This window comes from Bos taurus, chromosome 23 (assembly GCF_002263795.3).
Source record: "Bos taurus isolate L1 Dominette 01449 registration number 42190680 breed Hereford chromosome 23, ARS-UCD2.0, whole genome shotgun sequence".
In the NCBI taxonomy this organism is placed as follows: Eukaryota; Metazoa; Chordata; class Mammalia; order Artiodactyla; family Bovidae; genus Bos; species Bos taurus.
This window is the reverse complement of record NC_037350.1, coordinates 47,357,629-47,429,717: the sequence shown is the minus strand read 5'-3', so window position 1 is coordinate 47,429,717 and position 72,089 is coordinate 47,357,629. Positions and strand designations below refer to the sequence as shown.

The 72,089-nt window shown below is 43.1% G+C and overlaps 2 protein-coding genes across 4 annotated transcripts; both read right to left on the bottom strand.

Moving 5' to 3' along the window:
- Positions 1 to 12,273: 12,273 nt before the first annotated feature.
- On the bottom strand, positions 12,274 to 36,824 carry BLOC1S5 (biogenesis of lysosomal organelles complex 1 subunit 5). The gene is given in 5 exon segments (NM_001098875.1): positions 12,274 to 13,811; positions 21,187 to 21,245; positions 27,372 to 27,501; positions 35,668 to 35,750; positions 36,702 to 36,824. Coding segments are annotated over 5 exon segments (573 nt in total). The 5' UTR covers positions 36,823 to 36,824; the 3' UTR covers positions 12,274 to 13,631.
- A 9,761-nt stretch (positions 36,825 to 46,585) lies between these two features.
- EEF1E1 (eukaryotic translation elongation factor 1 epsilon 1) lies at positions 46,586 to 62,404 on the bottom strand. Of its 3 annotated transcripts, none has more exon segments than NM_001040599.1 (4): positions 46,586 to 47,851; positions 53,189 to 53,284; positions 58,062 to 58,262; positions 62,298 to 62,392. In NM_001040599.1, coding segments are annotated over 4 exon segments (525 nt in total). In that variant the 5' UTR covers positions 62,385 to 62,392; the 3' UTR covers positions 46,586 to 47,710.
- Between the last annotated feature and the right edge of the window lie 9,685 nt (positions 62,405 to 72,089).

The following is a 72,089-nucleotide window of genomic DNA, read 5'->3' as shown; positions in this document are numbered from 1 at the left end:
TCTTACTTTTGGACTTGCTGTAACCTTGAATTTTTTTCCAAAAGAGGAACTTGCCCTTTTCTTTACTAAAACTGAAACCAGATGCTCCCAGGCAGGCACAGGTACAGTGCCCGCCTTCCCCTCGGGGCGCTCTCTCCCTTCGGTCCCCACCATACATTTGAGGCTGCGGATCAGGTCCTTCCTTAATTCCCGCCACTCAGCTGACATCTTGCAACATTTTAAAGATTGGGGGTCACAAAATAAAAATAGTCACAAAAGTAAAATATAACCAGGTCACCTGGTTTATCAAGCGTAACTCGCGCATCTTTGACCCTGGGCCTCCTATGAGGATGACACCCTGACCACCTCCATGGCGCAAGGTCATCTGCAGCCAGCAGCCACTCAGAATGCTGTCAAGTGCGCTGAGACTTCTGAAAGTCCAGATGAGAACGGGGGAGGGGAGCGCCGGGGGCGAGAGAGGTTCTCACACCCACCTGGTCCCAAGAATCACCGTGCCTTCCACACTCACGTGTGGTCTCACTCTGTGCTCATCCATGAGACGGTAAGACCACGAACCCAAGACTAACACAAGAGATCCAGGCAAACACACGCTGTCTGATGCAGAAGAGAGGAAGGCGCCTCGCTATCCTCCTTGGATGGGAGACACCACGGGGGCCTGGGGTCTCCACCCCCACCCTGCCTCGCTTCATGCATGTCTGTGATGGGAGGATCCGCTGGTGCAAGAGAGAAGGGAAGAAAAGAACTGAAAACAGAGCCTGAGGGCTGCTCGCCCCAGCCCTCCGTCACTCCTCCAGCCCCAGTGCGAGGTGGTGGGCAGCCAACCTCACGGCCAACTTGGCGGCTCACAGCATGTCCCGCCTTAGAGAACCAGGGCACGAACGTCGTGGGAGCTCTCAGAATCTGCAGATGGAGACCCCTTTCTTCAGCAGTTGGGTTTAAAGAATTACCACCATCCCGTGAGTACGTTAGACATGTGTCTGTGGGCGGTGGTGAGAAGGAATTCTCTCGTCTTACTGCTTATCCACAACAAATCACTGAAAAAAAACTTCAAAATCTCTTTAGCACCAGACCAGAAACTGTGAGCCTTCACTGCGGAGTGGGATGGAGAACTCTCTGTTTTGAAGCAGTAAGTGTAACAGCAAGAAGAGGAGACAGGAGAGAGGCCACGGGGGGAACCAGGAAGGATGGGGCCTCAGTCGCAGAAGCCTCCCTTCAGCAACGAAGGGGTTCCGCCTCCCCCATTTCCACCTGGCCACGCTGCTTCCAGAGCTACGTTCCAGCTCCCACGAGGTGAGACTCGGATATATTTCTCAAAAAAAAACAACCCAAAAACCATTCAGTACAGCGGCTGATTACTAGCTTACAACACGACGAACTACTGGTTCTGCGGCTGGCACTGTGATATTCTGAGACTGTGACACAGTCTTTGTGGCTAGAAAAGCCTAATCACTACCTACATCGCTGCTTCTATCGAAGATTCATTCCAAGTTCCAAACAAATGACCTAAATTTTTAAAGGGAAAAGGGTCGTCGGGAGTCATTGTTCGTTTTCAGGGGGATAAAACACCAAGTTTCGACTTTCACAGTATGCAGTTTATCTTAAAAGCTTCCCTAAGAGAAAGAGCAAATGTTATAAGCTAGGTGATGACGAAACAGAAACCTGATGATGTAGGCTAAAAATAATAGAATATGTTCATCCAGTCTTTATCTTCATAGTCAACCGCTGTGAAACAAACGTGGACAGAAATAGCAAGGGCAATCCAAATCTCCCTTAATCAAACTCATCACTGAGCCTGATACTATGGAGAGAACTTTCCTGTTTTAAACACACAGCACAAGTCCTAAGTATGGGATATGAAACAGCATGAAACACGTTCTTTGTTCTTGAACAATTTAATCTTCTGGGAAAGGAAATGGGAAATCCTTAAATAGGCGTAGCTGCCTACTAAAAGCCCATAGTATTTTCTCACTGATTACACAAAAGCAAAATATTTATCTAAGGCAAAGATATCTTTTTGATATCTTAACATCTTTTTGATCTTACTAATAATGATGGTGTTCTCAAAATCAAAAAAAAAAAAAAAGGAAATAGTAACTCTAGTCACTTGGGCTAACGATTACGAACACATATTAAAAAAAGCGACAGGGCAGATTATCTAAATTTTATTGTCCTAAGAAATATAAACAGTGTACAGACATACCTATATATGGATGTCAAAATTCCCACGATCTTAAATTCCAAACCGAGCTCTTCATCACTATCCCGGCCCTGTCTAGACCAGGAATTGCTATTTTCAGCTTCGTTCTCAAAAACCCACGTGCTGGGTAGCAATTTTCCCCACTGGTCACACAACGGACTCTGCAGAGCAACCCTCCTGTCACGTGTAGTCTAATTAAACCACAGGGTGAACACAAATTAATAAAGTTGCAAGTGTGAAAACTAAGTGATGCTAAGTCTGTAAATTTAGGGATGGAAGCAGAACTAAAATGTAGGTCTTCTGACTCTCAAAACCAGTGAACTTTCCAATTTCCAGTTTTATCTGATGTTTTCAACATCAAAGATGTCTGTTAATTATCACTGGAATCTGCCAGTATTTTCATCTGTATTTTTGATAAACAAGGGCAGAAACCAAGTCTTATTAATTTTTCTTTTTAAATCCCTACCATTTATCTAGGAATATAAAGTGGCTGGATCACAGGTGATTCATAAATGCTTACTGAACTAAACCAATCCAGATAGTCTGCCATTTTTTCATTCTCTAAATCCTAGTAAATTCAGATTTTATCTTTAATCCTAATGATTCTCTGATAATAATGTACACAGAAAGTTCCTACTGGGAATTCCCTGATTTTAATCATAAACTGCTCGCTTATAGGGCACGGCCTTCACTGTGATACTGTGTAATATTATGGTCTTGGTCTTTCTATTTCATTATTACATGTGCACAACTAGACTGTAAATTCCATTAAGATGGGAGTGCTACTATTGACTACAGATCTCTCTGAATATAACCAGACACAGTGCAATGCTTCAATGAGTAACAACCAGACACAGTACAATGTTTCAATGAGTAAACGCATATGAATTCTACTTCGGCTCCCATCAAAGTGTTAGCTGCTTACTCGTGTCTGAGTCTTTTTGACCCCATGGACTATGGCCTGGTAGGCTCCTCTATCCATGGAATTCTCCAGGCAAGAATACTGGAGTGAGCTGCCATTTCTTTCTCCAGGGGATCGTCCTAACCCAGGGATTGAACCGTGGTCTCCTGCATTGCAGGCAGATTCTTTACAGTCTGAGCCCCCAGGGAAGCCCCTGGTTTCCATACTTAGTGGGAAAAAGACACCCTGACAACTAGCTCTTTAATTCCTATTATTTTCCACCAATTACCATATTTTTGTCTCTAGAAACTTCATATCAGTTACATAATTTAAAGATCTTCATGTATTAAATATGAAGAAAGTAAGAAAAAAATACAGTTCTCAAAAGTACTACTAACTCTCCAGAGATGCTGTATATACTTTCCGAAATTTTGACATCTTTGCTTAAATTTATTATTTCTTGCACATCTTTGTTCACAGATGGTATGCACCCATCTACACAGAACTGCTGAGAGGGGAAAAAGAAAAAAAAAAAAAGTCTGTCATCATAGTGACACCTGCTGGTTTTTAGCTGTAAATTTTAGATCCTAAGTAAAAAATAGATTCCATAGCATCAACATTTTTCTTAGTAAAATTAAATGCTGTTTTCCATTTTAATAATTTACTAGATATATAATTAATTAAAAACAAATTTACTCTATACACAATCGACCACATCAGGTTTGTGTGTGAGACCACAATCTCACTGTAATTTTATGAACTAATTTTCTAAAAAAGATACATCTCCCAAAAAGGTGCTTAAGCACTTCAGAGTACTGAAATTAAAAAAAAAAAAAAGATTTAACTTGTGGTTTTCTATTAAAATTCTCTACAAATTCTATTTTAAGGGACTGCATTATAATAGGCCTTAGAAACATTTATAAAATTCTCTGCAGAATTATAATTTTAGCAATACTTTCATAAAAGAATCTGATCTATAAAAAAGAAAAATCTTAACAATCTAGCTAAATTGAGATATACTTATAACATTGTATTAGTTTAAGGCATACAATATGATGATTTGACATATGTGTCTACCAGGAAACGATGACAATGTTTAGTTGACGTCGTATCACAGTTACTATTTTTTTCCTTGTGATGAGAACTTTAAGATCCACTCTCAGCACTTTTCAAATACACAACACAGTACTGCTAACTAGTCACCCCGCTCCACATTACACCCCCAGAACTTTAACTCTGTATTCTGTGACCTTTGATCCACTTTATCCACCCTGTACTCTTGCTGCTGGCAATCACCAGCCTGGTCTTTTCTATGAAGTTTTTGTTTCAGGTTCTAAATATAAGTGACATCATTTAGTATGTGTCCTTCTCTGACTTATTTCACTTAGCATAATACCCTCAAGCTCCATCCGTGTTGTCATAAATGGCAGGACTTCCTTCCTTCTCACGGCTGACTCATATTCCATTGCGTGTATATACACACACATCACAGTTTCTTTATTCACTCATCCACTGATGGGGCGCTTAGGTTGTAGTTCTCAGTGTACAAATCTGTCATCTCTTTACACTTATTCCTAGGTATTTTACTCTTTCTGTTGTAACTGTAAATGAGATTTTCTCATTTTTTTTTTAGGTTACTTTATTTTTGGCTGTGCGGGGTCTTCACTGCTGTGGGCGGGCCTTCTTCAGATGCAAAGAGCAGGGGCTGTTCTTTAGTTGTGGGGCACAGATATCTCACTGCGTGGTTTCTCTAGCACAGGTTCTAGGCATGTGGGCTTCAGCAGCTGTGGCGCACAGGCTTAGCTGCCCCACTGTACACAGGACCTTCCAGACCAGGAATCGAACCTGTGCACGTCCCCTGCACCGGCAGACGGAATCTTTACCACTGAGCCACCAGGGAAACCCCCTCAATTCCTTTTTGATAGTTCATTGTTAGTGAACGGAAACACAGCAGATTTTTTGTATACTGATTTTATATCCTGCAAGTTTACTCAATTTATTACTTCTAAAAGTTATTTTTCATGGAGTCTGTGAGAGGCAGTATCACAGAAAAAGTAAAACTCTATTTGCAGATGACCCTGACTTCTACAATAGTCGAATTTTTCACTCATAAATCGTGTTAAGACTTCTATGGCAATTACCTTTTCCATGCCCACCTGATTTCAACTAGAAGGGATTTAAGTTTGGGGCGGAAAACAATTACTCCAAAGGAACAAATGAAGCCATGTATTCTCTGTTCACTTGAATTTTTTAAAGGCGTAGTACTTCCTGCGTTGGATCTGCTGGCCTTGGGGCCCAGGCACATCGCAAGGGGCTGGGCCGCGCACTCGGCCCTTTTGCTTTAAGTGCTACACCGCTTTCATCTGGTGACGGGCCACGTACAGGTCTCTTTCGAGTGGCATTCCTATTATATTCCAGCCTAGGGTGCAATCTGACCATCCAGCAAATAGTGACGTAGTTCTTTTTTAAAATAATTCAGCTTATTTTAGAAGACTCAAATTCACATTCAGGAATTCCCTGCTTTCTGGAAGCTCGCTTCATGCTCTTTGTCATGGTGCGTACGTGGGTTGCAAAAGATTTCCAGATATGAGACAGAATTTGAGAAGAGAGCTTATTAGAGTGGGAAACACTGTTAGAAGAGCAGGCAGGCTTGTGGGAGAGCCGACCCCTTTCAAGGGCTAATAGCCAATGTTTATAGCCTCGAGACAGAGAAAATTCCTACTGGAAGGGTGGCATTAGGTGATGGGTTAGGATGCTATAGGGTGGGTAACAGGGTGGTGCTTCACCTAATATTCGGTCAGGGAACTGGCGGGTTTAGATCCAGAGGCTCAAGGCAACAGCTGCTGTGGCGACGGGTCAGTTCCAGAGACGTTTGTCCTGTGACCTTGGTATAGGCTGCCACGTTCTTCACTTTCACAAAAGACATATAATTAGCACTGGTTTTTGCTAACCAAAAGAAATCCAAAGAGGGTTTTCATTTTTATGAAAAAAGGTGGGAAACACATAGCTTTCAGCACTGATCTTAAAAACTGTTACAGAGGCAGCGTGTACCGAGTAGCTCCTTCACTCAGCATCTCAGCATTAAGCTGCCACAGCTTTCACCTGTGTCTGGGAGTACTTGGGTTTTATCTCGATTTATCTGTATTTCGTGCGTCCATTAGCAAGATGTGCTCTAACGTCACTGCTGCTTCACTCTACGCCACCTGGCTTACAGAAGGCTGCCCAGTAGGGAAGAGCCGTACTGACGTCTGAGTGTTTGTAGTACTTGAAGTGTTCTTTAAAAAAAATACAAACTATGGAATTGCGAAGAAAAATTGGGGGACACATCTGTACTAATGGATTTTCATATCACTTTAGAATTTTTTCATTAAAAAACTTATTGGTATATAGTTGATTTACAATGTGTTAGTGTCTGCTATATAGCAAAAAGTGAATCAGTTAATACACATTAAGGAGTTTTTTTTTTTTAATCATAAAAGTACTGTTTATCTGATGTGTTGCTGCCGGTTCAACATTAGGTGAGCAAAACACGAAATTCCCTATATTTCTACCATCTTACTCTTTCTCTAAAAACAAAGTGAGCACATCTTGTTTAGAAGGATGAAGTAAGATTATATTATGTAAGGCACATAAAAAGTACACTGTAAGCTGTGTTATACAGATATAATTATTGTATTTACTTACCATAAATTGATTTTGACTATTTCCACAGATAGTTTGAATCCTGACTTTTGGGAGGATGAAAATAGTGTAATTATTAATTTATCCCTCTGTTGAGTGTATCATGTTTGAAAACCTAGGTTATTTTCCTCTTGCTTATGGAACACAAATATGAAAATATCAGAGAAAATACGGCTTTGCTAAGGTGGACAGGCAAGTCACAAGAAAACATGGTTTTAGCAGTTAAAAAAATGAGAAGAACTAGAAAGAGCAGGCCGTAAGTGACGTAACTAATTACCATATGCTGGAGAAGACTCCTGCGAGTCCCTTGGACTGCAAGGAGACTCAACCAGTCCATCCTAAAGGAGACCAGTCCCGGGTGTTCACTGGAAGGACTGATACTGAAGCTGAAATTCCAATACTTTAGCCACCTCATGCGAGGAGTTGACTCATTGGAAAAGACCCTGATGCTGGGAGGTATTGGGGGCAGGAGGAGAAGGGGATGACAGAGGATGAGATAGCTGGATGGCATCACCAACTCGAGCACATGAGTTTGGGTGAACTCTGGGAGTTGGTGACGGACAGGGAGGCCTGGCTTGCTGTGATTCATGGGGTCGCAAAGAGTCGGACACAACTGAGCGACTGAACCGAACCGATTCACTGTATGACTTTCAGTTACACTAAGTCAATAAAATATTAATCTCTGCATTTAATTGGAGTTGAAAATTAACGAAATAATTGTAAAACCTTTCTGAAGGACTAAAAGCAGGCTACTAAAAATGCATTCTCTATAATGATCTAGCTTCAAATAGTTTGACTGAATTAACATTTAAAATATTTTTTTCTGATATTTTTCATCCTGAGATAAAGACTTACAGCTGTAAAAATGACAAAAAAGAGGCCCGAGGGTACAATTTCAGAAAAGGCAGTCATTATGTCAAATTACAAAGCAATAAAACCCTCTGCCTTTTAATCTGCAATGGCAACCAAAACCCAATGTATTGAAACATACATACTGTAGAAGACAGTTCAAGAAGTGAATAGAAGTGTTCAGACTGGAAAACCTATGTGTGACAGAAGCAAAAAGGAGAATCCACGGTGTACACTGGAGGCACCTATGATTTCTCCAGAGTTTCATGGAACTTTGGGGTTAATACCACAAATCTAGTACTTCTATCTATATACTTATAACAGGGACCTAAACTACAATAATGTCCTAAAAAGAAAAAAAAAATCCAAAATGAAGTACTCAGGTAAGAGTTATGCAGGTTCAAAACAAGACTACTATGCTCTTATTTGCTTTTATTAGCTTACCAATAGTAAAAATAATTCAACAGAACAGAAACAATCAAATTAGCTCACAGACAACAAGAGATCTAATAATAATAATAATAATAATAATAATAATAATAAAAGGAACCACCAAATAGAAAATATTAGGCACAATGACTGAAAGAAAAGATATTCTTTATACTAGAATATGGACATGGTGTTTTAGAAGGTAAATTTGAACATAATAAAATCAACATATACTTACCTAACATGCTATTTCTTTTTTCTGGTAACTTTATTTTTTGACGTTTCTTACTTTTTGCTTTGTATTGGGGTATAGCTGATTGTTAACAAACAATGCTGGGATACTTCCGGGTGAACAGCGAAGGGACTCAGCCATACACATACACATACACATACACGTATCTATTCCTCCCAAACTCCCCTCCCACCCAGGCTGCCACTTACCACTGGGAGGTGTCTCCTGTGCTGTCCAGTAGGCCCCTGTTGGTTACCCATTTTAAATAAAGGCATGTCGCACACTATTTCCCACTAACTACTGAACACCTGAAATGCTAGAGAAAATTTAACCTGTATATATATTTTATAATATACAGGGCTGAGCTCATGGCAAATTAATGAAACAACTGAGGGCAGACTGGGAAACGGTGAAATCCCCTCAGAAGGTTTGGCTACGGAACTGCCAACTGTCCCAGGTCCCACCCCTGACGCCTGGAAGGACCCCCGTTTTGAGGACTACAGCTGCACGGGGGCAGGAATCACGGCCTGGGACTGGGTAGGTCTGCTCGGGCCACCGAAACACAACTGCACAGCTGGGCAGCTTACACACAAGAAAATTATTTTCACGTGGTTCTGGAGGCAAGAAGTCCAAGATCAAGGTGCCAGAAAATTCCGTCCCGTTGAGACCTCTTCCTAGTTTGCAGACAGCCGCCTTCTCTGCTGTATAAGCACGTGACTGTGTGCACAGGGAGAGAGGGTCTCTTCTAAGAACGCAGGTTCCGTCAGATCAGGGCCCCACCCTTCTGACCCCGCTCAACCGTAATTACCTCCATATAAGCTCCATCTCCAAATACAGACGCACTGGGGGCTGGGGCTTGAACATATGAATTCCGGGACACGATTCAGTCCACAGCAGGGGCCAAGCTGGACTGCAGCACCACTGATGACTCCCCAAAGGGCACCTATCAGGGAGTGAGCTAGGAAAACACCGGAAGTTTCTCGTCTGTGTTCCAAGTGGAGATATGAAGGATGAAAAAAATCTCTAGTGATGTCGTATCACAGCCTGACACTGTTGTACGTTTGAGGAGGAAATTCACAAGGCTTGTGAGTGTTGGTGAGCGCCCATACACACTGAAGGACAGCAAGGGAGCGGGCGGAAACCCAAGGGGAACTCTGACTCTGAAGTAGTCCAGGGTTAGCAGGGCCAAAAGGAACAAAACGGAGGTGCTAGAAAAAAAACACACAGCAAACTTCTCTGTTGGAACATATCAAAAATTCCCCTAAATGGAGTTCAGAGGAATGTCAATTCACAATGAAAATTCACAACGAAAATTTCTGATCGCATCAGAAAACAAGTCATATACTTGTTTCAGACAAAACAAACTATAGATTCAGATCCACAAAAAAAAGGATGAAAATACTGAAATTATATACAGAATGTAAAATAAGAACATTTAATATGTTAAAAGAAAAGAAAGAGAGAGAATAGAGGAACTACCCCAAACGACCTAGAAAGTTTGAGAAAGAACCAAACAACATTTCTGGAAATGAAAAAATATAATCACAATTAAAAACGATAGGTAGGTTAAGTACATCAGAGACAGCGAGAAGACACAATTAGTGAACTGGACAATGGATGTAAGGAAATTATCTAGTGTTCAACACAGAGATAATGAGATAGAAAAATACGAAACAGAGATTATGAGATATAAAGAACAGAGTGAGATGGTGAAACTTAAAGTCTAATTTGATTTCCTAAAGGAGAGAATTGAGAAAATGCAAGGTATATTACCAATTCTCAGACTCAAGAAGCTCAGTGAATCTGAGTAGATTAATAAAAAGAAATCCACAGCAAACAAGTTGTAGTAAAATGACATTTGATTGCAGAGATAAAGAACTTAAACATAACCTGAACGAGAAGACTGATTGCCTACAAAGGAATACTCATCAACTGACAAGTGTCATTTCAGAAGCAATAATAGAAGCAAGACAACGGTGGAACAGTATTATTATAATATGAGAGAAAATAACCGTCAATCCAGACTTGTATACCCAGCTAACTTTCAAGGATAATAAAACGGTAAACTTACAGGTAAATTTAAATAAATACTGACTGTATATAATAACTATTTTGGAATTAAACTGAGATAAAACTAAAATTCTAGACACTTATAAATTAAGGAAAGGCAATCAGATTTTGCTCAGAAGTCTGATGTTTAGTGTAAGAGTGAAACATAAAACTTTAGATTCTGTTAACTATGCACACTAAAATTCACGGTAAGCATTAAAAAGACAAAATTTTAGTTTTACCTTTTAAACTTGCAGAGAAAAAGTAAATGGAAAAACAAAAAGCTCAATGCGGAAGATGGGGGTGGGGAACACCCAAAGGCAGAGAGATAATAAAATGGTAGAACAAAAAGCCCAAAAGGATGGTATAAATAAACCCTGATATGTTAGCAATTTCCACAAATGTAAATCAATTAACGTCTCCAGCTAAATGATAGATACAAAGGAAAAAAAAAAACCTAGTTAGCTTTTAGTGGGTACATGAAAACACATAGTAAAGGTCTGACTGAAGAACAGAGAAACATATACCATGCAAACACTAACCAGTGGTGGGCCTCTATAAATATTCCTTTCAGAAACAAAAGATTTTAAGGCAACATAAAATGATATAAAAACACTGTTAGAAACAGAAGCTGTGACAACAAATATAAGATTCAATTCTAAACGTGGAAGATAAACAATTCTAAACTTCTAATACACTGAAAACAAAGTTTCAGAATATATAAAACAAAAACTAACGTAATTACAGAGAGAAATTAGAAAATCCACTAGAACAGAAAATTTTAACACCTCTTAGGACCTGAAAGATCAAGTAGAAGAAAAAGAACACTAAAACAGAGACAATTTGGCCAATACAAGTACCAGTTTGGTCTAAAGAACACCCAACAACTGGAAATATGCACACTTTCAAGCACCAACACAACGTTTACAAAACTGACCGTATTTTGGGTCAGATGGCAAATCTCAACAAACTGTAACATTTCAGTCTTATATGAATCTATTCTTGGACCACAGTCTAATGAAAGCAGAAATCAATAAGAACAGAACTGAGAAGTCTACATGTTAGGGGAAAAAAAAAAATCCACATATGCAAGTGAAAAAAAAAAGAAATCATGACGAAAAAGAAAAAAAGTGAGAATTTTAAGACATTTCTACAGCACTTTATATTGACAAAACAGTATTTCATTTCCTCATTAGAAAGTAATCCTGTGAGCCACCCAGAAGCTATATTCTCTCTGCTAGACAGCGTAACAGCAGAAATGCTGTTTATTATATGACTACTAAAGCAAAATTTTATACATAAATACATATCAAAAGTGATTTAGAAACTGAGAAATATAAGTTAAAGTGTTCACTACTAAAAATATTAAAAGGAAAGAGAACCAACCATCTCTTTTAGAAGGTATATTAAATAGCTAAGAAAGTTACAAAGAAGAGATTTAGCATCAATGTTTAAAGCTCAAAAAGTTCATAAAGTCATTTTGGTTTAAGAAGGCCCTTAGATCCTCATATAATATATACAAACTCATATGGTAAAATCTTTATTATTCACACGACATGAATGAACATGGTCAAAAATCTATGCACAAGTGGAGGAATCGTTACTGCTCACACGCACGGTCCTGGTTTCCTGGTTCCAGCCTCTGTTCAGTGGTGCACTGGCAATTAATAGCTCTTCTGAAACTGCCTACAGTACAAAGGGAATTTTCATTTAGGGTTCCCCTCCCTTTTCATGTGCAGGATATTTTTGGAAGTATGTTTTCTTTTTCCATCCACTGAAAAGAGAATTAAGAAAATTCCAACATGCCTGCGTGTCAGCAAGTACTCTTTTAGGTCCAGGTACCAGAGGATGATGGATGAGCTTGTCAAGCCTACAGTAGCGGACAGAGGGAGTTGGCAGAAGTTCTGTGTTATTGAAAGAAATTTCAAATACTTATTTCATCTCCTCTATTAACTTTAATCACATTTTCAACATGCAGCCAAGAACGAAGCTTTGACAGTAAGCCATAAATTTACACAGGCAGGCATTGTCACTTTTCTGCAGGAGCAACACTAAGATAACACAAGAAAGCTGGGTGTTTTCTTTCTTGTGCCTTTCTTCACTGAAGAGCAATGAAAAGACCTGAAAGGTCTGTCCATACCTCACATTCATTGGCCATAAATCTCTTGAAATTATTGCATATAATTCTGCTTGGTTCATGGTAAATAAAAAAAAAATCTATTTAGTTCCTCAATTAGACTGTTAAATGCAGATTTTTAAAGATCACAGTGATGACAGAATTGGTACATATTTCATCATAATACACCTGCTTATGAGAACAGACGTTCAACACTAAAAAGGATTTACATTTAACATGGATCATTTGCCGTGTGGGCAAATACTTCTGGTTTACTCAGAGCCAGGATCTTTATACGGTTCCAGAGGGAGGCCTTGGCAGAATTTGCTGATTACTCATTAAATGGCTGAAACATGTAGAGACGTTATTTATCTTACAAAGCTTACCCACAGCAAAAACAGACGTAAAAATGAGGTAAAGACTATGGGCAAGATTATGGTTCTTGGAAAGGTTAAAAGTCAATCGTGTTTCTGGTAAGCTTTTCCTTGTAAGCATGTTTTAAACAAAGCTGAAAATATGAAGTGTTGGAAGGCCACAATCTTAACAAGCGTGTCTTGTTGTCCAGCGAAAACACAGCATTATACACCTTCTCCCAGCGGGCCGTTCAGAGACCGGCGTGGCCCCATGTCACAGCGGAGACGCAGTTCTGATGCTCCTCTCTCTTCAATATGACCTCTGCTCCCAGGACAGCTGTTTCTGTCTACAGTAATTACTCACAGAACAACACTGTATACATTCCTTCAAGAGCCAAGGAGGCCACGACAGGCAGACACCATCTCTGCTTTCTAAGCCACAATGATAAACTAACATTAACCCTGCAGAAGGATGAATTAAATTACTTCCCTAAGAAGTCTGTACTTACGGTTAGTTCTCCGAGATAATCAATCAATGGAAAGCAAGACTGGTCCACATTAACCGAGAGCACGTGGATACTGCTTTCCTCCAACTCCTTCCCCTTTAAATGATCATTTAGAGGCACTTGAAACTGGAAAGACGTGGCACTCCTCTAGGAAACAGGGAAGACTCAAGGAGAGGGCTCCGTCTTCCGACAGGAGAGTGCCATCGAGTATATTGCTAAGCTTGAAGCAGAGGCTAAATGGTTTGGTGGGACGTTTTTTTTTTGGGGGGGGAACGTCAGTTTTTTCTCGTTAGTTCATCACTGCTGTGGTTCACGCACTCAGAAGGCTGAGAACTTTGCCAGGCCCTTCTCCATCTCGGCGTACTGCTCGCGCAGCTTCTCCATGGCCTTCCTGTGCTCCTCGTCCACCTCTGCCTGCTTGCTGTGCTGCTCTTTCATGAAATCCTCCCACTGCGTCACGTGCTGTTTCTCACTAGCTATTAAAAGGTCATTATGAATCTGAGAAAAGAAAATTTGAAAGTCACGTGACATTTTCCAGACAACTATTTTGCCATGCAGGGAGACAAAAATAATTTTATCTCTTGACATTTGCTCACTGCAGCATAACAATCAGCTTGTAAGTCGCAATGATAAAACTCCGTTAACAGTTTTAATGTCCAACAAGAAAACAACATATCAGACACATCTAAGGCTTCTCTTACTATGCCTGAAAGTGGGCATTCACATTTCTGAAATCTCAAAAATATCTAGTATTTTAAACAACAGATCCAAACACAATCCAAGTAAATTTTCATACATCTATTTCTCCAATTCCATTTAATTGCATATAATTTAAAATTAAAGAACATATGCCAAAAGAATTGCTGTTGCAAGAAATTAAAATGCATGTCTTACACAAAATATCTTTTAGACACATTTAAATGAACCACAGGTTATTAATCAATAGGCGAGAACTCAAGCAATCTCTTTAGTTCAGTTCCAATTCTTAAAGCAAATAAACACCAAACGTATCTGCATCAAATATCCTAAGTTCATCTTGAGATGTTTCTTAATATTTCTGTATGAGGACACTAAATGGACTTCTTCATGGCCACTGAATACTAAATTGTAGATGCAAAGGTAGGACTCGCTGACACCCAAACCTATGCCTTTTCTATCCCAAATGCAAATCAGATCATTTCAGGGAAGTTTTTACACAGATGGCTAAAAGTCTTACATATACACACACACAAAGCTATTGCAAGAGTATTTTTCTGCCAATCTGATCTAAAGTTCCTCAGCACCAAGGCTTTCCAAGTAAAAAGAGGTCAGGAGTGAATCTGAAGTTTCAGTTAGAGTGAAACAACCCCCTCAAGTACGCCCCTCGACCCAGGGGGTCTGAGCAGGTGGACCGTGGTGTGGAGAGACCAGGGTGGGGGTTTGCCGATCCAATGCGCTGGGGAAACAGGTTAGACAAAAGGCAAAACATGACTTTAACCTTTCAGCCTCAGAGGCGGTCGTTCTTCAAAAGATAAATAAAACATTAAGAGTTCATTAAATTCTTTCATGGAACTTTGGCAAAACTATTATATTCTAAGAGAAAAGCCATAGTCAGATAAGAAAAATGCAAATAAACTTTATCAAAATGACACCCTGGCATGAGCTGGAAATTAATTTCTAGTAAGCACAGAGGACAGTAACTAACCCCGCATGCTCAGAAGCAGGTTAAAGAGCGCCCTAAGCCAGCAGGAGCGAAGGTCGTCTCGGGGGTCATCAACTGCAGCTGTCAGGAAAGCGGTACGCCTGGCTGTGACTTCCCGAGAACGGAGCCTAGACAGGGCGCCCAACTGCTCCTCCATGAAGCAGCAAAGATGCCCCCAAGCACATCCCAACAGGAGCACGCCTCCTGGCCTAACAAGCCAGTGACTGTTCACAATTAAAAAGGACTCTCCCAAATAAGGGACAGGGTGGGTGGGAGGCAGGCTCACGAGGGAGAGGACATATGTATACTCATGGCTGATTCATGCTGTAGCACGGCAGAACCAGCACAACATTGTAAAGCAATTATCCTCCAATTAAGGTCTCCCCTGTGCCTCAAACCGTAAAGAATCTGCCTGCAACGCAGGAGACCCAGGTTCGATCTCTGGGTCGGGAAGATCCCCTGGAGAAGGGGACTGCAACCCACTCCAGTATTCTTGCCTGGAGAATCCCATGGACAGAGGAGCCTGGCGGGCTGCAGTCCACGGGGTCGCAAAGAGTGGGACACGACTGGGTGACTAACACTACTACTACTACCCTCCAATTAAAAATAAATTAAAAAAAAAAAGGAACAATCTTTTGTAAACAGTGAGCTAACTTCAGACGACCATCTCCTGCGTGCAGTAATTCTGCTTTGAAGGTCAAATAAAGGGATTCTGTGTCAGTCTGAAACAAGGATTCCTCTAGCTGAAACACTCTTGAAAAATCATAGTCACATCTGTCGTTATGCTCAACAGATTCACACACGACTAACAGAAGAACACAGTATAGCAATCAAACTATTTACCTGTAATAAGTAATTGGTTAAAATTACCTGTAATAGGTAATTATGGTTTGCAGTTAAAATTTCTAGCAGCTACCAAAAATGTGCATATTAAATTATACATTCAAAAGCTGATATTCATGGTGGTGGGAGTAATTAGTATTTTTGGCGAGCAATCTGCAAAAATCTATTAAAACAGAAAGTGTAAATATTTATGGCTCAGTAATTTCTCCTGGATTAGCATTTCCCCTTCATTTTTATTAAAGAAGTATTACAGAGCTTAGAAACAAATTCAAACACAAGAATATAAAGGGACAGTCCCCTCCTCTACCCCACATACACATCAAACCCATTTCCTTTTTCCTGGAGCTGTTACTAGTTGCATGGCTACACTTGCAGTCTTTTTCCTATGTTTACACAAACATTTACTTAACAACAAACGGAGTCATATCACACGCGCTGGTCCGCATGTACAATTTTTCAATAACGATGCAATACATACTAATGGTGCACACAGCAGGAGTGGGGAGAGCTCTGCTGAGCGGAGACCACAAGAGGGTGCACTGTGCGAACAAAGTTCACACCCGTGACACACGCACCAGAAAGGCTGGGTTATCACCACCAGGCGCTCGCAAGTATGAATAAGGTCAGTGCCACGGGACTCCTCACCCCCAGATCCTTCTTTGGTCTGAGTTCTAAACAATTGCTGAGGTTACTGTTGAAGTTCAGTAATACCCAACTTTCAAATTAAGACATTTTCATTGTTTATCCTTTAATGATAAACTCTGAAGTTAATTTAAAGGACTTCCAGGTACAGAGCCAATCCTGGACAAACTGAGTCGCCAACACACGTTCATTTCAAAGTAAACTCCGAACAGCTCAGAATCATGTCACACGCTTTCCTTAGATGCTTGGCCCCTCTAACCCCGGGGTCACTCAATATTCTTGCATTTAAAAAACAACAACAACAAAAAAACCACAGCAGAGTAATCGCAGAAAAAAGTCTGAATTAGTTCAAATCTAGAATTCTACACTACGATGTTTACCTAAGTTTACATATTTTTACTCTGTACTTAAAATTTTTTATCCTGTGGAGACTGGGACCCACTACAATGGTTTCCAAAGAAATATAGTATTGCAATTTCTAAAATTTGCTGTGAAATGTGCTTTTTATGAATCTCTTCCAGACTTATGTTTAATACTTTCCCAAACTATGTATGTGTGCATTTTATTGCAATTAAAAAACCTTCTAGTTTCGGGGTGGGTGGGGTTCCCAAATGAAATCAATTTCATACTCAAAGATGTAGACACATTTGTTTTCTCAAGATAAAAAAAGAAAACCCCACTTTAAAAGAAAATAAAGGAGAAGTTTACTAAGGAGCTATAACTCGGTACTAAAAGTAATTAGCTGTAAAGGTTTTGTCTCTTTCTACAACAGAGAAATAGTAATAATAACCCAGCTTCCTTATGTCCCATTGGAGATAAACGTGAAGTCAGTCCTGAAGGCAAACCGTGTCCACGACCAGGTCTATAAAAGAAGTGATGGACACAAACATTTTTGCATGCTTTACTCTAGTAATTCTCAACTGGGGGATGATTCTGACACTCCTGTCCTCTGTCCCCCAGATTTTTGGTTATTACAACGCAGGTTGGGGGGAAGGGGTTATACTGGCATCTGGTGGGTAGCGGCCAAGGCTGTGCTGAACATCCTACATAAGACTCTACAACAGAGATTTATCTGCTCCAAAATGTCAACAGTGCAGAGGGTGAAAAACCTGGATCTAAGGGCAAACTCTGAATAAACCAACGGTCGTCTAAAAGGTTCTTTGGAATATCTGTAAGCAATACATGTGCTTTTAATCTTACATATGCCTTATGAAGATAAATGAGAAAGTATTAAGTGTCAGAATAACAAGTGTAGTTATTTTCAGTACTTAAGACACTATGTACGGTCACCCTGAGGGATCTGTGGGGTGCTGATTCCAGGACCCTCAGGGATACCAAAGTCCGCAGATGCTCAAGGTCCTTAGAGAAATGGTACAGGACGCGGCATGTAACCTGTACATCTTTCCACACATTTAAAGTCATCTCCAGATTACGCATAATACCTAATACAATGTAAATGCTACGCAAGTACAATGTAAGTGCTATAGAAACAGCTGCTGGCATGTGGCAAATTCAAGTTTTGCTTTTTGGAACTTTCTAGAATTTAAAAAATATCCATTTAGAACATTTTGGTTGAATTCACAGATGCAGAACCAGCAGATACAGACAGCCTAGTGTACTGACCCACTACCTGCCATCTCCAAACTCTATCAAAAGAAATGGATAAGCCACACTAACTCACTGCTCTCATAACAAAACAAGAAGTAAGACTAAATCTAGTAAGCACTTGTGGACAAGATGAATCAAAGGATTCACATTCACTTTATTATTATCTCTAGTCTGACTGAACAGAACTTCAAAAGTTGATGCTTGTGCATGAACCCCGTAAACTAGTGTCAGATATCAATCAACTCAGAGTCTGCTTTTGACGGCTTATTTAAGTCACTGAATTTTATCAGCCATGTATTTTCATTTCACTACTCTTATTGGGAGCACCCAATATGCAGCTTGCATTAGTTACTGGTTTTTAAGGCACATGTCAAAGAGCTGGGGAATGTGCCTTTGTTGTTCTGAGTGTACTTTTAGGTATCAATTGCGGGAAATGTGACTTGGATGAATGACGTTTATCATGATTTACTTCCCACAGGATTCCACAAATTGTCTCGATATGAAAGTAATAACGATTAAAGGCAATGGTCTATTTTATTCCATTACTACTCCCATCTTTCTTTGTTCTGAGAGCCATTCAAATACACAAAATGCAGCCAAGGGAATAACCAAGGAACGGTTCACATTAGACTGTAAAATGCAGCTAGAGGTCAATTTGGCTTGGTACAGACTTGCTAGATGAGAGATTAAACCTCACTTCTCTGTCTTGTATATACGTAGTCGCAAACCTCTGCCACACACAGTTTTGGCAAAACCAGGTATGACAGTTGAAAAAGAAAAAGACTTTAAAGATCCTTATTTCAAATGCTCTGCTAACTAGATAAGTACAAATAAAGATATTTCAATGTATTCTAAAATCTTGATTTTTTAATGTGTATTCCATTAAAAAAAAACAGTTCAATAACAATCTCTGAGATAATACCTATATTTAAGATGAAAATCCCCAAGGGCTTTATTATTTCTTGAGGCTCTCTCTTTTTTTTTTTTTTTAAAACCAAGGGACAGTATCTTTTAATTTAGAAAATCATCAACAGGAATTCTCAAGAACTTCACCAACTCTACAGACCACGGCAGGGCTCTTATCCACAGTGATTGCCTGCATCTTACCCAAACACTTGAGCTGGTGGGGGAAAATGCCACCTGACATTTGGAGAGTAAGACTATTTCACATAAATTACACAACACAGCGTATCAGGTACCTAAACCATCAATCCACCCGGTGAGAACCACCAGCATTTGTGTTGAAGCTCAAGGGCTTACCCAAGGGCACATGGTTAGCTAACAAAGGCAAGCAGCTAAAAACAGAAGATACCATGTATTTTTTTCCCCAATCTGGTAATTTTCCTACTTAGACACTGTTAATACACCAAATGTGAAAAAAGTTCAAAGAGTCAAGAAGAACCATCCATCCCCAGTATAATTTTAGGTTAGTTCTGCTCAAGAATGGCAAGAATCGCCATTTTATAAGAAATCAGAATTGCTCTGAGAATGTCTTAGAAACAAAGATCAATAACGAGTGCACAGTCACATTAAGAAAAAAAAGACTCTTTTTCACTTTTATTTTGAAAGCCATGAGAACTGCATGTTACAGCCAGGGCTCTATCATAGTCTCCCTGATTCTCAAACGCAAACACGTCCCTGGTGCTTCCACAACAAACTGCTTCACATCTCACGCCTGGTTCTCTGCGCTCCTCTCTGGAAAGACCCATGTGGAAACTCCACGGGCCAGCTCCCTGGACCTCTCCCATCCATTGCTTCACTCCCCCTGTCCCCTGTCCTACAATATCTTTCTTCCCATCTTCCATCACTCGCATTCCTACACGCAGATCAAGGTTGGGCTGGGGCGCCCCCATCCTCCTAGTAAATACACTTTTTGCCCGGACCATGCAAAGTTCCCCACAACTTTATGACAGGTCTTAACTTTGTCCTACACTCCATTCGTGTCGGCGGTTTGGGACTCCTAGGTCTTTAGCTTCTGTGTGTACAAACTGCCCTAAACTACAATCTTTCACCCCCAGTGGCACCTAGTCAAGTAGAGACCAGAACAACACCTGCGGTCCAGCCGCCCCGGCAACCCCGCCCACGGTGGCGCCCTCACCGTGCTCTCTGGACACCGGGCGGGTACGACACCCCGACTTCCCCGGCCAGCACGGCCTTGCCAGGTCACGGGTGTGCTGGCAACAGCCCTGCTCACCCCCTGGCCCACTGGGATCCTGTTCCTCCCAGGCAGCCTTCCCACTTGGCTTAATCATCAAGTCCTTTTGGTAAGGCTTGATTCATCAAACTGCTGAATCTTGAAACTGCATATCAACATTAAGAGTTGAACAGAAAGCTGAGAAACTTAAACTTGGGCAAGGTTCATTGTTTTTCTTTTTTGCAGTGGCAGATCTGTACCATTATCATGGATTAACCAACCACACACTGCAAAGAAATGGAGACAGTAATACTTGCTGATACACTACACGCAAAAAGGCAGTATTTTCCATATTTCTTAACAAGCATATTTCTACTGGCTTAGAGCAAAAAATAAGTTATGAAAATTCTTTAAACTGTAAGTTAAAACACCAAAGTATCAAGGGAACTTAAATTCCTGTGCTGTTTTTCCACACCTGAATTTAGTTAAGATACAGTTTAAATAAGCAAAGCACTACCCAGCAAGTGATTCACACACTCTCAGATTAGTCATTAAAGAGCCCATCCAGAGGCACAAATGTCTCCTTCTCTAGAAAAAATATACATCATACACTCAAGGCCTCAGGCTCAAAGACTGCTATTTCAAGCTGGTGGGTATTTTCTGTTCCATGTAAAAGTCCTATTCTTTCTCCTCCTAGAGAGAAATCCATTTTCAGGGAAAAGATGGAAATGTTGAAAAGGAAAAAAAAGAAGTCTGCAATCTAAATTATGAAAATACACAGTGCAATTATCTGACTTCATTGACTCAGCACAGCTTCAATGAATCAGCCATTTTTTAATCTTTAAAAATCACTGCATAAAAGAAAACAAATTCAGATTTTCTTTTTAACCAAAAGTAACTGCTAATAATATGATGATAAAAGCCCTGGAGTTACAGGCTCCATTATCCAAAGGTTCCACTTTTACCTTTTTTCGCTCCTGTTCCCTCTGCTGGAGTCTACGGACCGAGTCAGTAGCTGCTTGCACTGAAATAAAACAGACAGTGGATTTTCAGTCACCAGCCCTTGTTCAAGGGGAGGCTTATCTGGATTAAAAAACAAAAGGACAAACAAAAAAACACTTGGATTGTCTTAGACCTCAAGAAACTACACCGAAAAAGCTAGTTTTGTTCACGGCATGGTGGCTAAAAAGTGAAAAAAACAAAAAAAGTATTCGGAACAGCATAATGAGAACCACTATCATTTGTGAGCCAAGGACATTTAGTACTGATTTCGATGACAAGTCATCATTAACAACCTCAAGAGTCTCTGAAAAGACATAAAACACCTGATAAACGTATTATTCCCTTCTGATGGAGGCAGCCTTTACAGAGTCTCTGATTCATCAGCTTCCTCTCTCCTTTTCCTCATCTGTACTGCTGCTCCCTTGCAGGCAGGACTTGATACCCAGAAAGCTCCAATGACCTTCTACTATTCTTCTCGCCTCCTCTCCCATCTTTTAATTCACCCTGGCCAGACTGCCAAGACTCAGGTTTCTCTGGACTGCTTGCTTTTCAGTCAGTTCCCTTTTCAATGAATTACAACAGCTGGTAATAATTACTGTAGCTAATTGCTGAGTATGACTATGTGCCAAGAGCTGTGCTAAGTACTATCCATGTTTTACTCCTTTCCACTTTCCTACTAGGTGAGGACCACCATCCCATTTTACAGATTTTTTGGCATCTATAAAAAAACTGAGGTGTGAAGAAGTGAAATGTCCGTAATGGCAGTAACGGGACTAACAGACACAGAGAGCGGGACTTCGAACCAGACCCCGGCTCTGCAGACTCAGCTCTCACCTTCAACACTCTACCCCCCTCACGATTTCACCGAGGACAGTGGTCCATCACGCCAAACCTCTTCATTTCCCAGACCCATTTTATTTCTGCACACTCGTTTTCACTTACTGCGCTGGCTGGCGTGCAGGCTGAGAGTCAGCCTCTGTCAGTCACACCTGGAGTTGAGCTCTTACTACCTGTGTGACTGCTCTGGGACGTGTCTGCTTCCTCACTCATTCAGCCATTTGTCAGGTGATTTCTTGAGCAGCTACTAGGTGCCAGGTGCTACTGCTACTGCTCCTCACCTCTCAGAATCTTAGTTCCTCGTTTGTGAAATGAACGTAACGACTGGTGAGAGGACTTAAAAGCTGATAGGAGAAACAGGTAATGAAGTAGACAGCATGCTTAAAAACCACGGAAAGATTAACACAGAGCAGAGGTTCTTGCACACAGTAAGCAGTCAAGAAAGTTACTGCTACTATTACTCTACACCCTGGCCCCTCCCTAGTCAGAGTGCTTTCCTCATTCCTCTCCTCTAGTTGTAATGTTTACATTTCAAAAGCCCACTCCCAGGTTTAGTGCCTTCATAAAGCCCTCCAGATGAACCCCTTCCCTATGTGGACTTACTCTTATTTGAAATTCTTTTATCAGGCAGGTGTAAATCCTACCACGTGACCTTGCACCGCCTCAAACAGAGGCTTCCCCAGCTGTTTCACAAGTAGCCTTCCACCCGCCCCAAGCCAGCCCCAGTGAGCTCAGAGCTCCGTGCAAGACAGGCGTCGGGACTTCCTCCAGAATAATGTTAGGCCCTCCCTGTGCGAGCATGGCAAAGAGGAGGATGCCACTGTTAAAAAGTCAAGTTTTTATCAGCAGCCATGTGTTCTAGTCCTATCAAAGATAATACTGAAGTACTAAAAGTGAAGGTTCCCAATCATTGTTTGTTCTAATAGAAAAGCTGAAAACAAAACCAAACAGGAGTTGATTAGATCTGCCTTCTCTCTGTGGTATATTAATATTACATCATCTCTCCTGAGCAGTGGCTCCATCATTTCCTGATTTCCCCCCACCCGGTTCTGAACATAACTTTTATTTTTTTTATTTTTTATTTTTTTTGAACATAACTTTAAAAAAATCCATTTGATGGACTTTGGGTGCTTCATCATTTTCTGGGCTTAATCTAAGAGTTACAGGAACATGACATGTATTTTGTCGTTTAAAAGTTTAATTACAACACATCTGACAAAGGCACACTTTTCTTCCTTATCACAATTATCTTTGTACTTAGAATATCCATTTTTGGAAATTTCAGTCTCTGAAGTAATGTATTTTTTAACTTTTCATCCACATGACCAAAAAAAGGTTTGCTTTCTGAATTTAAGGAAACTTGCTTTCCTAAAATCTAAGAAAACTACCTTAGAAGTGACTACACTTTTCTTTTCCCTTTCCTCACAAGCCAAGACTCCACGAGGAAAAGGCTCATTTCTCTAACCTTCCCATCTCTTCTACACCACGTTTCGGTTGTTCCTAGTTCAGTAGCAACAGGAACAGATTCTGTGAAGAACTGAGATGCCTCACCCCACCATAACCACCCCACCCCCTGAAAAATGAGAACAAGAAAGTGGGTTGACAAGATTCTTAGAACTCTAACATGCTTTAATTTGCAGAGAAATAGAGCGGGGGAGTAGGGAGAAAGCGATACAACAGGGAGAGACAGATGAGACAATTCTGAAAGGAAGCCTCAGCATTCTCCACAGATGCTCCCTAAGAAAACTAATCATACGAGTTTATTAAGAGACACCGAACACACGGCACGAAAAACGGGACCGCAGAACCAAGGAAACAAACAGAACTATAACCACACCATTACAGACCTGAAAACCGACCACAAACAGAAAGAAATTGAACGGTCTTAAGACTAAACAACTGGCAGCATTATTACTGCAGAACGGAAAGCAAATTCTGTAAAACCGCACTTGTAAACAAAGTGAGGGGTCACAACTGAGAGGCTGGGGAGAAGCAGAGGGCGGGGTGAAGGCCTGGCCCTCCCCGCGCCCGGCACCTAATGCGGAAACAACAGCGTTCTAACTTCTGCCCATCTTCTAATCATTATTTTTCTCTGAGTGATCTTTCAGTAACAACTCTCTCTTACAATAAAGAAACAATTATTTTAATGTATTTCCTTCAGTTTTACTTGAGATTTTGTTCTGCTAAATTCAAGTAAAATTTAAAATTAATACCTTACCTCAAAAATTGCCTGAGCCCATTCTTACCAAAAGTTCTCTTCTGCCCCTCACACCTTCCGAACTGTTCATTCAGTTACCACCTCCACTCAGCCTTCTATTTTGATATATATACACAAAGATGTCGGCATGATAATTCACCAAAGTTAAAAACCAACCGTTATCTTTAGATAATTAAACTGATTTATTGCTTTCTTCTTTTTCTTATTTTATTTCTACTTTCTTATTACTTAGACATATATTCTTTTGTTTAAATAATGAAAAATAAAGTCTTAAAAAGAGAGAGGAAGGCAGGAAGGTAGAGAAAATTCTTTTACTATGGCCTTGTTAATTAACTTAAATTGATAAACACCCTAGAGACCTTCTGTCCTTCTTACCCTCTCAAAGGAGGACTGGTTCCTGATTTTTTTTTTCTTTCTCTTTTTTTTACTTTTATTTTTTAACTTTACAATATTGTATTGGTTTTGCCATATATCAAAATGAATCCACCACAGGTATACATGTGTTCCCCATCCTGAACCCTCCTCCCTCCCCATACCATCCCTCTGGGTCGTCCCAGTGCACCAGCCCCAAGCATCCAGTATTGTGCATCGAACCTTGACTGGCAACTCATTTCATATATGATATTATACATGTTTCAATGCCATTCTCCCAAATCATCCCACCCTCTCCCTGATTTTAAGCAAGAAGAACAGACACTCAGCAGTGTCTCTGGGATGGAGAAATGTAAAGGCTGTGTCCTGCTGACAGGGTGCTGCGTGGGTCACTCTCCCCGCTTACACATCCTCCCAGAGCTCAGCAACTTTCCGGGGTTGAGATTCCAGAAGCCACAGGTGATCTTGGCTCTGTCGCCCCTGCTCACCCAATGCTAAGACACTCAGCTAGGATTCTATCTATGTTTCCGTGCCAAAAGTCCAGGATGCGCCCCCGTCCCCAACGCCCCACTGTAGCTCAGTTTCACGCACAGTGTTGGACCAACAGCTGAAGATCCGCACTCCAAGTTCTGGGAGTCTCAGCTGACCGCATGCCCAGCTCAGCTCTCAGAAGTGCGGAGCTAAGACAGGCCTGACGGGCGCAAGACAAAACTCCACTGTCACTAACCTTGTAGCTTAACTGTAAGGTACTCAGATGAGAGTCTATCCCAGAGATAAACACAAGCCAGCATCGTGGCGTAAAATGTCAACTTTTCAAACATGAAATTCCCCAGGAACAGCAGCTGGGCCGAGGCCAATTTTTAAAAAACTACGTTGGCTCTAAAAGCAAACGATTATCTCCATTATACCTGTGACGTTCGTGATAACAGATACAAGGACACCTTCAGGCTGGAGCCTCCTGGGGAAGCCATTCCTGTTTCTGGCAGCAGCAGTACCCCCAAGGCTGCTGTGCGTTTCTAATGCTAAAACTTTCATTATCGCCTCACATTTTAATTCTTCCTTTTAGGAAAATACATTTACCGTCTGGATTCCCTGTGACCTCTAAAAACTTTGCTATTTCACTGTGAAGACTATGCTTTAAAAAAAATTTTTTTACGTTATTTTTGGCTGTGCTGGATCTTCACTGATGCACGTGGCTTTCTCCAGTTGCAGCGAGCGGGGCTACTCTCTAGCTGTGGTGTGCAGGCCTCTCACTGTGATAGCTCCTTTTGGTGTGGAGCACGGACGCTAGAGCATGCAGACTCGGAAGCTGCAACGCAGGAACGTAGCGGCCCCACGGATCCAGGGATCGTGGGCCAGGGACCAAACCTGGGTCCCCTACACTGGCAGACAGATTCTTAGCCACTGGGCCACCAGGGAAGTCCAAAACGATGCATTTAACGTGAGGCTTCCCATCAGAAATAGCAATGACCCAGGAATTAAACTAACTGAAAAATCCATTCATAGTTTTTAAAAAATACTAATTGTAATCCCACTTATTTTTATATACTCGAAGTGTATAAAAGGAAAGTTACAGCACATCTCAAAAGCATACACAGGCATTCTGATCAATAAATCTGAGTTTTATTTCCAGTGTAATGTCTAGACAGCTTCTCAAGGTTAAGGAATTGACTGTATGAAGGAGCAAGGGCATGTCTGCAGCGACATGTAAAGCCTGAGATCAGGTTTAGACTCTTCCCTCTTCCACTCAGAGAAACCACGTCGCCCTGTCCTCTCCACCCTCCTCCGAGCATCCGAGGGCGCAGACTCACCCGGACTTGCACACACACCCTCAGGTAACTCAGTCATTAACCAAGCCCTCCCGCCACTTCCCCTCAAAGGCCACTACGTCACCAGCCTTTGCTTTCTTTAAAAAAAAAAAAAAAACTTGTTTACTTGGCTGCACCAGGTCTCAGCTGTGGCATGCGGACTCTCAGTTGCGGTATGTGGATCTATTAATAGTTCCCTGCCTAGGGATGGAACCCAGACCCCTGCAGTGGGAGCACGGAGTCTTAGCCACTGGACCACCAGGCAAGTCCTGGTGCTTCCCTTTTCCCCTAGACGCTGCTTCGTTTTCCACCGCCTCATTATCTGCCAGCAACCTCTGTCCTTGGACAAACTGAACAGCATCAATGTGGGTTTGAGGGGAAGCCCCGAGTTTCTTCTAACACCTCTAATTTTAAAATCAGTTACTCATAAAACTCCTTTGATTTTGTAATTTGATATGTTTAGAAAATATTCTTTTTAGCAAACATCTTTCCACATTAAAACATTTTGCTTAATGCAAAAAGTGATAAAACACAAACATTTACAACAGGACTTTTTTTTTAAGTTAAAAACTCTGGTGTCCTGCTTGGCAACGAAGCTTCATTGCATACCCTAATTCTTGGCCATCAAACATTTTCTTGCAGAATCATTTCTTAAGGTAAAAAAAGGTTTCAATTTTCTTACGTCCTGGAACGGTAATTTTGCATGCCCACCTTGCTGGGGAGGTTGATGCTCTGAACATCAAGGGGGACACACAGGGACACACAGGGGACACACAGAAGTCAGGGATCACCTGACTTCTGAAACTGGGCAGCTTCCCTCTGTCATCTCCACCTCCCACCAAACACCCCGGAAATCTGTTTGGGCAGAGCATGCGTTATGAAATAAAGCAATATAAAAAAAACGCTGGCTTACATCTCTGGAGAACTTGGTTTAAGCTGTCTTGCATTGTTGCTCTACACGTTGGAAGAGTATGTTCATTTGTCTCATGGATCATATTCTTCAGATTTTCAAGAACTCGCATTTCTCGAAGACCACGTTTTTCCTATTAAAAGAAAAGTACATATTGTGCCTTAAATCTTAGCAATTACTTTCTGAGACTTCCACCCAAGTTCTGGTTGCTATGCTACTACTTACTACTGAAATTCATACAGCCTTCTTCTAATTATTTGGCGATGACTGAGGTCACAACCTGGAGGTATTTTTTTTTTTAATTATGAAATGCTTCAAAAGTTGCAAATATGAGTCATATTTTCATACCAATGTTTAAAAATGGGCATGAGAAACACTAAAAGAGTAAAGAGAGACCTCGACTCCATGCATTTCATCTGTGGCAAAGAAATGATCAGATTTTAAGTTATATTTTGTGGTTCTTATCATCATAAAGCTTCTATTATTATGCTCTGATCCCACTTCACTCAAATAAAAGTGTGTGGAAAAAGTAGTAACGTGTGGGTTCTTCCCTGTGTAGAAGAGAGTTATCACTGAGGGCCTGAAACCGCCTTACAAAGGCCTGCCTACACGGTTGGCTTTGTGGGGAGTGGGAACTTGACCAGCCAACGGCTCCCAAGCAGGTAACACTTCCCGTGAATGACAAGACACCTCTCTCCTTCCAAGAGTCTGGAACTTTGATACGTGCCAGGCAGAGGCCGTCTACTTGTCGGGTCCCCAATATGAACCCTGGACCCCCAGGCTCAGATGCGCTTCCCCGGAAGACAACACATCACGTTGTCACAACCCACTCCCGGGGCAGTGAAGCGTGCCCCGTACGACTCCACCGGGTGAGACACTCTTGGAAGCTTCTGCCTGGCTTCCTCTAGACGCCTCCCCAGGCACCTGTTCCCTTTGCGAGTCTGCTCTGCCTCCTTTGGCCACGATAAACCTTGGGCACCAGCCTGCTGAGAAGTGCTGGTGAACTGATGCATGGGGGTGGTCCTGGGACCTGGAGCCCAGCTCCAGCTTCAGAAAGCTGAGCTTAACCCACCCTCCCGCTTGGGTGGGCTCAACTGAGTGACTTGCTTCCAGAGAATAAAGCAGGGAATGAGAAAAACATGGACTTCACAGTGGAGTCAACAAAGGTGACCTCGTGAGTGACGTCATGATGACGGCATGCACCTCCCGAGGTGACGTGACCAGAAGGACGTGCTCCCTCGCTGGGACGCCTTCCCAGAGTGTGTCAGCCCCGTCTAATCCTAAGGAAAACATCAGACAGACCCAGACGGGGCCACACTCTACAGGATACTGGCCAGAACTCAAGACTGTCAAGATCAAGAGAAACAAGGAAAGCCCAAAAAATTGTCACAGACCAAAGCGAACTAGAGAGACATGACAATTAAAAGCAGTGTGCTGCCCTGGATTAGGTCCCGGGACAGGAAGAGGGCTGTAATGGAAAAACTGGTGAAATGTGCGTAAAGTCTGGTGTTTCATTAGCAGTAATGTTCCAGTGTCAGTTTCTTAGTTTTTACTGATGTAGCACAGTAATTAATATAAAGATTAATAATGGGAGAAAGTGGGCGAGGGGTACACGAGCACTCGGTGCTGTATTAGTAAGTTTACTGTAAATCTTAAAATAATACAATGCAAAAAGTTCACTGAAAATGAAGAGTGGTAAACGTGATTATGAGGAAATAATAGTATAGTCGTTACTAGAGGTTTTGTTTTGAACCATCTTATGGAGCAGCTGGGGTAAGATATTTTACTCTTAATTTTTCCATAATAAAAAATTTTAAACTTATACAGAAGTTGAGAGAGAATGAAAGAATGAAACTTGGTTTCTGATGTATAACACCCCATAAAATTACAAATCGGTGAACTTTTCTCAAATTGAAACTGATAACAAGTGCTCATATAATGTGCTTAAGACAGTACTTGGCACAAAACACTTAAAAATGTTAGCAATTATTCAGAGTATTAGTACAGTTATTATATTTTTACATTAAAGACGTAATTTAATACTATCAGAGAGGAAATGAGAGACTGATGTAATATTTAAATTTTCTTTCCTTCAAATAATAGTCCCACAAGTCCTAAAACCATACTGTATATATATATAAATTTATTACATGTCATATGGGGGAGAGACTTTTTCCTTTTATTTAATAATCTGAGATACTTTTACAACCTAACCAAAATGAGAGATCAGATGTCAAGTGGAATTTTACTTTGTCCTGCCTTTCAAGGGATTTTTCTCTTTAATAAATCAACATTCAAATGTATCAACATGAACCTTCCCAACTCTTCTCATTACTGTACCTATGTGAACAATCCTTTTTTTCCTCCCTCAAATTTAATCCACATTGCCTCCACCTTTTCTGTATTTCTCTAACATGTACGTTTTTTCTCAGATCAAACATCAGCCCCTCTTCTGAAAAGTTCCCTCCCAACTCAGCTGAGAGTTATTCCCTCTTCTGAGATCTCAATCACTGTGCTTACTTTATCATCATAATTTCATCATCACAATCTGCTCTCTGCAGATGGTAAATCCCTGGAGGTAGAGACTGTTTCTTATTTGTTTTTGCGTATCTGCTGAGGCAGATAGTTCTGGATCTGTTCCCCTCTTCTCTCTTCCTCTGAACACCCAAATACCATTTGGCGGTGATCACCAAGCATTCCTGGAGTCGCTGTGGTGGCGGTGTGCCTGCCTGGTCGTGTTCAACTCTTTGTGACCTCAAGGATTGTAACCCACCAGGCTCCTCTCACTCTGGAACTTTCCAGGCAAGACCACTGCAGTGGGTTGCCATTTCCTCCTCCAGGGAATCTCTCCCACCCAGAGATCGAACCTGTGTTTCTTGCATCTCCTGTGTTAGCAGGTGGATTCCTTACCACTGAGCCACCTGGGAAGCATTTGGTGGTAAAGGTGCCTGTGGAACAGATACCACCAGCCGCCTCCCACTTGCCTTCCCTGCTGCTGCAGGAAACGCACACGTGATGGCTGGCCTCCCGAAGCCACCCTGTGAGCAAGAGGACGTGAGCAGCCCTGCTGGAGGAAAGGCTGAGGTCATGGGCCTCTGGCCACGGTGGGAGGAAAGGAGAGCCACTCTCTTCAGGGCTCTGTCCCTAGGAACCAATACCTTCCTCCAGACACAGTCGGGTATATTCAGGAACTCTTGAGTAAAACGGAGAATGAAACTTGCTGAAGGTGAAGCAAGGAGCTGGCGCAGGACCGCAGGTCATGAACTGTGACCCGCGTGGGCCTCCCCTCTCCGAGGTCCGGCACCTCCTTACTCGCTGAGACCACCAGGCGGACACGCACCCGAGGGCCCCTGCCAGGATCTCTGTTCACGGCACTGACTGGAACCGGGGGAATAAAAGCGCTGAGCAAAGTCGGGAGCAAGACAGTCACGGGCCCTGAAACCCTAGCAAACACAAAGAGGGCCTGCAGCATTACACCAGGATGCCCACAACCGAAGTAACACTGCCACCGTGTGGCCCTTACTCCTTTCTTCTGGAGACAAAATTTTATAAAGAAAAAGATCATTGTTGCCGGGTGCATTAACTTTTAAAAACACATAAACTACAAACAAGCTTCCCTTTAAATGTGAGCCGGTTTGCTTCAAGTGAACCACATTTAAACAGTCTAGAGAAGACGAAACTCAAGGAACCACATTCGACGTCATGTAATAATCTGTAATGGAAAAGAATCTGAAAAACAATGTGTGTGCATAACGCAATCCCTTTGCTGTGTACCTGAAACACTGTTAATAACTGTACTTCAATTAAAAAAAAAAAAAAGATGGGAGACTTCCAGGAAGCCCTGACAGCTCTCCTCACCCTTCCTCCGCTTTCATTAAGTAGAGGAGGGTATTATTTGGGCCAAGAAAAGAGCTGTAAATAGCGCACGTATCTACTCAACTCTAAATCTCTAAAACACTCTCAGTGTCTCCCTCACAATTTGAAGGGGAAAGGTTAGAGTGTAACAGAAAAGGCAGCTGAGCCCGATGTAGAGGAATTTCCACTGAACTCCCAGAAAGACCGCCCCGGAGGTGACTGTGGGAGAGGCCAGCACCAGGGACCTTTCATGAAGACTATGAAACAGGCAGCTGCAGAGCGCGCCAACACGCTGACGAAACGCTCTGAGCCCTGCAGAGACCATTCCTCCGTGAGGACAGGAGTCAGCCCAGCTGCATGAAGAGGGGCCTGGGTCTGGCTCACCCACGGATACAGCGCTGGTTCCTAACTCGAGGTCTCACGCAAAGTAAGTGCTCAGGACGCTCTACTGGACCTTCTACAACAAGCTTACATCTACCACATCCAGTGTGAACATTTTCTTCCTTAGTAAACAATCTCCTTCCCAGGTGGTGCTAGTGGTAAAGAATCCACCTCCCAATGCAAGAGACATCAGAGATGTGGGTTTGATCCCTGGGTCGGGAATATCGCCTGGATAAGGGAAGCAACCCACTCCAGTATTCTTGCCCGGGGAATCCCATGGACAGAGGGGCCTGGTGGACTGCAGTCCACAGGGTCACAAAGACTTGGACACAACTGAGCACACACACACACACACACACACAGGTCTTTAGAGACACATTTACAAACTCTAAAAAAAATAAAAACTATTTAGTATTTCAGATTAGTCAGCCTGGGGCAGGGGGGAGAAAGATGGAAAAACCAGTGCATGTTGGAAAAGCCAAGTTTTAGTCCAGGCTCTGCCACCTGCTCCCCTGGATCATACTAGGTACCTCCAACACACCAGACACTCTTTCAGGCACTTGGATACAACAAAGCGTAAGAACAGTTAACTGTCTACATTCTCGTGAAGGGCAACAGGCAATAAGCAAGCAGAGAGTAAGAAAAACACAGGTAGTAATAAGAGCTTATGGGAGGCAGAAGTCTAAGGTGGTCCCTGAGACCCCCGCCCCCAGATACACCCTGTGCTGTGACATGCCCCAAGCAGCGTCAACAGGACAAGAACCGACAACTTCCAGAGGTTCAAGCTGGATTTAGAAAAGGCAGAGGAACCAGAGATCCAATTGCCAACATCCACTGGATCATCGAAAAAGCAATAGAGTTCCAGAAAAACATCTACTTCTGCTTCATTGACTATGCCAAAGCCTCTGACGGTGTGATTAACAACAAACTGTGGAAAATTCTTAAAGAGATGGGAGTACCAGACCACCTTACCTGCCTCCTGAGAAATCTGTATGCAGGTCAATAACCTCAGATGTGCAGATGAAACCACCATTATGGCAGCAAGCAAAGAGGCACTAAAGAGCCTCTTGATGAAAGTGAAAGAGGACACTGAAAAAGCTGGCTTAAAACTCAACATTCAAAAAACTAACATCCTGGCATCTGGTCCCATCACTTCATGGCAAACAGATGAGGAAACAATGGAAACAGAGACAGACTTTATTTTCTTGGGGCTCCAAAATCACTGAAGATGGTGATTGCAGCCATGAAACTAAAAGATGCTTGCTCCTTGGAAGAAAAGCTATGACCAACCTAGACAGCATATTAACAAGCAGAGACGTCACTTTGCCGACAAGGGTCTGTCTAGTCAAAGCTATGGTTCTCCCGTAGTCGTGTATGGATATGAGAGTTGGACCATAAAGAAAGCTGAATTGATGCTTTTGAACTGTGGTGTTGGAGAAGACTCTTGAAAGTCCCTTGGACTGCAAGGAGATCCAACCAGTCCATCCTAAAGGAAATCAACCCTGACTATTCCTTGGAAGGACTGATGCTCAAGTTGAAGCTCCAATACTTTGGCCCCCTGATGTGAAGAGCTGACTCATTAGAAAAGATCCTGATGCTGGGAAAGACTGAAGGCGGGAGGAGAAGGGGATGTGCTGCAGTCCATGGGGTCGCAAAGAATTGGACATGACTGAGTGACTGGACAACAGCACACGGCTCAGTCCTGCTGGACTCTGCGACCCCACGGACTGTAGCCCTCCAGGCTCCAGAATCCCTCTGTCCACGGGATTCTCCAGGCAAGAATGCTGGAGTGGGTTGCCATGTCTTACTCCAGGGGATCTCCCTGACCCAGGGTCAAACCCCCTTCTTCTGCATTGGCAGGCAGAGTCTTTACAGCTGCACCACACGGAAAGCCCAGACACCTGTCAGTCACTCAGGCAAACCCCAATGGAGGTCCCGCTGTGACAGTTTACTTAAAGTCTCACATCAGCTGACTTTAAGGGAGACCATCCCAAGGAGGCCTGACTTCATCAGTGAGTCCTTAACAAGGCCTGGGCTCTTCTCGGCAACAGAGACTTGAAGTATGAAAGGGATTCGACCTGATGGAGTCTCCGCTTGTTAAGTCTTTGAGTGAGTGAGTAAGTGAAGGTCGCTCAGTCGTGTCCAACTCTTTGCGACCCCATGGACTATACAGTCAATGGAACTCTCCAGGTCAGCATATTGGAGTGGGTAACCTTTCCTTTCTTCAGGGGATCTTCCCAACCCAGGGACTGAACCCAGGTCTCCCGCATTGCAGGCAGATTCTTTATTAGCTGAGCCACAAGGGGAGCCCAAATCTTTGAAGAGACCATATGGCAAGGAAGGTGGGTGGCTTCTAGGAGCTGAGTGACTCCCAGTTGACAGCAAGCAAGGAAACGGGACCTTCGTCTACCTCAGTGAGGAAGTGAGTCCCGCCAGTCACAGGAATCAGGAGGACCCTGAGCACCAAGTAATGATGGAGCCTGGCCCAGCCCTGGATTTTCACCCTGTAAGACCTTGAGCAGAGTACCCACCACACTGTACCTAGACTTTCTTCTCACTAAGGAACCGCCAATGATCTTTACATAGCAGGATAAGGGGACAGGGTCTAGTGAGTTTTCTGTGTGAGGGATAACTATTCTTATCGTGCAACAAAAGTAATGACGACAAAGAAAACCAACAGCCACCTTCAGGTACCAGGAAAGATTTCGAGAGACACACGCCTTTCGTCTTCCCAACAACGCTGTGAAGCAGGTGTTCCACAGCCTCTGTGTCTGCTGAGCCCAGAAACGGTGTCCAGCGCAGCAGCCCTGTCCGTGCCTCCTGAGTGCTCTGTACCAGAGGCTTTCTGGACTTGTAAAGGGTTTATGGAAACCTTCCCTCCTTCTGGCAGACCAAAGACTTCCTGCTTGGAGTCTCACTTGAAAATAAGATCCTGACTCACAGAGAATCACAAAATTGTTTGTGTAACACCATTAACCACCATCAACCTATTAGGAGCTTGGGGTGTTACTACGCAATGCACAGTGAACAAATTATACATGTGCAAAACCACAGCCAAACGCAAGAGGATGGCAGGCTGGTGCATCACGACTGTGGGGACGGAACGTAAGAGGCTGGGTGGCAGATGGTCCCGCTACAAAGACAGGGACCAGGTCACAACAGGATACTGGCCTTTGTCTACAGACAGAAAATGACATCAGAGGGCTTGAAACTCTCTGGCAGAGTCCCTTCGACTGTCAATCCTACAGGAAATCAACCCTGAAAATTCACTGGAAGGACTGAAGCTGAAGCCGAAGCTCCAATACTTTGGCCACCTGATTCGAAGAGCCAACTCACTGGAAAAGACCCTGACGCTGGGAAAGATCGAAGGCAAAAGAAGAGGGCGGCAGAGGATGAGCTGGTTAGACAGCATCACGGACTCAATGAATTTAAGCAAACTCTGGGAGAGTGGAGGACAGAGTAGACTTACATGCTACATGGGGTCACAAAGAGTCGGATACAACTGAGCAACTCAACAACTACTACTCTGGCAGCAGGATGAAGACTAGATTTGACTGGGTTGATAGGGCAGGCACACCGATCAGAGGATACATTTATGCAGTAATGTCTAGAAACTTGATCGCTGAATGTGACCTATAGGGGAGGGAATAGCCAGGGGTGATTCTCATGCTTTAACTTGAGAGCTTTGGGTAGATGCTGCTGCCTCAAATGAGAAAAAAAGAATACAGAAAAGGGGTCTAGAAAATTGACCCATCCATCTTTAAAATCTTTTCTCTCTCTCTTTTTTTTTTTTTTACTATACCTCATCTTACAGAAGAAAAACTGAGCTCAACAGACAGTAAACAAGCCAAAGCAGACCCCAGACCTGGAGCCCAAGACTCCTCCCACCTACACTTGTGCTCCCTCTATTCATGTCAATGTCTCTTAATAAGTTTTACTTTGTATATTTTATGGACACAAGAACAGAAATCAGAAATTTTAAAACTAGAGAATTTCCCTTCTGTGTATTGACACACTAGCAGATCAGGGTGGTATTTTTACAAAATGAGTTGCAAATACTCACTTCAAATTCTTTCACAAAATAACGGGTTTCACCTTGGATAACTGGTCTGTGATCTAAGAGCCTTGAATGAATCTCTCCAAGATCTGTAAAGAGAAAATGAAACTCAAGGTCAACCCATGCTAAGTGGCACAATCTCTAGCTTGTTTCACTCTTCCTGTTCCCCATCAACATAAGAAGGTTAAAATCCGGTTGAGACTATGGATTATCCGGTTAGTAAATTGGTAAAGCAGTTTTGAGAACAATTAGGCAGTATCTAATAAAGTGAAGGCATGTACACCCAGTAATTTCATGCCGAGATTAAAATCCAGGTCAGACTATGGATTATCTGGTTAGTAAATCGCTGAAGTAGTTTTGAGAGAGCAATTTGGCCACATCTAGTAAGTTAGAGAAGGAAATGGCAATCCACAGCAGTGTTCTTGCCTGGAGAATCCCAGGGACGGCGGAGCCTGGTGGGCTGCCGTCTATGGGGTCTCACAGAGTCGGACAAGACTGAAGCGACTTAGCAGCAGGAGCAGTAAAGTTAGAAGACATGCACACCCAGCAATTTCATGCCTAAGTATGTGCCCTAGAAAAACCTCTTATACAAAAGAGAGAGAATGTATGATTGTTTACTACGGGACGAGCGTTAAGGAGAGTAAAAAAAAGGGAGGGGAACACCCTAATACACTCATGGATACTACAAAGCAGTGAATGGAAATGAATACAGTGGGTTAACACTTATTAACATGGACAAATCCCACAAACAAAACGTCAAGCACAAAAGCAAGTTTCAGAAGGATATAGCGATTAATATAAACTTTCGAAACAGGCGGCTTCTACAAGGAAGCAGGAGGGGCTGGGTCGGTTTGCAGTTGCTGGGAGGCACCTGGCGCGGAGAAAACGGGGCGCACCCGGGCCAGGGTCCCCCACCCTCAGCCTGCCGCAAACCCGAGGCCGCCGGGGCTCGACCCGCGGCTCGGCCCCGGGTCAGAGGGCGCCGCCTGGTCGCTGGGGCTGCGCTGGGACCACCAGGCGAGAGCCCTGCTACGCCATACCCTTGATAATGAGGTGCGCCGGCGAGCCCGTGAACCCCTGAGAGTCCTTCTTCTTGCCGCCGCCGCCGCCACCCTGGGCGGCCTCGCAACCCACCGGGGTCTCCGTCCCACCGCCGCTCATCCCGGCCAGCTCCGCCCACCCGCGACTGCGCTGCGCCTGCGCACACCTCTGCGGACGCTCTCCCTGCGCGGGGTTTTGGCGTCATCAAAGGGCGTCGGGGAAGCAGAGTCAACCCAGGGGCGGTTCCCGCAAGGGCACTACGGTGTAGCCAGTGACCTGACCTTGAAGGAAGCCGGTGCCGCCATGCTGGATTAGGGCAGATGCTGCCGGCAGAGGAGGATGTCTGAAAGTTAGAGCTAAACTTATTCCTCCTCCCTAACCCGCTGGCAATGGTAACCCACTCCAGTATTTTTGCCTGGAAAATCCCATGGATGGAGGAGCCTGGTGGGCTGCAGTCCATGGGGTCGCTAAGAGTCGGACACGACTGAGCGACTTCACTTTCACTTTTCACTTTCATGCATTGGAGAAGGAAATAGCTACGCACTCCAGTGTTCTTGCCTGGAGAATCCCAGAGACGGCGGAGCCTGGTGGGCTGCTGTCTATGGGGTCGCAGAGAGTCGGACACGACTGAAGCGACTTAGCAGCAGCAAACCCGCTTGAGAGGTTTGGAGAGGTTGGCGGAGAGGGAATTTAGTTATAGAATAATATTAATAATGTGTGTGTGTTAGTCAGTCGTGTCCGACTCTTTGCGATCCCATGGACTGTAGCCCGCCAGGCCCCTGTGTCTATGGGGTTTTCCAGGCAAGAATACTGGAGTGGGTTGCCATTCCCTTCTCCAGGGAATATTAATAATAGTGGCATAAATATATTATCCGTACCGTTACCAGCCACCAGTATTTTACAGAGGGTTTTGACGTGCCTGCTTTGCCACCTTGGTCGTTATGGCAACTCTGGGGAACAGTTTTGTCATTTCTAATAAATGAAGAAATAGGTCTAGAGATTAATTTGCCCAAATCACTTCTCTGAGTCATTCATGCCCATGTAAAAAGCAAAAAGTGTCTGTTCTTGGCATCTGCATTTACAAAATCTCAACCAGTTGTTCCGTAGGCTAAGAGAAAACGCGTGTAATTATGGAAGGGACCATTTCTTGCTAGGCTGCTTTGATTTGTAGTCGTGAAGAAACAAATCCGGTGCTGACTAGAATCTAGTGCTGCTGTGTGGTAAACTTTATAAAATTCATTTTGTAGTCTCAACAAGCCTCCCTGCCTGTTGAGAGGAGAGGGCAGTGCAGCCTGACAGTGTCGTCTTCACCTCCTGTGTTCATCCAGTGTTTCTAAGGCTCATCTCTTAGCCCTCCCTTTCTCCCTCCTCTCTTCCCGCACAGTGCTTACCCTCAAGGGTTTCTCTAGCCACCAAAATTTACAACCTAGGGCGTTCTAATGACAGTATGGAAGAATGCGCAGCACACATGTGGGATACCTGGGGACAGGAGGTGGTCAGGAGAGACTTCCCAGAGGAGGTATATTTTGTCTTCAGGTCTGAAATGAGGTGTTAGGTGGGGTGGGGTGAAGATGGAACTTAGGAATTTCTAGCAGAGAAAATAAAGAGGCATAAAATAGATGACTTCATAAACAGAATGTGAACTTGGCTTATTGCAAGTTATTGAGTCAGGGTTCTAACTTTTCATTTCCCTCCCTTTGGCATCTACCTCCAGAAAACATAATTATTTTTAAAGCCCTTCATTATCCTCCTCACGTCTAGGCATTTTTCTTACTCAAGTTTTCTTCTGCACCTGCAAGACTAAGTCTTCTCTAAGCTTGTCTCTGAGTGTCTTTGAACTACTGAAAAGCCTGGGCAGGCTTGATACCCAGCAGGACCCTGTGGGGTTCCTGGGCACAAAACCTCTCGGTGGCCCCCAATTCTTGATTACAGGGAATAGAATTCATTCAGCCTCCGTGACCTTCCCTGAGTTCCAAGGAGCAGGTTCAAACAGCTGTTAATTAGTAAAGGGAGGGGATGTGGAGACAAGAGAGGAAAAGTTAACAGAATCAATAATGTCTAGAGTTCCCTAGAGGTCGAGTAGTTAGGACTCCGTGTTCTCACTGCTATAGATAGATAGTGAAAGTCGCTCTGTCATGTCCAACTCTTTGCAACCCCATGGACTATACAGTCCATGGAATTCTCCAAGCCAGAATACTGGATTGGGTAGCCTTTCCCTTCTCCAGGGGATCTTCCCAACCCAGAGATAGAACCTAGGTCTCCTGCATTGTAGGCAGATTCTTTACCAGCTGAGCCACAAGGGAAGCCCAAGAATACTGGAACGGGTAACTTATCCCTTATCCAGCGGATCTTCCCGACCCAGGAATCAAACCAGTGTCTTCTGCATTGCAGGCGGAGTCTTTACCAACTGAGCTCTCAGGGAAGCCCCTCACTGCTGTAGTCTGGGTTCAGTTCCTGATTGGGGAACTAGGGTCTGTGCAAGCTAGGAGGCCAAAAAAAAAAAAAAAAAGTGCAGTCTTGAGGCAGGGCGCTGGTTCCCCCTCAAGGGATACACAGAACAATGTCCTTGAGCTTTTCTGCAGATACTGAAACCCTTACCAGGTGGGAGAAGTTAACTGAAAGCTGCCCACAAGCACGTGTAGACCCCAGACTGGTTGGAAAACAGGTTGATGATGCTGACTCGCGCTTACCTCATCACCAGCCCATCAGAAGAGTGTCCACGAGCTGATCACACCATTTGAACCATTACTATAAAACTCCTACTACCCCCTCCACGTTGGGACACACAGTTTTAAAGCTGTTCTTTTCTACTTCACTCCAAAACTCTTATCTCCAAAGCTTAATTCGGTGTTGGGGTACAGAGGCTGGATTCACCTTTGGGCTCCCTCTTCACGAGTGATCACGTCTCCCACATTAATGTGGAGTTAAAAATGAACATTCTGGGTTGTGCCTCCCCAAGTTCTGTTTTAGTGGTTCTGGGGTAGCTGCTCCCTCCCCTTCTCCAATTGCCAGTTGATTAGGAGATAAGCAATAAAAGAACTCCAGGTGCAGTAGTTAACACTTTGGAATCAGACAGAACTGGGTTCAAATTCCGGCTGTGCCACTTGCCTGAATTTCTTTTTCTACAAAATGGCCATAAAATAGCCATATTATAAAGCTGTAATGATTAAAAAAGATTAAACTTGTAAAGTACTTAGAACTGTGCCTGGCACATATCAAATGCTCAATAAATATTTCAATAACCTCCTGTATTTTCTTTTAAAGCCCTGTATAATCTGCTCTCATTCTTCCAGACTGCCTTTAGCTGCCTTTACCATTATAATTTCTTGCATATGTTTTGCACTTTACGATTTATAAACTGTTATCACACATAACATGGGCTTCCCAGGTGACTCAGTGGTAAAGAATCCACCTGCAATGCAGAAGATGAGGGTTTGATCCCTGAGTGGGGAAGATCCCCTGGAGAAGGAAATGGCAGACCACTCTAGTATTCTTGCCTGGGTGATCCCATGGACAGAGGAACCTGGTGGGCTACAATCCATAGGGTCACAAAAGAGTTGGACACAACTGAGCAACTAGACAATGACAACACGTAACATACCACATTCTCAATCTTCACATTAATCTATTTGAGGAAATATTAAAATACCCATTTTCAGGACTTCCCTGGTGGTCCTGTGGCTAAGACTTTGTGCTCCCAATGTAGGGGGGATGGGTTCCATGCCTGGCTGAGGAACTAAGATCCCACGTGCTGTGAGATGTGACCCCCCCAAAAAAAATAATTAAAAACCCAAAATACCCATTTTTTAACTACAGAAACTCAGGATTAGAGAATGTGGATGAAACTCTAACATGTCTACAACATGTACACTCGGGACAGCACACTGCTCTGCCATCAAGAGAAGGACTTTGTTCCCCTTCCAGGTCGGTCAGTCTGGACTGACCTTGTGACTTCCTTTGACCAGTAGAACCTATTTTTGAAGTGGGTTAACAAATTAAAAATGGAAGAAACTGAAGAATAGAAAGGAAAATATTAGATGGTCTTTATGGGTAATGGCAACCCACTCCAGTGTTCTTGCCTGGAGAATCCCAGGGATGGGGGAGCCTGGTGGGCTGCCGTCTATGGGGTCGCAGAGTCGGACACAACTGAAGTGACTAAGCAGCTTAGCAGGGGTAATATACTTAGTATTACCATGTATTAATCATATAAAGTTTTGGAAATGCCTCTGGCACACTAAGCCCAGAGGCGGGTGTGTTGTGAAACAACGCTCTGCGTGTTGGTGTCAGCTGTCTTCTAGGAGCAGCTTTACAGTTCTGATCTTTCCTGGACCGAATCCCACTTGTTGCCCTGAGCGCTGCTTCAGTGTAGCTCCATCACTTGAGAACATGCAGTGCCTCACCGTGAGAGCTGCTGCTATGAAGCTGGTATTGGGACAGAGACAACTGACGGAAGTCAGGATGCTTCGACAGCACACTGGGCCCACCTCCAGAAAACTGGACTCGGATGTGAAAAACGACAAGAGCACCCTTTTGTGGATGAGTGCAGCTGCTCTGTGTCACCCAAGCTTCTGACAGGTGGCTCTCGTGGTGGGGTTGTCACACCAGACCTGTTGAATCAGAAACTCAAACGGGGACCCAGCAATCTGTGTTTTGGGAAGCCCGGGTGATTACCATTCATGCTCGAGCCTGAGAACCACTGCATTCATGCCACTGTCTGTCATCCATGCCCAAAACTTCTGACAATGACTGTTAACTCTAGTGTACTTTCATACAAGTCACAAGGCTTGAGTCAAATGCCTACAAGTCAGGAACTGTAGAGCTGGTAAGGCCAACCAGAGGGCCAAACATTCCCTGGTGGCTCAGATGATAAAGAATCTGCCTGGGATGAGGAAGACCTGGGTTTGATCCCTGGGTCAGAAAGATCCCCTGGAGAAGGAAACAGCAACCCAGTCCAGTATTCGTGCCTAGAGAATCCCATGGACAGAGGAGCCGAGCCTGGCGGGCTAGAGTCCATGGGGTCACAAAGAGTCAGACACTAGTCAACGACTGTATGTGTTGCAGGAAGTTGGGAAAAACTGGGCTAGTGGAAGAAGGATAACCCATTTTTGCACAAACAGACTAGTTCGTGGACTGCACCAAAGAAACTTTGTAATTTGTAATCAGATGGCTGGAAGTTTGTGGTCTTGTGCAAAGCAGGCCTGGGGCCTTGCTCTTTAGAGCAATGCCTTGTCAGGTTAGCTGTGTGACTGTTGTATTTCAAGCTTAACTTGGACAGACAGGCCTGCCAGGCACAAATTTCTCAAGCAGATGATGTTCGGGGTGGGGGGCAAAAATTATCCACAGCAAGGCCTCAAGCACAGATGACCCTCAGCAGAAATGGCAAGCCTAGTCCGTGGGATCCGTCCTACAGCTCACGAGCCCTGGGGACCCAGCCTGTCTGAAGTGGAAGAGACAGCACGGATGGGCCATCACATTAACTCGGCAGGCTGGAAGAGCTGAGGCGCTTTCGTTCTCCCCACAAAGAAACCCAAGTTTAAAAGATGAAAATATTCCTCAAGGAATAGCGCTAATGGAAGAAGAAACCCTTGAGCCACAGAAGCAGAAGTGGCCAGCATCTCAAATTCTCCTGACTTCCTGTCTCCCTGCTTTTGGTCTCGCTCGTAAGTGAAAGATGAGTTTTGCTAGGTAAGGTAGCAGTTGGAATTAGTTTTATTCATCAGCAGGAGGGAGAATAAGGCAGAGCCTGCAGGAATATGGGCTCCAGCAACAAGTAATCATTATTGCAAAATCAAATTCCCCATCTCATCTCGGATATGCCTGTATGTAACCCTGGAGCTGGGCTTCAGTGTTATAAATCCAGACCTAAGACGTGGAGGAGTGGGATGAGGAGCCCCCTTGTGTACCAAGAACCTCTGCCCGGCAAGAGATATATGATGGCAACTTTCCCCCATTGCTTTTGCAGTAAAATTCACCCAGAGCTCCAGGAAGAGTTGGGAATGTAATTCAGCTTCAATAAATCAAGACTAAAATTAAGATGGCCAGATATGTAGCCGCCTACTCAGGTGCATGGAGAATTTGAAATTTAGTGCCCTGGTAATGGGTTGGAACAGGTTATCCAATCGTGGAGAGAAAGAAGAAATATTGCTCTCTGGGGTTAGAAAGCTAAATGCTCAAATCCATGACACCACCACATCTCTGCCAAAGCTAGATTAATATTAAAGTTTGTGTAACATCTGATTCTTTTTTTAAGTAATGAAGTCAAATGATAGGAAAAAATACACATACATGAAAGAGCTATACTTCGTAATCATTCTAATTTGACTCCTTGTCAAAGAACTGTGTCTTTCATCTCTTGGTGTGATGTATGTGTAACTGATTGTTACAAAGTTCTATTCTTTCCTAACAATACTTCTGCTTAAACTTTTATCAACACATCTTGAAGCTTTTCTGGAAGGACTTTAGCAGGGCTCTCACCTTTAGCACCAGGAGAGGGTGATCTGCCCATTCATTCCACTTCTACCTCCCTGCCTCGGTCCCTGAAGGAAAACTAATGTGCCCATCGAAGACTGTGGGGACTCTGGCTTCAGACTTAACTGGGTGGAGCCAATGGGGGACCTATATGCTTAACAGGGAGTGAAAATGAGAATGCTCACACATCAATCAAAACTCCTTTGTGTGGGGCTTCCCTGGAGGTCCAGTGGTTAAGCATCCACCTTGCAAGGTAGGGGACACTGGCTTGATCCCTGGCTGGGAAGATCCCACATGCCACGGGGCAGCTAAGCCTGCGCACCACAACCACTGAAGCCTGCAAGTCCCAGCACCTGCTCACTGCAACTAGAGAAAGCCCGCATGCAGCAATGAAGACCCAGTGCAGCCAAATACAAATTAAAAAAACCAACAAGCAGTGCAATGATCTTACTGCTGAGTGTGGATGGTGATGGGATAATTTACATTAGGTCACTTTTCCTACCATCTTGGGAGAGCATCTGCCTGCCAGGGACCGACAACCACAGAGCCCACTGCTTCTGCTAAGTCGCTTCAGTCGTGTCCGACTCTGTGCGACCCCATAGACGGCAGCCCACCAGGCTCCCCCGTCCCTGGGATTCTCCAGGCAAGAACACTGGAGTGGGTTGCCATTTCCTTCTCCAATGCATGAAAGTGAAAAGGGAAAGTGAAGTCGCTCAGTCATGTTCAACCCTCAGCGGCCCCATGGACTGCAGCCCACCAGGCTCCTCCATCCATGGGATTTTCCAGGCAAGAGTACTGGAGTGGGGTGCCATTGCTTTCTCCACAGAGCTCCACAAATCACTTCAAACCCCAGTGCACGCAAGGATGACAGGTGACATCCTCCAATTCTGCAACTGTATGATTCCTGTTCACGCCAGCTGTGGCCTCAATGGGTGATCAGCATGTTGGTCAGTCTCAGCCTCTGCCATGGTTCCTAAATTAACATGAGATAATGTGTATGTTCAGAGAAGGCAATGGCACCCCACTCCAGTACTCTTGCCTGGAAAATCCCATGGATGGAGGAGCCTGGTGGGCTGCAGTCCATGGGGTCGCTAAGAGTCGGACATGATTGAGTGACTTCCCTTTCACTTTTCACTTTCATGCATTGGAGAAGGAAATGGCAACCCACTCCAGTGTTCTTGCCTGGAGAATCCCAGGGACGGGGGAGCCTGGGGGGCACCCGTCTATGGGGCTGGATGGGGTCGGACACGACTGAAGTGACTTAGCAGCAGCAGCAATGTGTATGTTGTAAAGTGCCTGGTACAGAGCCCAGAACACAGACATGACTACAGTTATCTCATTATTTCTATTTACTTTCAGAGAATCCACAGGTTCTGTGGATGACACAATTACACACTTGCCCTCATAGAGTTTCCAATCCAATCGTCTGTAAACAAATTCCAGAAACAGTATGCAAAGCATTCTTGGAGAGGCTGCCAGCTGCTCAACACCCCTTGAAAGTATGTGAGAGCAGACTTTCCTGCCTACTTGCTGTGACAGAGACAGCCTTGTGCCTACCCATCCCTTCTTCCCTTCCTCCTCACTGACAGAGCACAGGTTTTACTCTGGCGGGCGATGTGTGTGCTAAAGAACTACATTTCTGGCCTCCCTCCTGGTGGGGAGGAACAAAGTCGTGTAAATAGATAGATATTGCTGAACAGGGCTTCCAGGAAAGGTCCTTCGAGCAAATTGACTCAGCTGGGAGAGGAGTCTTCTTGCCCTTCCTCCTGGCTTCCTTCTCTGGATCTTAATCATGGACTTGAAGTCTGGAGCCAATCGCCAACTTGGACCATGAGGTGAACTTGAGAAAACAGAAGACTACTTGTTTTGTATGAAGAAGTAGCTGGATGCCTACCAGCAACTGTGGACTGTCTTCTTTCACATGAGAAAAAAACAATCCCTTGGTTTTTCTGCTATCCACCTGTACCTAAATGCAATTCGCACTTAAACACTTTTCTTGGTTAGCTCAAGATGTACTTAATACTACATTCTTTCAACAAACATATCCAGAATCTACTGTTATGTGCCACTCATCGTTTTTGACGGCTGCAAAAAGTACCTCTGGTGGGAGACAAGCGATCAAAAAGAGCACACTGACGTTCAGAGCCAGAATGGAGGCGGGGGAGATGGGGTGGTCAGCAGGGACCTGGTTTTCAGGACATGACAAAGTTGAATGCTGAAGAAGTTATCAAAGAAAGGGCATTTCAGGCTGAGAAGTGCCTGACGGAGATGACCAGAAGCCCAGCAGCCTAAGGGGAACTGAATGGTTTCAATTTAGACACTAAGAGCATCATTTAATCTTCACCTGGGGGAACAGGTTTTTCTTTTCTGCCACCCTCTCACTGTCCAAGATCATCCTGGCATGCAGTACGTGAGAACCTGTTTGTTTTTTGTTTGATTGCACCGTGGGGCTCGCAAGATCTTAGTTCCCTGACCAGGGATGGAACTCAAGTCCTCAGTAGTAAGGGGATCGAGTCCTAACCAGTGGACCTCCAGGGAATTCCCTGGTGATAACCTGTTGAAGCAACGTTGAACTCTGCAGTGAAGAACTGACTAGCAGATATAAGGAAGCCCAGAGGGTTAAGACTCACAAGGCACAAGTGGGAAGAGGGTCCATTCAGCAAAGAGGCGTCCTCCGCCCCTTTCCTCACAGCGGACCTACACTGAAGTAAAATGAAATGCTCAGGATGGGAGGGCTGGCTAGCCCGTCTCTCCTCTATCCTGTCTGTCCTGCTTACCTCCCTGGGTCCAGGGGAGACCAGAGAAGTGTTAGGGGAAGGTGTGATTCGCAGTAGTTGATTTTAAGGTGGAAGGCTTACAGCAGACCCAGCTGCGAGAGTGGTTCGCCTGAAAAGTCAGACCAAGCAAGCCCACCTCTGTGGTTCACAAACTCCCAAGATGAACTTGAGCCCTCTAGTCTCTGAATATGCAAATACAAGTCGACAGTTTCTAATACAGAGGCTACTTTGTAAAAATTAAAAATGCTCCAAGTAGCAACGAGTTGTGAAATCCAACCCTGTATAAACTGTCTTCATCTAAGGGCTTCCCGGGTGGTTCAAGGATAAAGAATCCACCTGCCAATGCGGGAGACCCAGATTCAGTCCATGGTTGGGAAGATCCCCTGGAGATAGAAAGGGCAATCCACTTCAGTATTCTTACCTGGGAAATCCCATGGATGGGGAGCCTCTCGGGCTAGTCCATGGGGGTCACAAAAACCAACTACCCAACAACAAATTACAGTATACTCAACACTCTTGCCTATTAACTCTCTTTACTCAGGAGGGGTGGGGCTCTTATAAAGGGAAACCTTTACTGATAGCCAGGGGCTGCACGTTAAGGCTTTTTTTCCCACACACATTGTCTCCACGAATCCTCAAAGTTTAGAGTCATCTTTATTTTTACATTTTATCTTTATTTTTACATATTAAGAAAACGTGGTTACCTGATTTGCTTCAGGTCACACATGCAGCTAGTATGTGATCAAAGCAGCATGGAGCCAAAAGGAGGTGATGGACATTTCCCAAGTCTCTGCTCTTTGCACTTGAACTTTGAATTGTCTTCTACTGAGACTCAGCCGGGGCACCAAAATCTTACATCACAATAAAGTGCTCAAAGACTCCACTTTTCCTACAGTTTGTAAATGTAAGCTCTTTAGCTCTCAATCACTGATTATTTATTGACTCAGCTGCTAAGAGTTATAAATTATATTGGTTTGTTAATAAAGTGTGAGTTTTTGTTCTTTAGGGCATTGAGGCAGCCTTTCTATGTTGGTTTTTATTAATAGTTTAGAAAAATCTAGTAGTTACAGAGTCCAAAATTCGGGGGACGGTGGGAATTTCCCATCCCTTTTGAGCTGCTGCGTATTCCAATACGCCCACGGCCAACAAAAGAACCATTAACTCGAGGGAACATATTTTATCCCACTTCCCTCTCGGGCAGAGCAGCAGTTGGTTTCACGTCCATGAATACTGACTACAGGAAAGAAAGAAAAAAAAAAGATTTTGCCAACCACCTTTACTGGCTCACATGAGAGACAAATCCATCTGTCTTCCCTTTTTGTCTCCTTGGTGACCATTTACCCTAGCTGTTCATAAACAAACCACTAGAAATACGCAGAAGGGGAAAATGAATTTTACAAGATGAGACAGGTCAATAAACAATCAAATATGTCAATTACTGGAAGGACTTTTTTTTTAAGATTAAACCACTGATTTGCAACTTTTATTAACAGAAATTTCATCTATATCTATAAAAACCAAGATAACTGATAACTTGATTTCAACTCAAGTTTTGACAGCAGTTGAAGTTTTACATTAAAAAAAACTGCAAAATGTCAACTAAAAAACAGACAAAATGCTGGGACATGAGTTTGTACTTAAATTCTACCAACTTCAACAAATAGAGAATGGATGCATATCAGTTCACGTCAGTCCTCTGGTCCGAAACACACTTCCCACTGGACATGGGTTATTCCCTCTTCTGGGCGGGGCGCGGGTGGCTTCTACTGGGAATTAGTATATAGTCTGTTCTTGATGAAGACAACACTAGACAGATGCTGCCTAATCCCTGGACAGTGCTGAATGTGACAAAACCAGCGCGACACGTTAAGATATTTCTCCTTCTCTTGAACTGTCAGGTCAACCTAAGTAGAGATGAAAAACACACACAACACAGACATTACATGAGTGCAACTATTAATATCACTTGAGCGGGAGACAGAAACTGGGGGGAACCCCCCACGGTGATCAAAGCCAACATATTCAGATAGGAGTGAACCATCTCAGCCACTTGGATGAGCTCTCCATTTGTTTAAGGCTTTCATGTTGCCGTCAAGACCAGACGTGCTTCTGAGCGAAATCTCAAGTTTTCAACAAATGAAAAGTCTACATTAAATCAGGATCTGGAAGACCAGAGGGGTTTTTTTTTTTATTGAAGAGAATAGCTTCTGAGAGACTAAGATATGGTTCTTTCTCCAGTATTTTTCACAAACCTAAAATAAGGAAGGTTTATTGGCATCTAACATACTTAACTGGAGAAGGCAATGGCACCCCACTCCAGTACTCATGCCTGGAAAATCCCACGCATGGAGGAGCCTGGTGGGCTGCAGTCCATGGGGTCGCTGAGGGTTGAACATGACTGAGCGACTTCACTTTCACTTTTCACTTTCATGCATTGGAGAAGGAAATGGCAACCCACTCCAGTGTTCTTGCCTGGAGAATCCCAGGGATGGGGGAGCCTGGTGGGCTGTCTTTGGGGTCACGTAGTCGGACATGACTGAAGTGACTCAACAGCAGCAGCAGCAGCAACATACTCAACAAGGGAATACAAGGTAAACTCACATACATACATATCTACAAATATACATACACACACATTTCTGGATGGCTGCTGTATATAAACGTGCAGACAACTCCTGATTTCTACTAAACTCTGGAGAAATACACAATGACTCTTTTACTGTTAAGTAATCATCGCTTAACAGAAGAAGGAAGGGCTATTTCCAGGGTGTGTGCCTCGGATGAACAACAGGCATTCTGAATTCTCTTTGCAGTAAAGCTGAACTTGATCTTCAGAGGATGTAGCAGCTCACAGCTCACAGCTCATTGGAGAAGGCAATGGTACCCCACTCCAGTACTCTTGCCTGGAAAATCCCATGGACAGAGGAGCCTGGTAGGCTGCAGTCCATGGGGTTGCTAAGAGTTGGGCACGACTGAGCAACTTCACTTTCACTTTTCACTTTCATGCACTGGAGAAGGAAATGGCAACCCACACCAGTATTCTTGCCTGGAGAATCCCAGGGACAGGGGAGCCTACTGGGCTGCCGTCTATGGGGTCGCACAGAGTCAGACACAACTGAAGCGACTTAGCAGCAGCAGTAGCAGCAGCACCAGCTCACAGAACTGACTGTTCCTCCATAAGGAGGCCCAGAGACTTGGTTAGGGAAAGATGCAATCAACACCGTGGGTCAGACCTCCGATCACTTCACTGGGCTCAGACCCCAGTCCAGGCAACTTGAAGCCTTTTATCTGAGCCAAATTTTGGATTGGAATCATGAAGAGGTGTCAGGCAAGAAGAGGCCAGCAGGCCAGCCACAGACCAGGTAAGACTAGTGCAGTTCCTTCTCCTGTTGTTGGCTCATTTATTTAACATATTGCAAGTCTCCATGAAACTGACTAGGAATGTTCACAAACACACAAAATCTCAGTCACCCTCTGGGACCGCAAACCCATTAGCCATCTACTTGTCTCGTATTCCTGTGTCCACAGGCAAACACTCTCCTAAGGCACCAGCTCAGCAACACTGAAGGACAAATCACTCTGGCATTTGATAATTATTACAGAACAGAAAATATTATAAAGGGTAGACAGGTAGCGTTTTCTCAATAAGTGTTTAATTGAACTCATACTTTCTTTCATGTTTACTACCAGGCAATTTAAATAGAAACGCGGACAGAAGTCATCCGGCCTTCCTCTTTGCCTTCATGACATCAGGATACAAGTGCACTAGGATCCGGTCTGTTAACATCATCTTTGATGTCACATGTCTATCTCTGTTGGGCCAGTTTACCAGCAGTGAGAGTCTCACTGCTACTGTTACATAAAACTTCACTTTCCGGTTTAAATCCTACATGCAAAGTGCTATTCACTGTTGTTTTGTTGATAGGTCGTAGTCGTGTCCGATTCTTTTGTGATTCCATGGGCTGTAGCCCGCCAAGCTCCTCTGTCCACGGGGTTTCCCAGGCAAGAACACTGGAGTGGATGGCCATTTCCTTCTCCAGGGGATCTTTCCAAGCCAGGGACTGAACCCAGGTCTTCTGCATTGCAGGCAAATTATTTTCTGTCTGAGCCACCAGGGAAGCCCACTTTCACACAAACACATACATATGTACATATATGCATAAATAAAATTCAAAACCAACTTCAACAAACCTCTTTACTGATGGCTACAGCAAACAGAAGTAGCAAGTATTACTCCAACTTGATTTCATGTCAGCTGTTGATACATATGGTGAGTCCAATTTGACTGTGTACAATCTGACTAATTTCAGAACTCTTTCATTTTAAAAAGACTCTACTCAGCTGTTTTGTGAGATGTTATTGTTCAGAATGAATTAAAATGCACGAAGAAAGCATTTCCAAACAGTGAGGCTTATTTGATCTGGGTTCAAGTTGTTCACTCAAGTTTTGATGCGGGGGGAAGGGAGGTGTCTGTTTTACAATCTACCCTTCAGAGGAGCCCGTGCTGTCAGACTGGCGAGCGCCGCCACCAGGCCTGCTCCCGAAGAGGGCAGCAGCCCACACCAGCGTGCGCAGAGTCAGGGCTTCACCACCTAAAAACTGCACGCTGTCCAGCCTCCAGTGTCAGGAAGACAACAGACCCACAGCAGAAAATAATTTTTATTCCAAGAGCTTCTAAAGTTTCTTCTAACATTTCCTAATTGATTCTTTTAATTAGATGATCTATGTTAGAGAACGTAAATTTGTTCACTTTCCCTCAGGACATTTTGCTAGAATACAACCTGTTTCCAGGAAGATCACGTTACACTTAAACTTTTGGTTTTGTTACCACCACTACTCTTTCGGAAAACATACTGTAAACAGAGAAACAAACAGAAGACCTGACTCTCACCAAACTTACGTTATTTTAGAACTCTTGGGAAGGGATCCCCATCAGCTATTTTACTTATAACTGGTTTCCCACCATCCCTTTCTAGCTGAATTTTTCTTTCTTTTTTTTAAATAATGGGAAACACAATGTGATTGTTCTGGTTAACACTTCCTGCTTCTCACTGGTCTGCAAGCCAGTGTGTCTGCAGTGATGTTCAGCCTTCCTAGTGAACCATTCCTTCCTATTTACACTGGCGCTCTATAACCAGTTTGAACTGTAAGGCCAAACAGATAATATTCTTAGTCACTAATTTTCCATGAAGACATGTCAGAAACACTCTGAGCGACCCTTTTCAGATCAAAGGAAATGCTGGTCTGCGGGCTTTCCGGCAGACTCCACGCTGCCTCCGGGACACTCTTGACAGCTGGCGTTCCTGGATTGTTCGGTAGCTATTTCTTTTTTACTTCTTTCTTTCTAAAAGAATGATACCTCCACTGGTGTTCCAAGCTCCAAAACAAATGTATTTCAATTGATAACAATCTTATAGTTGAGCAGCAAGTAACGTTACAACGGATTTTAATAATCTCGAGTAACAGCTTGTTCATGGGGGCTGCTGTGTACCGGTGAAATCACTTCAAGAGATCAATGAGTCACTGGGCTGATCACGAATGGCCACAGTAACTGGCAGTGCAACAAAGGAGAAACAACGTAACGCTCCCCAGAGGGAATTAACAGACCAGATCTCAGGAGTGACTGGGCCACAGCTGAAAGCGGCCTCACGCGAAACAAAACACAGCGGGATCGTTTGATGACTTGAAGGTTCCCTGCTTCATACAGGGTGCTGATTGCACTGATTACATATTAAGTATTCAATAATGTGAACAAGGAAATGAAGGAACATACGAGGGTAAAAACAAATACACAGCCAAGGAAAACAAGAAGCTATGGGATGAACTTGAGCATGGAGCTATCTGAACCTCCCATCAACCCTGCCTGAAATTAATACCCAGAAATCACTTCTCACCTGGGTAAGTTTACACCCAACTCAGCAGGGGTGTCATTCAACACCACAGGGCAACATGGTCACAGCACAGGCTCCGTCTGTGAGGCCTGTTCCTTGAGAAGGTGTTTCCTGCTCCGATGTAACCTGCCTGCGTGTGCACGGAGTGGAGGCTTTGGTTGTGGACTCATTTGATGAACCCAAGGGGACGGTGAAGTGATTTACATATTATTCCACTCAATTTTGTTTCAGAAAAAATGAGCATGAGATCCTTAATCATAATATTGTAATCATATAAAGAGGATATACATCTCAAAAAAATAGAGATATAAATAAGCAGGGATCACTGAATACTGTCAATGGGAGACTAGGTTTTTGGGTTTTTTTGAAGCTTTATTTCGTTTACTCATTTCTGGCTGAGCCACATGGCTTGTGGCAGCTCAGTTTCCCCGACCAGGGACTGAACCCAGGCCACAGGAGTGAGAGCCCAGAATAGTAACCATTAGGCCACCAGGGAACTCCCAGAAGCCTCATTTTAACAGACGGCATTGAATGAAACACTTCCAACCTGCTTGAGAACCACAGGCCCTTGTGGGCACCTAGAATCAGTGAAATAGCCTGGCAGCTGGTACATTAGGGAATGAGGACCTTGTTCACTCTGCTGGCAAAGATTTCCACACAAGCTCCCTCCTTCTGAGTATTTCCTTTCCCTACTGCATGACCTGTATAAGCCACAGTGAGAAGAAAGTGAAATAAGCACTGGTTTGCAAGAGTCACACTTCCTTATAGTCTTTTATTTTTTTAATTAGAGGGGAGAAATGCTCATCTTCTTAATGACAGCTTGTGTGTGATTTCTCTGACACAGCTCAGCATGGAGACAGGACTGAACGCGTGTATTTGGACTGACCAAGAGCTGAGGATTCAAGTTACACATCCAGCGATCTAGGCTGGATGGGGAAGAAAGTGCACAGGCTTGAAAAAAGGGTAGAAACTGAGTTACTTCAGGTAACAATGGGACCAGGGAGTAAGACTGGAGTAAGAGAGGAGGTCGCACAGAAGGTGGGGTACTAAAAGCAGGAGTGGACAGGTGATGGCGAGGTCCAGGTGAGGAGGACAACCAAGTCCCAAGGGGCCACAAAGAAAAGCAAGACCAAGAACAGGAACAAAACCAGGCATGTCAAGGAGCAGGAAGCTCCTCTGTGTGATGGGTCCAGGGAAGGGAGGGATATTTGCATAAGGTGCCTTATATAAAAATAATCCCTTTCATTTGATAAGGTGAAAATGCAAATTTGATTTAAATTCAAGACAAATGAAAAAAAGGCATTCTGAACACTGCAGACAAAAAGAGCCAGTAACTATTTGAATACTCACAATAAAGCGATGAAGCCCATAATATAATAGGATATCTGCTAATGTGAAGTTATATCCTGTAAGGTAGACTTTATCTTCAAGATATGAATTAAGATCCTAGAAAAACAAATAACAAAATATTAATTTAAAAAACAATAAAAATAAACTTAATTATACATTTGATTTGAAACATTTAGAAAGCCATTAGAAAGCAAAACACTGAAATTTAATAAATTCAATCTTTGACAATAACAGAAATTTATTTGAAATCACAAATCATACATCAACTCATTTTAAAAAATAGGATATTATTCATCTTATTTTATTTTAAATAAATAAGAAAATATTAGAAAATGATATTCACAGTGCCATCTATGGTAATTTCAAAGACTCCAACTATTTGGGGAGATGGGGGGACATTTTATAAATCATGCTCACGTTAGATTTATTTTCTCCATTTAAATATAAAAAGCTCCTCAACAACTCCTACGTCTTAAGAGAATTAAAATGTATTGGTTTGTTAGATTTTTTAATATATGTATATTTTTAACTTCTTAATTGAGAATAAATATGTGTAACATGTTAAAATTAATCAGATTTTTATCTACCACCACAACCATTGGTAGGTGCATAATTCACTTAATGTTAAGGGCATCCACACTGTGGTGCAATCAATGTTCAAAACTTTTTCATCTCAGAAAGCTAATGCTCTGAACTTTTTAAACCAACTTCCCCTTTCTCTCATCCCCAAGGCCCTGGCAGTCACTATTCTGCTTTCTGTTTCTATGATTTTGTTCACAGCATTTTATATATGCTGTATATGAGCAGAATCATGTACTATTATTTGTCTTTCTGTGACTGGCTTATTTCACTTAGCATAATATTCTTAAGATTTATCCATGATGCAGCCTGTGTCACAATTTCCTTCTTTATTAAGGCTGATTAACAGTCCCATGTAATCATTCCAGAAAAACTTCTTAAGCTGCAGAGACAGCAGTTTGTTTTCATTCTCAAATCATATGCCACATGCTTGGCACACAGTGGTTCAGTAGTCAGTAAACGTTAGCTGAATTGAATCTGAGCTCTTCGAATTTGCCCAAGCCTTCATTTAAAGATAGTAATTTTCAAAACTGTTTATGAATATGGGATTGTAAGGGGTGGTACAGATGATGACGTTAAAAAAACATGTACATAGACAAGGAAACAAATGCATAAGAATCAAAACAAAACTGGGCAGAGAAGGTAAAACACAATGGTACATACAGGCTATCACTTAGTTCCCTAGCAATCTGGTGGGTGGAAATGTTCTTCCCTCCAAATGTCTTCATATGAAACAAGTTTGATACACCATAAGAATAAAATAAATATATCTGCAATTAAGAACTATCTCTAAAAGAATCTGAAATAATAATTTAACACTGCTTTGTATAGTGTATATATTCTTAAAATATTCCGTATCTATGTTTTTGTTAGGGCTTCCCTGGTGGCTCAGAATCCATCAGCAATGTGGGAGACCTGTGTTCGATCCCTGGGTTGGGAAGATCCCCTGGAGGAGGGCATGGCAACACACTCCAGTATTCTTGCCTGGAGAATCCCATGCACAGAGGAGCCGAGCCTGGCGGGCTCCAGTCCATGGGGTTTCAAAAGTCACAAAGACACAACTAAGCGACCAAGCACGGCACAGCATGGTTTTCGTTATAAAGACTCTTTTAAGGTGATACTCTTCAGTTATAAAAACTTTAAAATGGAGTTTCAAAAACTATCAAGAGTTAATATTTTTCTGATTAGTGATATAAATCAAAATTTTCAGAAATTAAATTATGATTTTTCAGAAACTGAATTCTGAAATTTAAAACACAGAATTTCACACTCAAAATATTCGTGGAAAAGAACTAAAGTGTGATGTTCATTATTTTTTTTTTCTAAACAAGTATTTCTGATACCACTGCCAAACTAGCATCAGAGTTCTATCTGATTTTTCTGTTTAACTATTATTAAACTTACTCCAGTATTCTGGCCTAGGGAATTCCATGGACTGTATAGTCCATGGGATTGCAAGGAGTCAGACATGACTGAGGGACTTTCACTTCTTCACTTCACTTCATTGATATTCTTTATTTGGTTAGACATTCCTCTCAAAGCGCTGCCATACTGATTAATAGTGACAATTCTTTGGGAAGATCCCCTGGAGAAGGGAAAGACTACCCACACTCAATTATCCTGGCCTGGAGAATTCCATGGACTGTACAGTCTGTGCGGAGAAGGCAATGGCACCCTACTCCAGTACTCTTGCCTGGAAAATCCCATGGACGGAGGAGCCTGGTAGGCTGCAGTCCATGGGGTCACTAAGAGTCGGACACGACTGAGCAACTTCACTTTCACTTTTCACTTTCATGCACTGGAGAAGGAAATGGCAACCCATTCCAGTGTTCTTGCCTGGAGAATCCCAGGGACGGGGGAGCCTGGTGGGCTGCCATCTATGGGGTCGAACAGAGTCGGACACAACTGAAGCGACTTAGCAGGAGCAGTACAGTCCGTGAGGTCGAAAAGTTTCTGACACAACTGAGGGACTTTCACACATCCTTCATCTGGATCCAAATGTTAGTGTATCGTAATGCCTGCTTTTTAAAAAAATAATAATTTTATTTATTTTTGGCTGTGCTGTGCGGGTTCTTCTCTAGTTACAGAGAGTGGGGGCTACTCTCTAGGTGTGGCACATGGCTCTAGGGCTTCAGCAGCTGCAGCATGTGGGCTCAGCAGCTCTGGGGCATGAGGGATCCTCCTGGGCGTGCTCAGTCGTGTCCGACTGTTTGCGACCCTGTGCACTGTAGCCCACCAGGCTACATGGGATTTTCCAGGCAACAATACTGGAGTGGGTTTCCATTTCCTACTCCAGGGATCTTCCTGGACCAGGGATCCAACCTGTCTCTCCTGCGCTGGCAGGTGGATTCTTCACCCTGAGCCACGGAGGAAGCCCAATGCCTGTTTTTTAATTACATATTACCTTGGCTCTGAGCCACTCTGGTTTTACCTTTGAAATGGAACTTTTGCAAGTAAATTAAATCCTTTTGCAATATCCTTATAGCAAGATTTTTTAAAAAAGTAATAAAAACAGAAGCAGCCCAGTATAAAAACAGGCAAAGAAGATATGTAAGGAAATTTTTTTAAAAAATGATGAAAATGCTCATGTTATGAAAAAAATGCCACAGCATTAATAATGTCACACACACAAAAACAGCAAAGTAGACAGAGAGATCACTCTGGCTTTGTCATGAAACTGGGGTGGTACAGGGGGAAAAGGGTAGCATCTCTGTCAGCAGGGGTTTTGGGGAAGAGGCCACGGTCGTCATATCCCGGCAAACTACAAGAAAACACTTTCCTGGAAGGCAAATGAGCAACACAGCCTTAGAAATGTATTTAGCTTTGGTCCAACAATCTCCCTTGCAGGAGTTTAGCCTAAGGAAACAAACGGAATGCGCTAAAATATTTAGCCACAGCCTGGTAACTACATGGTACAGACTAAATGCTGACACAGCTATATGACAGAATACAGACAGGATCATCAGAGAGAATACAAGTGACTATTTATGGACTTAAAAGGGCTTCCCTGGTGGCAGAGTGGTAAAGAACCTGCTTGCCAATGCAGGAGACATGGGTTCGATCCCTGATCTGGGCAGATCCCACATGCCTTGGAGCAACTGAGCCCGTGCGCCTCCCTAGTTGAGCTTGTGCTCGAGCCTGGAAGCCGCAGCTACAGAGCCGCCGGGCCCGTGCTCCACAACCAGAGAAACGACTGCAACAAGAAGCCTGCCCACCCAAACTAGAGTGACGCCCCGCTGGACGCAACCAGAGAAAGCTGGTGCAGCAACAAATACCCAGCCCAGCCATAAAAGAATAAATAACAGTATTAAAACAACAAACAAAAACTTAAAAAAAAAGGATAGTTGATCATGATAGACCTATAAAGGCAAAAGATCTGGAATTTATTTTCTACCAGTCCTATTGATGGTATCTGTCAGGAACAGAATTTAAACCATTTCCCCCAGAATGATAAATGAAAAGCTTTCAGTACTATGAGTTCTTCTCGTACAACTTACATCACCAATTTATAATTGGCATAAAATTAGGAAACAGAAAGGATTCCTACAATGATGTGGTTGACTGGGTGATGTCTAAGGTTCCTTCAAATGTTAAGCTTTAAAAAAAAAAAACTGCTTTATTTTTATATAGGTAACAAAAATAATTTTATTTAGAAACTTTCATTCTTGGTAATTCTAGAGCCATATTTGGTTTCTATTTTATAACAATAGATTCTTTAATTCTAATTTGATTTCTTTAGAAAGAAAATACAAATCCTAGAGCTTTAAGTCTCAAGGGAGGGAAATGGGACTTCTCACATCAATCGGACAGGCTTTTCTCAAACTACAACCCCCTCAAACTCTGATTCCTTTTTTCCTTTAAGAAAGTACTTTGCTGCTTAGAGAATCAGAACTACTGACTGGGGGAAATAAGTATCAAGCAATCATATAAAAGAAAAAATCATAAAAAGCTATCATTATGGACTGTGATGAGTGCTACAAAGGAAAAGCACAGGATGTTAGTAAAGAAAAGCATTTAAACAAGAAAGTGCATCTGTGTGAGAGAGGTAGTAGCCAAGGATGTGACTGAGGAAGGGTATCTGAGCTGAGGTCAGAGCTGAGGGGCGGGCAGAGTCTGTTCCAGGGAAAGGCAGCAACAAGTACAAACAGGGAAAGACAGTATCAGGTATAAAGTATCTCGAGGTAGAAGAAACAGTAGAGAGACCAAGAGCTTCAGTTACTGCATCTCAGGGCAAACAGATCCCGCCTACTAACAGTTCACACACGGCAGCCCATAAACAGAAATCTCGCCATACCTTCAGGACCGTGTGGATGTCATCTTTACTGGAGTGTCCGTCCACTCGCGTTACCCTGTACTCTAACCACTGCTGAACCACGGCTTTCTCCTCTGCCGTGCTCCCCAGCAAATACTCCTTGTTGGCCTGCTTGACTAGGTGAGCTGCTATGGTAGTCAGTCCCGTTAGACTCGGACCATTGTTTGTCTGAAGAACTGGAATCTTAAACAGAAAGAAAAAAAAAATCTCAAAATACCATCACAACTGATAAGTTCTAAATCCTAAACTTTTTCTTTTTTTAAAATACTCTTAACTTATTAAATAGGCTTCTCTGGTGGCTCATTGGTAAAAAATCCACCTGACAATGCAGGAGACACAGGTTTGATCCCTAGGTCTAGAAGATTCCCTGAAGAAGGAAATAGCAACCCACTCCAGTATTCTTGCCTGGAAAACCCCATGAACAGAGAAGCCTGGTGGGCTAGAGTCCCATGGGGTCGCAAAGAATTGGACTCAACTGAGCAAGTAAGCATGCATGCATGTAGATATTAAACTATATACAAATCAAAGTCAGGAAAATAAGTTATATTAGTTTACATTTGATAATAGTTGCTTGATGTCATGAAACTGGTGGTAACATTGCAAAAATAGAGCAATGATATTTCTACCTAATTTATAACTACATATGTACAAAAATAGAAAATGGAAATCCTAATAATACCGCATTAATTTCAATCAAGATTACCCACACCCTATTTAGCAAGGTGAACGAATGTGCTTAAATAAACCCAATTTTGTAATAACAAAAACAAGAAACAATTGTAGTGAACACTGAATTCGTGCTGATACAGCTAGAACCACCAAATGAGTTGTAGCCTGGTTTAAGTGACATGTGATCTAATATGAGTAGTTACCTCATTAACTAATTAGTTAACTCATTATATGGTATGGACTGTGATGGTGATTTTGCTGCCATGGATTGCATATTCATCAATTCTGGGGTAACTTTGAATGAGTACACTCATAATAAAAGTCTATAATAAAGTCAGGGCTTCAGGTAATCATCTGAAAAACAATTCTACTTTTTAAAGTTTTCCTGATTATAACAGCAATACAAAGGATCAGATTGTAAGAAACTGCTAATTAATTTAAAAGTTTTTGATGCAAAACTAGGCAAAGTATTGAGAAATGTAAAAGAAAATGGGAAGTATCACAAATAGGGAGACTAACCAATCATAAAGAACAAGTAAACAATCCAAACGACTTCAGGAAACCGCAAGGGAACATTTTCAGAAGACGGCTGCTCTTTCCTGCTCTTTCCAGTCTCCTGAACTCAGAGAGTGACTTACTCTATACAGGGACCTTTCACACTTGAACCTGGGTCAACAGGACCATGTGAAGGATACGGGAAGATTAACGTTTTATGGATACAGATTCAAAGGTTACCTCCTAAACAATAAAGGAAGTAACCAGAGGCCTTCTAGCTTTCCCCTTCCTCACCACTATTTCCATTCACTAGCTAGCTCCCTGAACTCTCACTTTTGCCTTTACCCTTAAGCGAAACCGTCACTTCGTAGATCACCAATAATCTCCTTTAAAAATGCATTAAAAAGTAAACATATGAAGCTTGCTGAGGGTGTTGCCAGTGTTCCATCCCCTGACTGTGACGGTGTGCACTTTATGGCCGTGGTTTAGTCACTGAGTCGTGTCTGACTCTTGTGACCCCGTGGACTGCAGCCTGCAAGGCTCCTCTGTCCATGGGATTCTCCAGGCAAGAATACTGGAGTGGGTTGCCATTTCCTTCTCCAGTACTTTATGGTAGGTAAAGAGACTGTGCTTCCAGTGTGGGAGGGAGGCAGGGAAGGAAGAAAGAGGAAAAAAGAGAAAGAGGGAGATGGCAGGAGGGAGAAAGGAAGAAAGAAACAGAGAGGAGAGAAAGAAAGGGGAAAGAAAAGAACTCACGATTGCTGAGTGTGGGAGGAAAAGGACAATTCTAAAGAGAACTATTTGTAAAAATAAATTATCCACAACCGCATCACAGGAAGTCAAAAAATTCCTGGTTACTTTCTCATCTAATCGCTACACCTTCTAAGATGTAAGAGGCAAGTAACTGCATCCTCAGTTCACAGATGAAGAACCAAGGTCACCAGGTAGGTTTGTGATGGGGGAGTCAGGATTTCAATAAAGTACAACTGGCTGCAAAGTTCATTTTCTTTCGTTCGCACAGTCTAAGCAGACAAACTTTATGCATTTGCAATCATGGGACATGTACTATTTCACATTCATCTTAAGGTTCCATGATCTTCCAAGTAATCACTTCCAATACCTACATAAATAATATCTCAATGTGCTGATGTACTATAACTTAACAATGGTTCTCCCAGAGTTGCATTTCTGGATTGTTTTGAAGTTTTTATTATTATTGATATTATTGCAGAGAATGCCTTACTGCTGGCTAACTGCTGTCAGTTGTCTTCCCCCCAAAAAATGAATGAATCTTATCGTAGGTCATCATCCCTTTCCCCAAACACATCAACAGAAAACTTCAACAGCTGCCCTCTGCTTAAAAAAAAAAGAAAAAGAAAAAAGTTTAAAATAAGAAACCACACCTTGAACTCCACAACCCTCACAACTGGGACTCCAACTATAATTCTGGGTTTACCTTGTATTGCATCATCCATCACATTGCTCTACTTGTTACCTCAAATTACCCAATCTTACATAATTTATTAGTTTTATACACTTTAAACACCAACTTTTCATGAAGTTTCCAAACTCATTTTTATACTCAGAATTAACTTTCTCTTTCACACTCATCTATAGCGCTTTCCTGCACTCAGTAACTATTCTGTTCTGCTTAAAAAGAGCCCCCATGACTTTTTCTCATGCTGGATGGTAAACTCCCTGAAGGCAGGATTCATGTTTGGCAAACGTGTGGGGGAAAAAAAACAAACAAACCAAATAAGAGAGAAGCAGCAGCAGAAGAGGAATCAGCTGGAGGCCGGAGAAAAAGGAAAAAGCCGGGTCTCTCTGGCTCCAGTCAGTGGGCTGGTCTTCTGCAAGTCACACATCTTTTCATGTGTGTGTCTGTGTGTGTGTTCAGCTGTGTCCAACTCTGTGTGTTTGTGGATTCAGCTATGTCCGACCCTGTGTGAGTGTGTTCAGCTGTGTGCGATTCCCCGCTATCCCATGGACTGTAGCCTGCCAGGCTTTTCTGTTCACAGATTTTTCCAGGCAAGAAGTAGGTTGCCATTTCCTATCCCAGGGGATCTTCCCTACCCAGGGATCCAACCGGAGTCTCCTGCATTAGCAGGCGGGTTCTTTACCACTGAGCCACCTGGGAAACCCTTTCTAGACTTCAGTCTAACTTGTAAAAACTACAACAGGACTGATTCGGAGATGAAGCAGTCTTCAGTTCTTCCGAAGAAGTTAGAAGAAGGGAAAAAAAGGAGAACCGAAGAAGTCAGAAGAAAAAAAAAAGTTCATCTAGAAAAAAATCCCCAAGGGGCAAAACCTTCTATAATCCAAAGTTGTTTTCCTATAGTCCCCTCCTCTAACACAGTCATTCCTCCTGCGCAACCACTTCGCTTTATAAAACACAGAAGCCCTTCAAAGCCCTTAGAAATCTGAGTTCCTATGCCTCACTAGGTCCAGACCGCGGAACTTCCCCCCAGATCTCAGCACGCTGAACAAGGAACTTGATCAGACTTTAGAACAGGACTCCACTAAGGGATCTTGCGGCCGTCCACGCCGCAACGCAGCACTTTTCAGTACTGTTACCAAAATAGCTGCGATGTGTGTCCACTCAGCTGAAAACGAAGCCTCCGGAGGGGACGGGAGGGGCACGGCCGCCTCGACCACCGCCGTACCCCCCGGCCTGGCACGGTGGACCCCGCACCCGGTTTGCTCTCTGAGGTCGATGAGGAATTCTGAATGAAAGGTACTGTTGACAGTAAATGCTGTCACTGAACGCACACGAGGGGCCTCCAGCCTGCTCTACCTGAGGGCTCTCTGAGGACCCCCTCGCTTTCCCAGAGCGCGATGATGACAGTTTGGCAGGAGGGAAAGTTCGGAGCGAGCGGAGCAGTTTCCTCCCGCTCCCTTAACTCCCTCCGGGAGCCAGGGCCGCAGAAGACTGGGAGCGCAGACACGTGAGAAGCCGGGCAGCATCCTCGCTCCGCAGCCTCCCCCGCCCGGCCCGGCCCTACCCGGCCGCGCTCCCGTCCCCCTCTCCCGCTCCGCGCCGCCTCCGCTTCTCACCTGGCGCTCGCCCTGAGCGCTGTACTTGTTCCCTTTACTCAGCCCCAGAGACTTCTCCAGCAGCGTCAGCTCCGCGGCCGCCGCCATCTTCCGGCAGAGCTCCCGGCAAGGATCTCCTGCATTGGCTGAGAGGGACGTCCCGCTCCCTCAAACGTCACCGGCTATTGGCTGAACTCAGGGGGCGTGCCAACACGCAGGAGGCGGGGTTAATGAGGGCGGGGCCGAAGGCGGGGTGTGGGACAGATGGAGAGAAGCTGGCCAGCCTCAGAGAAGCAACCGGGGTACCAGCAGAATTCTGAATTTAAAGATTATTTAGAGAGCGCTGGGTATGTTAGTGTCCAGTAATTTGCGTAGCCCAAGAAAGTCAGCCTTTACTTGTTTTAATGATCTTTACTTACAATACCTCTAAGATGTAATGCTGCTAAGTCGCTTCAGTCGTGTCTGACTCTGTGCGACCCCATGGACTGCAGCCTACCAGGCTTCTCCGTCCATGGGATTCTCCAGGCAAGAACACTGGAGTGGGTTGCCATTTCCTTCTCCAATGGATGAAAGTGAAAAGGGAAAGTGAAGTCGCTCAGTCGTGTCTGACTCTTAGCGACCCCATGGACTGCAGCCTACCAGGCTCCTCCATCCATGGGATTTTCCGGGCAACAGTACTGGAGTGGGGTGCCATTGCCTTCTCCATAAGATGTAATAGTGATGCAATTTATGTATATGTATATTTATGTGTATTATGTATATTTATGGTTTCCCAGGTGGCCCTAGTGGTAAAGAATCCACCTGCCAGTGCAGGAGATGCAAGAGACCTGGGTTGGATGCCTGGGTGGAGACGATCCCCTGGGGGAGGAAGTGGTAACCCACTCCAATATTCTTGCCTGAGAAATCCAATGGACAGTTCGGTTCAGTTGTTCAGTTGTGTCCTACTCTTTGTGACACCATGGACTGCAACATGCCAGGCTTCCCTGTCCATCACCAACTCCCGAAGTTTAATCAAACTCTCATGTCCATCGAGTAGGTGATGCCATCCAACCATCTCATCCTCTGTCATCCCCTTCTCCTCCTGCCTTCAATCTTTCCCAGCATCAGGGTCTTTTCCAGTGGGTCAGTTCTTCGCATCAGGTAGCTAAAGTATCGGAGTTTCAGCTTCAGTATCTGTCCTTCCAGTGAGTACTCAGGACTTATTTCCTTTAGGATTGACTGGTTGGATCTCCTTGCAGTCCAAGGGACTCTTAAGAGTTTTCTCCAACAGCACAGTTCAAAAGCATCAATTCTTTGGTGCTCAGCTTTCTTTATAGTCCAACTCTCACATCTATACATGACTACTAGAAAAACCATAGCTTTGACTAGATGGACCTTGGTTGACAAAGTAATGTCTCTGCTTTTTAATATACTGTCTAGATTGATGATAGCTTTTCTTCCAAGGAGTAAGCGTCTTTTAATTTCATGGGTTCTGTCCTGGAAAGCTACAGAGTCCGTGGGACCCAAGAGTTGGACACCACTGAGTGACTGAGCACAGCGTGCACATGTATATTTATGTTTAACTTATGTGTATGTATTCAGTGGTGATAAAATTTATGAAGCTTTGGTATATAAATAAACAATGCACATAACCTACTCTTCCTAAGTTGCTATAGTCTTACATCTTCAAAGTAGAAAATGGGGTAGTATATGTTGAATCTCAAATATTTCCAAAATATTACTGAAGATAATTTCCACACTATCGAATGAATAAACAATGTGTATAGTAGTCTGAGAGAAGTGGAAAAGAGCTACAAGATAGTTGATCACTAAGTCAGAAATACAGAAGTCTAGTGGGGAATGCTATCACTGTGTGACACCCTCCCTACCCTAAAATATTTAATGAGTTAATTCTGGCAGCAGAAATAAAGGTAAGGAAAAGAAAATTTGGCCAAAAAGACAGAAAAAAAAGACAAAGGAAATTCCAGTAAGTGGATTATTCGGCATTAATTATCCTTATTTTCCTTATATAGAGACTTGAATGACTATTTCTCTACTTCCAAAAAGGCCAGTCCTCTGATAAAATTCACTCATGTATTCTTCAGTGTTTAAGTATACTGCTTGTAATGAAAGATTTAAAACATTTCTACAATTATCTAATTCCAATGGGTGCTATAGTTAAAATAAGACTAGATCTAAACCACCTAATCTAAGATTTGAGGGCCTTCTCTGGTGGTCCAGTGATTAAGACTCTGCTCTCTCAATGTAGGGGACCTGGGTTTGATTCCTGGTCAGGGAACTAGACCCCACATGCTGCAACTAAAGATCTTGAATGCCTCAAGGAAGACCTGGAGCAATCAAGTAAATGAACATATTTTTAAAAGGTTTGATTTGAATTCTAGTATGAAGTATCAGGGGCTTCCCAGGTGGTGCTAGTGATGAAGAAGCTGCCTGCCAATGCAGGAGACATAAGAGATGTGGGCTCACTCCCTGGGTCAGAAAGATTCCTTGGAAGAGGGCACAAAACCACTCCAGTATTCTTGCCTGGATAATCCCATGGGCAGAGGAGCCTGGCAGGCTACAGTCCATGGGGTCACCAAGAGTCAGACACGACTGAAATGACTTAGTGTGTGCTTGCACACACACACACACACACACACACACGCACGCACACAGGGTATCAGAAAGGACAGCACCCAAATAAGGAGTAGATTGGATACATGGGTGAAATATCCCTTTGTAATATATGCACTCTGATTTGAAATATTATAGATAGATTTTGTACTTTAAAAGAAAGCTGTTTGTTTTAGAGGAGTTATAAGTTTATTTCTTCCCTTCAAATTCTGAAGAATTTTAACCTCGAATTTCCTTTTCTTCCCTGGTAGTCTTCCTTTTGTTGTGAATGTGCGTAATGTGCGTAACTGGGGAACTCCAGACTTCAGGAGTCAGAGATGCTGGTTTCTCATTAGCATGAACCAGCTGTGTCGCTCCGGGAAGGCAGGTAGCCTTACTGGGACTCAGTTTCCCCAAGTATAATACAAAGGGCTAGATATCCTCTCTGGTTTCTTTTGGTGCTGACATCCAGTTTTTCAATGTTTCAAGAATTTTGCCTTAAAGTGAACATGTATTTTTGTGCCACTATAATTTTGTCATTGTAATTTTCTAATGTGACTGCGCTCTAATGCAGTTTTGTACTGTTGCCTGGAAGGGCCATTTGTCGGGGCTGACTGTGGTATATAAACAAAATGTTTGCTTGTTTGAACGTATTTGGGGGCTGGCCATGGAAGGGGGGTGTCTAATGTTCCTCTCATACTTTCTCACCTTAATACCAACAGATGTGGGATCTAGTTTCCTGACCATGAATTGAACCGAGCCCCCTATATTGGGAGTGCAGAATCTTAACTACTAGACCACCAAGGAAGTCCCAGAAGTTTCTCTATATAAAAGTGTTCCAGCTATGCCCAAGGAGCCGTGGCTGCGCAGGCGCAGGAGGGCCTAGAGGAGCTATCCCATGTTGAAGGTCAGGAAGGGCGGCGGTGAGGAGATACCCCCTCATCCAAGGTAAGGAGCAGCGGCTGCGCTTTGCTGGAACAGCCGTGAAGAGATACCCCACGCCCAAGGTAAGAGAAACCCAAGTAAGACGGTAGGTGTTGCAAGAGGGCATCAGAGGGCAGACACACTGAAACCATACTCACAGAAAACTAGTCAATCTAATCACACTAGGACCACAGCCTTGTCTAACTCAATGAAACTAAACCATGCCCGTGGGGCAACCCAAGATGGGCGGGTCATGGTGGAGAGATCTGACAGAATGTGGTCCACTGGAGAAGGGAATGGCGAACCACTTCAGTATTCTTGCCTTGAGAACCCCATGAACAGTATGAAAAGGCAAAATGATAGGATACTGAAAGACGAACTCCCCAGGTCAGTAGGTGCCCAATATGCTACTGGAGATCAGTGGAGAAATAACTCCAGAAAGAATGAAGGGATGGAGCCAAAGCAAAAACAATACCCAGCTGTGGATATGACTGGTGATAGAAGCAAGGTCCGATGTTGTAAAGAACAATATTGCATAGGAACCTGGAATGTCAGGTCCATGAATCAAGGCAAATTGGAAGTGCTCAGACAAGAGATGGCAAGAGTGAATGTCGACATTCTAGGAATCAGCGAACTGAAATGGACTGGAATGGGTGAATTTAACTCAGATGACCATTATATCTACTACTGTGGGCAGGAATCCCTCAGAAGAAATGGAGTAGCCATCATGGTCAACAAAAGAGTCCGAAATGCAGTACTTGGATGCAATCTCAAAAACGACAGAATGATCTCTGTTCGTTTCCAAGGCAAACCATTCAATATCACAGTAATACAAGCCTATGCCCCAACCAGTAATGCTGAAGAAGCTGAAGTTGAATGGTTCTATGAAGACCTACAAGACCTTTTAGAACTAACACCCAAAAAAGATGTCCTTTTCATTATAGGGGACTGGAATGCAAAAGTAGGAAGTCAAGAAATACCTGGAGTAACAGGCAAATTTGGCCTTGGAATACGGAATGAAGCAGGGCAAAGACTAATAGAGTTTTGCCGAGAAAATGCACTGGTCATAACAAACACCCTCTTCCAACAACACAAGAGAAGACTCTACACATGGACATCACCAGATGGTCAACACCGAAATCAGACTGATTATATTCTTTGCAGCCAAAGATGGAGAAGCTCTATACAGTCAGCAAAAACAAGACCAGGAGCTGACTGTGGCTCAGATCATGAACTCCTTATTGCCAAATTCAGACTTAAATTGAAGAAAGTAGGGAAAACCACTAGACCATTCTGGTATGACCTAAATCAAATCCCTTATGATTATACAGTGGAAGTGAGAAATAGATTTAAGGGCCTAGATCTGATAGATAGAGTGCCTGATGAACTATGGAATGAGGTTTGTGACATTGTACAGGTGACAGGGATCAAGACCATCCCCATGGAAAAGAAATGCAAAAAAGCAAAATGGCTGTCTGGGGAGGCCTTACAAATAGCTGTGAAAAGAAGAGAAGCGAAAAGCAAAGAAGAAATGGAAGATATAAGCATCTGAATGCAGAGTTCCAAAGAATAGCAAGAAGAGATAAGAAAGCCTTCCTCAGCGATCAATGCAGAGAAATAGAGGAAAACAACAGAATGGGAAAGACTAGAGATCTCTTCAAGAAAATACCAAGGGATTTTCTCTAAATACTTAGAGATACCAAGGGAATATTTCATGCAAAGATGGGCTCGATATAGGACAGAAATGGTATGGACCTAACAGAAGAAGAAGATATTAAGAAGAGATGGCAAGAATACACAGAAGAACTGTACAAAAAAGATCTTCATGACCCAGATAATCACAATGGTGTGATCACTGACCCAGAGCCAGACATCCTGGAATGTGAAGTCAAGTGGGCCTTAGAAAGCATCACTATGAACAAAGCTAGTGGAGGTGATGGAATTCCAGTTGAGCTATTTCAAATCCTGAAAGATGATGCTGTGAAAGTGCTGCACTCAATATGCCAGAAAATTTGGAAAACTCAGCAGTGGCCACAGGACTGGAAAAGGTCAGTTTTCATTCCAATCCCAAAGAAAGGCAATGCCAAAGAATGCTCATACTACTGCACAATTGCAGTCATCTCACACGGTAGTAAAGTAATGCTCAAAATTCTCCAAGCCAGGCTTCAGCAATACGTGAACCGTGAACTTCCTGATGTTCAAGCTGGTTTTAGAAAAGGCAGAGGAACCAGAGATCAAATTGTCAATATCTGCTGGATCGTGGAAAAAGCAAGAGTTCCAGAAAAACATCTATTTCTGCTTCATTGACTATGCCAAAGCCTTTGACTGTGTGGATCACAATAAACTGTGGACAATTCTGAAAGAGATGGGAATACCAGACCACTTGATCTGCCTCTTGAGAAATTTGTATGCAGGTCAGGAAGCAACAGTTAGAACTGGACATGGGACAACAGACTGGTTCCAAATAGGAAAAGGAGTACGTCAAGGCTGTATATTGTCACCCTGCTTATTTAACTTCTATGCAGAGTACATCATGAAAAATGCTGGACTGGAAGAAGCATAAGCTGGAATCAAGATTGCCAGGAGAAATCTCAATAACCTCAGATATGCAGATGACACCACCCTTATGGCGGAAAGTGAAGAGGAACACAAAAGCCTCCTGATGAAAGTGAAAGAGGAGAGTGAAAAAGTTGGCTTAAAGCTCAACATTCAGAAAACGAAGATCATGGCATCCAGTCCCATCACTTCATGAGAAATAGATGGGGAAACAGTGTTAGACTTTATTTTTCTGGGCTCCAAAATCACTGTGGATGGTGACTGCAGCCATGAAATTAAAAGACGCTTATTCCTTGGAAGGAAAGTTATGACCAACCTAGATAGCATATTCAAAAGCAGAGACATTGCCAACAAAGGTCCAGCTAGTCAAGGCTATGGTTTTTCCAGTGGTCATGTATGGATGTGAGAGTTGGACTGTGAAGAAGGCTGAGTGCCGAAGAATTGATGCTTTTGAACTGTGGTGTTGGAGAAGACTCTTGAGAGTCCCTTGGACTGCAAGGAAATCCAACCAGTCCATTCTGAAGGAGATCAGCCCTGGGGTTTCTTTGGAAAGAATGATGCTAAAGCTGAAACTCCAGTACTTTGGCCACCTCATGCGAAGAGTTGACTCATTGGAAAAGATTCTGATGCTAGGAGGGATTGGGGGCAGGAGGAGAAGGGGACGACAGAGGATGAGATGGCTGGATGGCATCACTGACTCGATGGACGTGAGTCTGGGTGAACTCTGGGAGTTGGTGATGGACAGGGAGGCCTGGTGTGCTGCGATTCATGGGGTCGCAAAGAGTCGGACACAACTAAGCGACTCAACTGAACTGAACTGAGCTAATAAATGAAGATAAAACAGCAGAATATCATTGTTTTGCATCAGTTCAGTTCAGTCACTCAGTCATGTCGGACTCTTTTCGACCCCATGGACTGCAACACGCCAGGCTTCCCTGTCCATCACCAACTCCTGGAGTTTACTTAAACTCATGTCCATCACATCAGTGATGCCATCCAACCATCTCATCCTCTGTCGTCCCCTTCTCCTCCCACCTTTAATCTTTCCCAGCATCAGGGTCTTTTCCAAGGAGTCAGTTCTTTGCATCAGGTTGTCAAAGTATCAGAGTTTCAACTTCAGTATCTGTCCTTCCAATGAATATTCAGGACTGACTTCCCTTAAGATGGACTGGTTGGATCTCCTTGCAGTCCAAGGGACTCTCAAGAGTCTTCTCCAACACCACAGTTCAAAAGCATCAATTCTTTGGCACTCAGCTTTCTTTGTAGTCCAACTCTCGTGTCCATACATGACTACTGGAAAAAACCATAGCTTTGGCTAGATTGATCTTTGTTGGCAAAGTGATGTCTCTGCTTTTTAATATGCTGTCTAGGTTGGTCATAGCTTTTCTTCCAAGGAGAAAGTGTCTTTTAATTGCATGGCTGCAGTCACCATCTGCAGTGATTTTGGAGCCCAAAACAATAAAATCTCTCACTGTTTCCATTGTTTCCCCATCTATTTGCCATGAAGTGATGGGACCAGATGCTGTGATCTTAGTTTTCTGAATGTTGAGTTTTAAGCCAACTTTTTCACACTCCTCTTTCACTTTCATCAAGAGGCTCTTTAGTTCTTCACTTTCTCCCATAAGGGTGGTGTCATCTGCGTATCTGAGGTTATTGATGTTCATATTGTTTTGCATATCCCAGTGAAATAATGGATCCAGGCAATGATTATCAATAACTTCACATCACACAAATGGAGGCAAAGAGACAGAATGAGCTCCTGAGAGAGGTACATTCATCACCTAGGAGGTAGTCTTGCCAGTTGAGTCTAAATTTGATTAAGTCTTTTATCAAACAATCAGTTCACAGGACATAATAATAGGAAAGAAGAACTAATTAAGTGAAACCATGGATAGGCAATCAGCAAATTCTAAACCACAGGAAACTCTATAGGACAAGTGAGTGGACTGATCATTTCAGACCATTAGTAAGTAATTTGCAAAGAAAAAAGAAAAGGCAGAGGGGAGATGGAACCGATAAATGTAAAGAGTTATGAGGACATATCAATAAATTACAATGTATGAATCTTTTTTCCAAACTTAATTCTAAAAACGAAAAAAAGCTGTTATTAAATAAGAAAAATGTTGATGGTCAGTTATGACAGTGACAGGTGTCTACGACACTCCATTTATATGCCAGGAATATTAATTACGTTAAAGTGCCCAAATCCACATGGCTAGATGTATGGAGAGAGTAACGTAGAAATTTACAATACTGTATGTAAAATAGATAGCTAATGGGAATTTGCTGTGTGACTCAGGGAACTCAAACAGGGGCTCTGTGACAGACTGAAGGGTGGATGGGGAGGGATATGGGAGGGAGGTTCGGAAGGAAGGGGACATGGGTATATTTATGCTGATTCTTGTTGATGTTTGACAGAAAACCTCAAAATTCTGTAAAGCAATTATCAATTTTAAAAAAGTAAAAAAAAAATCCACATGGCTAATAGATCTATGCATGAATCACCTGGAGGGTCTAAAAATTGCAGATGTCATGCCGTACTCCTTGGAGATCCTGATTCATTTTGTCTGAGGTGGGAATAGGCATTGGTATTAAAAAAATATCCTCTGGTGATTTTAAGGATATGGAAAAGATACACGCACTCAAATGTTCACTGAAGCACTGTTTACAATAGCTAAGACATGGAAGCCACCTAACTGTCCATCAGCAGAGGAATGGATAAAGAAGATGTGGTTCATACATACAGTGGAATATTAGCCATAAAAAGAATGAAATAATGCCATTTACAGCAACCTGAATGAACCCAGAGATTATTATACTAAGTGAAGTATGACAAAGATAAATATCATACGATACTGCTTATATGTAGAATCTGAAAAAATGATACAAATGAATTTATTTACAAAACAGAAATAGAGTCATGGACATAGAAAACAAATTTATGGTTATCAAAGGGGAAAGGTGGGGGGGTTGATAAACTAGGAGGTTGGGATTAACACACACAATATATATATAGTATACAGAAGGACCTACTGTATAGAACAAGGAACAGTACTCAGTGTCTTGTAATAATCTATAAGGAAAGAGTCTGAAAAAGAACATATATGTCTGTTTATCTGCATCGCTTTTCTATATGCTTCAAAAGTGTACAGAATACAACATTGTAAATTGATTGTACTTGAATTAAAGAAAAGGAAAAAAAATTCCCTGGTGATTCTAATGCAAAGTCAGGGTTGAGACCCTCCTGTAATAGATGGAGAATCTGGACTTTTGAGTCAACTTTCCGGTTCTGAAGTCCACATACTTGTAACTTCCCACTGTCCTTTCCCCTGTTTTTATGGTGAGTGGATGCATGGTGTCAACATTAAGCCTCAGAGTGATAAGAGAGGTTGTATTTTATTTACAATAGTCAATAATCTGCCTATTTGACTTGGAAATATCCATGCAGGGACCACGTTGCTCATAAAAAAACAAACAAACAAAAACTTGACAATTTGATTTTGTGAAATGGAACCCTTCTCTAATCTGCTGCTGTCCTAGTCAAGTTTTAAATCTACAGTACCTAAGGATACAAATTAAACGTCAAAGGAAATTAATTTGTCAAGTGGAACATGAACCGGCTGATTTTCTTTTCTGGAGCAGGCCTGACAGCTTTCTGTCTGTCATCTCGGCATCTGTTAAAACGAGCTGCATGTGCCAGAAACCGTTACTGTATCAGATTGCTCTTAGCGGTGCCTGTCT

Coding starts and splice junctions, on each gene's coding strand:
- EEF1E1 (XM_059880431.1), bottom strand. CDS start 62,384: ATGGCGGCGGCCGCGGAGCTGACGCTGCTGGAGAAGTCTCTGGGGCTG. Junction 53,285..58,061: donor ACATCCACACGGTCCTGAAG/GTATGGCGAGAT, acceptor TTGTTTTTCTAG/GATCTTAATTCATATCTTGA. Junction 52,790..53,188: donor ATGGGCTTCATCGCTTTATT/GTGAGTATTCAA, acceptor CCTTTTTTCAAG/CCTGTGCACTTTCTTCCCCA.